Source organism: Leiobunum rupestre, chromosome 9 (assembly GCF_980474605.1).
Source record: "Leiobunum rupestre chromosome 9, qqLeiRupe1.1.hap1, whole genome shotgun sequence".
In the NCBI taxonomy this organism is placed as follows: domain Eukaryota; kingdom Metazoa; phylum Arthropoda; class Arachnida; order Opiliones; family Sclerosomatidae; genus Leiobunum; species Leiobunum rupestre.
This window is the reverse complement of record NC_143392.1, coordinates 16,684,487-16,745,434: the sequence shown is the minus strand read 5'-3', so window position 1 is coordinate 16,745,434 and position 60,948 is coordinate 16,684,487. Positions and strand designations below refer to the sequence as shown.

General features: G+C 38.6%; 1 protein-coding gene across 1 annotated transcript; it reads right to left on the bottom strand.

The window, feature by feature from the left end:
• Positions 1–15,078: 15,078 nt before the first annotated feature.
• LOC149926704 (dual specificity protein phosphatase 22-B-like) lies at positions 15,079–39,085 on the bottom strand. The gene is made up of 6 exons (XM_090159011.1): positions 38,188–39,085; positions 36,452–36,568; positions 36,244–36,368; positions 23,842–23,934; positions 23,701–23,779; positions 15,079–17,132 (listed from the first exon to the last, which is right to left on the bottom strand). Exons 1-6 carry the CDS (start codon positions 38,206–38,208, stop codon positions 16,809–16,811), a joined length of 759 nt encoding a protein of 252 aa, XP_090015137.1. The 5' UTR covers positions 38,209–39,085; the 3' UTR covers positions 15,079–16,808.
• Positions 39,086–60,948: the final 21,863 nt, after the last annotated feature.

Sequence of the window (60,948 nt, the reverse complement as noted above, 5' to 3'; positions counted from 1 at the left end):
CTTTTAAAGTAAACTGGGTTCCCTCTTATGTAAATTTTTGTGCACTTTATTTACTTCTTCAGCCAGTGTTATTTGACATTTTCCTAGCAGAATATTACCAAAAGTGTGTTAATCCAACCTTTTTAGCCTTTTCCTCTAGTATAGAGGAAATAGGCTGTTATTTTCGCTACTGATGTATGCGGTGTTGGTGATGGTGAAGGTGAATAATACAGTGGAAACAATAGGTCCGTATAGTCTATAGCTCCGTATAGGTCCCCGGGAATCGACGAATTATATTCAACGGCACTCGATATCATATAAATTTATTTCAGGCGTCATTCTATTGGTATTAGAGTCAGTTGCAGGCCAAGAAAGACCAAAATATATAGTACAGTCGGCGCAAGGATACCTCAGACCATTTCCGGCCAGTCGACCGCGCGAAATTTGAATTTGACCACTTTACGGTCAATTTAAAATTTCGTGATTTTCATCGTCTTTTCGCGCCATCTACGAACCGAAATTGGAATCTATTTCTTAATTTCATGTTGTCACGAGTTTAATTACTGAATACAGCCGAATTATTTTGCTAAAGAAAGTTCGATAATGGAAGCTCCAAATATTTTATAGCCCAAGAGGTTACTATAAAAAGCACGATAAAGGTTTATTGTTAACAAGTAAAGACAAAAACATAATTTTAAACGTCAATAGCTCATTAAGACAACGTAAGCCCCAAGAAACCGTGGTAACTATTTTAAAAGAAACTGCCGATTTAACTGGTAAGACGTAGAAATAAATTTACAAAATTAAATAATTATACATACTATTTTAAATTGAAGAATGATAGTAATGCCTTATCTTTTAAATTTGCTTGCCACCACAATTATGAAATTTAAAAATAAAGATTCCAATTTTGGTTTCTAGATGGCGCTAAAAGACGATGAACAGAGCAAAATTCGAATTGGACCGTAAAGTGGCTAAATTCAAATTTCGCGCGGTGGAATGACTGGAAACGATCTGAGGCATCCTGGCGCCGATTGTACTATATATTTTGTCTTTCTTAGCCTGCAACTCCGCGACTCGTTGGGGGGCGGGAAGGAAGGTCCTTCGCCTTCTCTACACGCATCTCCTTCGCTCTCGGCTCGACTACACTAGTTCTCTCTACGCCTCGGCCACAGCTACCACGCTCGGCAAACTCGACAAGGTTCAAAATGCCGCTCTCAGAGTCATCCTAGGAGTTCCACAGTCCACTCCCATCCGGCTCATGGAATCCGAAGCAGCCATTCCTCCTTTGCGTTTTCGGAGAGACCTCCTGGATCTCTTTAACATCGCTACATGCGGAGCATCTGACACACCCAATTTCTATCCTTCCCTTTTGCGATCTACCCTACCTTCTCTGGAACTCATCGAGGACCGTTTCCCACCGGGCCGACTTCCTTTCCCTCTTCGAGCGTGGTGCCTTGCACAGGAGTACAATCTCTGTTTTGTTTTCTCTTATCCTAACCTTATTCTAACTACTTATTAGTTGGTTGATGGAAAACACTCGTTAAAATCATAACTAAGTTTATTAAGTGATCAAGGAACTCATACTGCGTGTGTACAATAAAATGTTTCAATATATATATATATACGATCGTTATCGCGGGAATACTTTTTTATAGAGATAACTCATTGTCTACGATTAAGTGAAAAAACTCAATCTATTTTTTCTATTAACAATACAATCTCACTTGGCTTTTCAACTACTCCAGGGCCCATCTCCCTCGTCTGCGAACACCGGAGTGGGAACCACCAGCGGCCACGATCATTCCTCGCTGGCTCTCTTCTACCAAGGGAGACCTGCCATCTGACGCACTTCGGCAGCTCTTTTTCGCGACCCTCGAACCTTACGCCAGAGATGCTACGGTCATCTATACGGGGCCCTAAACGGGTTAGAGTGTGCAATAACTGGTGGCTTTACCGGGAAGTCGGGGTCCGGCTCTTGTAACCCATAAGGGCGGTGGCGCACTGGGAGATGTTAGCTCTGATCAAATGGTCCTATCTCCACCTCCGACTTCGGTCAGGTTTGGGCTGGATACTGAACTTCGGTTCAGGCTAACGGAGAGGGTCCAGGCAAACTGGCCGCCTCGGTGGATTGGGTAGCCTGCTGTGGGGCGGCGAGCCTCCATATGCGGGCACGGCGGTCCTGTTTCCCGGCCTTTTGGGGCCAACCGGGATCTCCGGTGCCAGCTGTGCCGGGTTACTTGGGCTGCTGTGTGCTCGTCGTTTCCCTTTAGGAGCTCTTTCCAAAGGGTTTGGCTCCTTACCTTCATAGGTAGGGTGTCGGCTGGAGTTGCTATAGCATCCATTCTAAATCCCACTGCTGTGTGCGAAGTGGGGATTGGTCCACCCATTGCTGCACCTTCTGCTGGGTTGAGTGGCTTGCGTCAAAGGTGAGACCATCAGTAGTGGGGTTCTGCTACCCATGCTGGATTTGTCACCTGTCCGGGCTTGGGGACGCTGGCGTAGGGCACTATGATGATAGGCCTCCGGTGGTATGGTCTTTGTTACTAGGTACACCGGGCTATAAATTCTGACACACTGGTCATCTATACGGACGGCTCGCTCTCCTCGGACTCGGGTGTTGCTGGTGCGGCTTTCGCGATTCCGGCCCTCGGCGTCGGCGCGAGGTCCTTCGTGGACTCCGGGCATCCTATCAACCGGGTTGAGCTCGTCGCTATCCAGATGGCTCTTTCATACGCGGTGACAAATGTGCCCGGTGAGCTGGTTAGTTGCTCTGACTCTCAGAGTGCCCTCACCCAACTGCGGACGCGCTCTTCTGATCCGGTTGTTTCAATAATCTATGATCTATGTGACAATTATCCCCGCTCCGTCACTTTCCTTTGGTGCCCAGCTCACGTGGGAGTGCCAGGCAACGAAACGGCAAACAAACTGGCCGGGGTCACCCAGCTTCAACGTCCTCAGGGGGTGCACTTCTTCCTTCCCTCGACACTCTCGGAGCTAAAGAGTGTCTGTGGGAAAGCGATCACCTCTTCGTGGACTCGCACCTGGCGGTCTCTCGCAGCCCAGTGGCCTCTCCTGGCTGCGAAGCCTAACCCTGACTCTCGAGCCGTTCTGGCCGTTCAACTTCCTAGACTGGAGGACACTCTTCTCGCGCGGCTTGGTTGTGGCAGACTTCCCACGAAGGCGGTTCTTCATCGTTTCGGGCTTCGGAACTCGGACTCCTGCCCTCGGTGTGCGGTTCGAGAGGACGCCAAACACGTCCTCCTTCGCGACCCCTCGCCGGAATCTCTACCTTTCGCTCCAGGCGCGGGGTCTCCCGGACTCCGTGGTGGGTGTTCTCACCGCCGTTCACGCGGGTTGGCAAGATGTGATTTTGGACACTTGTAAACTTCTTCGTAAAGCTTTTCCGCGATGATTGTGATTATTGTTCTTTTTGTTTTTATTTTTCTGATGTGTATCCCTTTCAGCGCGGACTTTTCTCCCTGTGCACCTGGTGTGAAGGCCTCGTTGCTATATACACCAATCCCCGCTACTATTGTTATTCTGCCTCCCCCCCCTGACTATAGTTATCTCTATCTACCTATGCCAGTGCTGAATTCAATGTCACCTGGTGAAGGCTTCGAGAACTAAGGAAGCCCCGGAGAAGGCTAGTAGGCATATTGATTTCTTGCCTCTCGACCGCTCGCTCTCGACGGAAACGCTACCGCTATCTATCTACGTTTTAATACCAAACTCGAAAGAACAAACCAGAAAAAAAAGCATCGTCCATCCTAGCCTACCCTTCTATGTTGTCTATCTCTATAGCAACCAGGGTTGGCAAAAACCCGTGGAAAAAACTCTTTTCATGCTAAATTAATCATTGATATATCCAAAAATAGCATAAGACTAATAAGTGACTAATTTGGTCATTGCCAATAGGAGAGATGAAAAAAAGGCCAGAAGAAGAGTGAATAGAATAGAAGAATATACTGCTTTTATTTTTCATTTTTTTTTAAATTTTGCCACTAGAGGTGGAAAAAACCATGGAAGTACGATTTTCCACACGGTTTTTAACAGGAAAACAAAAGGTGGAAGATACCGCGTAAAAATCTAGTTTTTTTCTACCCTTGGCAAAATTGTGCCAACCCTGATAGCCGCATTCAGTAAATCTTTAGCATTTTAAAGTATAGGAACTTTAACCCTTTTGGTAATTATGTCACTTTTGATATTACTAAACAGCATCAAAATAACACACCCACTAAATATTCGCACAATTAACATTGTTTCTATTTATAATAATATAATAATGTATATTATTATTATTATCATCATCATTATTCTTCGTCCAATTAAAAAGAGAACCGTAATCAAAAGCTTAGAATTTTTACATAATTTTCACATAATCAATTTACTTGGTAATTGGCGAAACTCACACATAATAACTGATGTTCATAATTTTTTAGTTTCACATTGAAATATTTTTATCGTGGAGCTGTAGTTTTACTACAAGTGGTGTAATAGGTGTCGTTGTTATCCTAATTTGCGACACCTTCGATAATTATCGATCACGACAACCTATCCTGTTTCTATATGCCCAACCATATGCAAATAAAAGATTCCCCAGAACAGCTATCGTCTTCAAAAACGCGTCTTCCCAACGTAGCCCCAAGGACGCCTTATCCATAAGGCAGACTAGGCAAAGTGCCTAGGGCCTACGAAAATTTTAGTAGACATTAGGGCCTACGCAGGTCCGAAAAGATGCTAAATGAAAGATTTTGCCTAAGGCCTACTGAAGGGTTAAATCGGCCCTGCGTAGCCCTCGATTACTAGCGCCCCCTTTTCAAAAATGTTACAAACCCGGAACTACGTCACAGCTTTGGGTACATGTTACGTCATACACTTTCTAAGGGTTTTTTTTTTTCAAATTCGCGCGCCATATTTAAAGGCTGAAAAAAGTTAAACAATATTTAGATTACAAAACTAAAAAATTTCACAAACTTTCTTACTCAGTTTGTCTTTTCTGGTGCCTTAATTTTTCATTTGTTCACCATATTAAAAAATCACCAAATGGTACTAGAGGTTTTGTAACTGTCGTTAAATCTGCCCTCAAAAGAAGTTCAATAATGAAAATATACCTTCTTGTGCACAGTGTTCATGATGTTCTATATTAATAGTGGGCTCTCGACGTTTCAATATTGAAACTATTTTAACAACGGGATTACTAAAACATTTATTTTATCCGTTAATACTTTCGGTGTAAATTTAAATTACAAATCCAAGATTACCACTTACCGTGTGGTTTTTGTATAACAGGCAACCATGACTAAGTTTAAAAAAACTCATCCCCTAAATGCCTTGAATATTTAACATCGTTGACCGAAAATTCGGATTTGTATTTTGAAAGTCAATTAACCCATTGATTGGTTTGGATTTTAGTTTTGGAAAAGAAAAAAATGTTATGTTTTCCATATGATGTGAGTGATAATTACAGCCAAGAAATACGCACTATTTAGTTTTCCTCATCTTACTACGCTATTTTAACTTGAATGTTAAGCTATTTTAACTTGAATGTTAAGCTATTTTAACTTGAATGTTAAGCTATTTTAACTTGAATGTTAAGCTATTTTAACTTGAATGTTAAGCTATTTTAACTTGAATGTTAAGCTATTTTAACTTGAATGTTAAGCTATTTTAACTTGAATGTTAAGCTATTTTAACTTGAATGTTAAGCTATTTTAACTTGAATGTTAAGCTATTTTAACTTGAATGTTAAGCTATTTTAACTTGAATGTTAAGCTATTTTAACTTGAATGTTAAAACAATCCATCAATAGGCGGCTTACGGCCAATTTCACAATTGAATATTTTCTCCAACAGAGCGCGCTCAGAACCGACAGATACCGACCGTAAAATAAAGCGGATATTGTACCCAAATCCTATTCATCACCCTTGTCACCCTCAAGTAGAGGGTTACGTTGAGGAAGCGAAAAGCTTATGACAGGGAAAGGTATGGGATAGCAGATGCTGTCCGGGATACTCTTTTATTTGCCTATGGCTAAACCAAGCTCCATCAGTGAAAACTAATTAGTCGCTTTATGGCTGAGCTCAGGGCTCCCAGCGATCCTATAATTCCATTTTTTTTGTATATTTCCTATATTTTTAACATATTCCTTTAAAGCCCAACTAATCAAATTAAAAAAGGAACAATAAATATATTTAATTTGTATTTTTTATCGTAAAACAATGACCCTCGCAAAAATTGTAACCTTGAAAGCGCGGATTTGAAAATATTTAGAATTTTCTTTTCTGATCTGTGTTACCATGGAGGAAGAGAGAGCAGGCTTTATGAATAACCTTTTTACCCCGAGAGCTTGATGCCAACTCCTACAGGGTAGGAGAGTGGGGGCTGACAAAAAAGGGGATCAGCACCCGTCGGTTTTCGTGTCGTCTCACGCGTTCCCTATTTGGCACCCTCTTTTAGTGTTTAGGCGTACTCGGTGTAATTTCTTCCTCCATGGTGTTACATTGTTATGACCCCTTTTAAATATATTTTAAAGCTACAGAACTTAAAATTGGTAATGTAGTCCTATAATTATTCTATAATTTGGAAATTTTTATTCTATATTGCCTATAGATTTTTGAATACTATTGGCTAGGAGCCCCGTGCGCTTTTACTCGGACCCAAATGGTCCGTCCGATCAGTTCGAGAAATCTCGTACAGGCCTTGATTCCGTGATTCCGAATCTCGAGAATCTAATCTGGAATCTTGAGAATCTCGAGAATCTAACATAAAATAAACGAATCTTCGGAATTTTGGAATCGTACTCGTATCGATGAATCACATACGAATCACGGAATTTCGTGTGAATCACGGAATCAAAGATGAATCACGGAATCTAAGCTTTAATATGTCAAAAAAGGTACATGGTTCATTATTTCAACAAGCGCAAAATAAACAGTAACTTGCAGGTCCTGGCTCTCTGATATTTTACTTCTTGGCTATTTCCTTGAAGATGTTTTATTGAAGCGTCTATTCTTGTTAAAATTAGATTTCCTTAAAAATTAAAAGTAAAACTAATGAGCTACAAATTCATATAACCAGGAAACAATATAGGTATACACTTGGAATGTCTAAGGAAGATTTTTACGGCCATGATGAAGCTCGTAGAAATGGGCTTGTCTTAAAGCGGGAAAACTCACGAGAAAAACCCTACCCTAATTCGACGAAAACTCGTCATTAAGCCTAGTTATGGTTATTATAATAATAATAATAATCAGCTAATACCCTTGGCACCACCTTTGGCCTAAGTCATCAAGCTATTATTAGCTCACCTGATTATCTCTTTTATAAACGTACAAATACCTGAAATTTGGTATCACTACGCTTCTTTCGCGAAGAACATTATAATTACTTTAAAATATTAAGTACGATAACAAATTTAGGTTTTTAAATCCATTGTTTTATAAGCTTATTTTGCACGGGAAGATCGCCTATTTGTTACCATGACGACGCATTCTTTTCGCGTCAAACCTCGAGCCAATGAATTTTAAATGTCGCGTTACGTCTTACACTTGACGTAGTTAAGCCCCGCCTTTTTCTCGACGCGCTTTCGTATCACCGTCCCACAGGGGCGTAGGAACGTTCTAGAAGTTGGAGGAGGCAAAGAGAAACGAAAAGGGGTCTAAAGAATGGTTTTGAATTTTGAATGGAGTGTAGCTTCTCCGAGTGCATGTGTAATTTTTACTTCTATGTGAATTGGTGGGAAAAGACTGAAAATTAAACACAGTTGTGGTTCTATAAGCTTTATACGCGTTTAAAATGAGCATTTGAGCCTTTTGAAGATTTCAACAGACCAAAAATTTGGAGGGGGGAATAACATTAGCTGCCCCTCCCAGCAAAATTCAAGGGAGGTGCATTGCCCCCACTGCCCCCCCCCTGGTTCCTAGGCCCCTGCCGTCCCAATAGAGTGTTGTCGTCTGAAACCCTGCGACGTCACCATTGTAATTTGCCTATTGATAAAAAACGGTAACTGTCATGGCGGCCACTATTAACACTACAGCTGTGACGTTACAAGTTTTCAAAATCGTATCAGACGACAACACTCTATGGAACCTTAGACATTCCGAGTGTATACCTCTATAGTTTCCTGATATAACTTGTTAAAAAATTATCGACATTAAGTACCGTACTATTCACGTCAATAGTAGGTTTTGAAGATTCACCTCCATACTGTCGTTGTAAGTAATTTTTGATTCCATCCACTTCATCAGAAGAATTTTCTTTTAAGAGTTAGTTTATTTAAGAAAAAACGTTCTTATGACTTTTTAATTTGTCTGTAGCAGACAAATCATAGGTGCTAGGCGCTACCTAGGAGAAGCTAGCGCCGTTACGCCACCTAGAATCGTTTCGGTCGCAAATAGACTTTTACATGCTAAAAGTGACTTCACTTAATTTAAAAATTAAAATCACCCGCTTCTTGATATTTTAGTGTAAATGATCACTACCTAAAAAATAATTAAAGAAATTAACAAAGGTCGTGGATCATTCCGATAAGTTGAATAAGACATAAATTGTTTTTAAAAGGTGTGAAGATTGCAAGATGGAAAAAGGGCCTCTGATTTTCATTTCATAATCGCGGACACCATTTGCATTTTTACACCATGGTAAATCTCTTTAATTTGGTAATGAAATATTTCTGTTGTGCTTCCTTCCCTTGATGGCCCAAACACGTACTTGTTTTGCTTAATCTTCTACTCCTAACGGTTTGCACGCTATCTCAATAATAAATGCACACTTTCTTAATTGCGCTATTAATTTCTTATAACGTATAGTCGGCCACATAGAGCTCAGGACCCAGGGGAAATCAAAACTAAACCTTCGAAAACCCATAATTTTTAACTTTGTCGCTGTAAACAACGGTAGATGTCACCACCGAATTTCTTTTATCGATAGCTCGATAAAATACAAAGTTGCTCGGGACATTGTAATAATTTAAAATTCACGGACTCGAAACATTTTCGTTCCACCAAATTTCCGTGTCTTCGTGATACCGCTCATTCATAACTTACGACAGTTTTCGGGAATTCGTTTCATAAAAATGTATTTATTCATGCTTAGGGATAATTACTATGTAGACGGTTTTTAGCATATCTGCCAATCCCCCTCGTGCTCTAACAGTAAGCTTCTCTCCAGTGCCGGATTAAGGACTAGGCCTACTAGGCACAGGCCTATGGGCCCTCACCGACAGAGGGCCCCCACCGACAGAAGGCCCCCACTAACAGAAGGCCCCCACCAACGGCAAAATTTTCTTTTGTGTACATGAATAAAAAAAAACAGAATAATAAATATCTTATTATTTGCCCTGTTTTATTTGAAGCAGACGTCTAAGCAGACGTCTCTCAGTTTTTGAAAACAGTTTTAGTTTCAAAAGCCACTGATTTACAGTGAATATTCACTGATTGAAACAGCTCAAATAATGTCACTGCAAGTCCGTGACTAGTCACTGAAAAAATCTGTAAAAATCAACAGGCTCCCACCAAGGAGGATAGGAAGGGAGGCGAAGTAGGAGGGATGAACGCGCCAGCATCCTTGTAAGAAGTTAAGCGCGCGCTCGGCGGGAAAATTTCGGAAAAATGGCGGCAAGATTGCGGCCGCTACGATACGTGTGTCCGCCATTTTTCCGAAATTTTCCCGCCGAGCGCTAAACTTCTTACAAGGATGCTGGCGCTTTCATCCCTCCTACTTCGCCTCCCTTCCTATCCTCCTTGCTCCCATCAAAATATGCCTATTTACAAGGAGAGTACCAGTGGCGTAGGGGCGGCACACCATTGAAAAAAAAGTAAAAAAATAAAAATATTTGTACGTATGACCATACGTTTCGGGGGGGCATGTGTCCCCTGTGCCCCCCCCCCGGCTACGCCACTGGAGAGTACCCGAGGTGTTTATTGCCGATTTTGTTCAAAGTCGGGCGTAATGTAGACCTATATGAGATATGAAATTTCCAAAAAGAAAACGTTGCACTACGCATTCGATTTGCCCTGTCAACCGAAAATGTTTTTGACCACTTATAACAAAAAAATCTCCATTTAAAAAAGCATGGGATTTTCTCGGTTTCAGTCTTTCAGCTACGAAAATTTTAAAAAAATTAAAATCACAAAATGGGTAACTTGGACCTCATTTAAGTAAGTTTCATCAAGTTTCGGTAAATTGGAACATTTTTGGGGTAAAATTGAAACAATTTTTGGGTAAACTAAGGAAAAATTATTATTTTGGTTTTAAGTAGTCCAAAACATTCCAAATCGAATGGGTAGTGCAACGTCTCCTTTTGGGAATACTCGGTGCAATGCTCAAAAACATAGGGAACAAAGGTTTAACTTTGAATTTCCATAACTCCACGAATAATTGTTTGCGACAAAAAAAATTGCCCCATTCAATCCCTAGCATCTTAACCTTTGTTTTAAAAATAAAAAAAAAATAAAAATTGGGCTCAGGGACCTATAATTAAAAAATCTTATATCTTATATAGGTCTACATTAGGCCCGACTTTGAACAAAATCGGCAATAAACACATAATATGATTCAGGAAGAGACAATCTAATACGTTTTTGGTGTCTTTGGACAATTTGATAATAAATCGTAATACTATAATTATTTAATTTGGCATTTTGGCTTCGACATTCACGTGGATACATTTTAGTACCTTTTATTAAACGTTCCCAAAAATGAGTTTATAACTTGACTTCTGTGGGTATTTTCCCCCGATTTCAATTATGGCTGTTGTTGTGGTATTTAGGTTGGTTTTTAGGCCAATATGTGCAAGCTGATTAGAATTTGCGAGGACAAATACAAATATTAACTGAGGTTAACGGTAATAGTGAGTGTAGGGCAGGGGCGTAGGAACCAGGGGGGGGGCAATGCCCTTCCCTAGAATTTTGCTGGGAGGGGCAACTAATGTTATTGCCCCCTCCAACGTTTTGGTCTGTTGAAATCTTCAAAAGGCTCAAATGCTCATTTTAAACGCCTATAAAGCTTATAGAACCACAACTGTGTTTAAATTTCAGTCTTTTCCCGCCAATTCACATAGTAGTAAACAGTACACATGCACTCGGAGAAGCTACACTCCATTTAATATTCAAAACCATTCTTTAGACCCCTTTTCGTTTCTCTTTGCCCCCTCGAACTTCTAGAACGTTCCTACGTCCCTGGTGTAGGGATCTGTTGGCTCGCGTGGCATGCAGGGCTTTCCACTACCCTCCTACGCATTGTAACACGACCACCTGAATGAAAGGCATTAAATGTCGTTAGATGACTTGGGCCTAGGTTGGTGCCTTGAGTATTAGCATAGCTGATAATTTTTATTATATTATCAGTTCAGATGATATGGGTAAAATTTCAAACCAGCTAGATAAATTTATACCAGTAACTAATCTGAATTCATTGTAAGGCGAGGAGATTTCAGATACCTCACAGTTATCTATTTTCCATATCCCTCGACTTAATTCCTTTCGATATTTTAATGACTATTTATTTTGATTTGCCTCCACTATATTTTATATATCAGATATTATATATCGTTTAAATGTTCAGCTAACTGAATCTAGTTAGATGAATGATAGCAGATCCATTCAGCTCGTTTACTTGTGATAATGAAACAGTTACCATTTGAAATCAGGTTGCTAGGTGGCGGTAATAAAAAAGATAAACCTAGTCTGACTAATTGATTATCTTCGGATATCTGAAAATTATGACCTGAATAACCTGAACAGTAAATGCGGATAATCTGATATCTGATCGATCGTAATTATTAACTCAGATAACCCAGCTGTTATCTGAGAACCAGTTGAATGGGAAGCATTTAAATTTCCTATCGATTGATGTGTCAAACTCTATCGCTTGGAGGGTTATCTGTGTCTGTCTGACTGTCTGTCGGTCTGTCTGTCTCGCAATGAGCGTCCAAGCTTGGCATATTTGTTTTCAATCTACAAAGTAAGCAAATCGCGCAATTTGGATGTCCACTGTCCCAACCTGAGGTCCTGGTACTCTTTATGATTTGTTTCCGTAAACCCCTTAGTATTTCATTTATTTTAGTCAACAGAAAATATAAAACGAATTCAACAAATGAAATTGGTGACTTTACAGATCTATGTATCCGTCAAATTGCCACGATATAAGATGCTTTTAAATTTTGAAATAAAAACACGTCAATTTAGCTATTTTATTCGCGACTCATTGAAGCGTTATTCTTGCAGGTTAGTGTTTTGAACTCGCGGATTATGTCTTAGTGTATCAAATTTTAACTGACTTACGTTACTTCCTTGCCTGTTCCCCCCCCCCCCCCATTTTCCTACGAAGAGTGAAAAGAGCGCCAGAGAGCTTCAAAGTGTGGCCTGGAAGTAGGCTGCAACAAGCGCAAAACTAAGCAGCAGGGAAATGCGATTTTAGGGGTACAATGAATTTGTGAATGCGTGGGAATTGAGATAAATAACAAAAACAAATGAGTAAATAAGAAATGTGCAATGAGTTTAATTAAACACAGAAGAACAAACTAGGAAAATGTGTACTTTGTACAAGTTTACTTTTTTACGCTAGTTACCTCGATTTGTTTACAAAGTCCTTTTTTACCTATCACACGAACCCTAACCATAATGTTCGCATTTTCCTGCTGCTTGGTTTTAAGGTTGTTGCAGCTTACTTACAGGGGCTAGTAGGCCACACTTTGAAGTTCTCTGGCGCTCTTTTAACTCATCGTAGGAAAATGGGAAAAAAACAGGCATACTTCTCAACTCACCCCCAACAACTCCTTAAACTTTTCCATTACCTTTTGATACACCTTGTATATCTTAGAATTGAAATATTTTAATCCTATAAAAGTCCTTTGAATCGGTAATTTTAATCTTATAAATATCTTAAAATTGTAATAAATGTTTAAAACCATAATTTCCACGGTAATGAGTATAAATAGAAAAAATTAATACAAGTATCCTTAAAATTGTTGTTCATACTATTTTTTGGATTTATTTCTATGAAACTATGTTTTGCAAAATAATTAAACAATAAAAGCAGAACCTTAAATCGAATAAAGAAATAAACAACTCGGTTTTTTTATGCAAATAAGAATGTTTATTGCGTACTTTTATGATCAACACTTGTTTATAGATAATATCTTTGTTTTGCATTCTTGTACAAAAATCTTTCTATTTGTTTAAAAAGCACCAGTACAGCCCTCATCATCTAGCTTATTATCGTTTTATTTTCACCAGAATTTTCTTTATTTCAAAAACCCGTCCATTTTTCAAACTATTATTTTTTTTCTTAAATCTTTTACACAGCAATCCCTTTTCAAAATAGAGAAATCGACGTAACTTTTAATAGGCCACCTTCTTATCACTCCGTACTCAAGACGATTTTAGCTTTTATACCCGAATATCTCACGTACTATTATAAATCACATTCCATCAGCGCATATCTTTCCAAATTTAACGGTACTAACGCACTTCTTTTTAACTATTTCATTGTTTTTTTTTTTAAATTTCAAAAACTAGCTTTTATTTAATTGTATCGGGAGATAATAAGGCATGGAAAATTGTGAAGATTGAAAATCTTTTCTACTTTTTGTTTTAGTGTTAGAATGGAATTATATTTACAAAAGTTTTTCCAAGTTTTGAATCAAATGTTATTTAGAAATAAATTTAATTAATTAAAAGCGCGTAAGCTTAAACTACTTGTCTACTTTTTGCTATCGAATAATTTTTAAATTTGATTCAAAACTTGTAGTTTTGAGAAAAGTTTTAATTTTTGATAGAATATTGATACTTGAGAGAGTGAAATGTTTTAAGAAATTTGAGAGAAGTTTGAAAGTGGGTAAATTTGTGAGGGTTGATATTTTAGGGATATTTACATTAACTTTTTTTGGCTGGCAGGGACATCTTAACTGAAATATTTCCAAACCTTTCAAGAACGTAATAAATTTATCACCTAATAGTATGTTGAAGCCGAAGCGGAGTAAAGTCTGCACGAGCTGACTAGGCTATCTCCAATTAGGTAGGGCCGTTAAAGAGCTGCGTTGAAACATTGTTTTTACCATATTTACCACGGTAACCGTGGGAATGGGAGGGAATCTTATTTTTGGGTAGGAAATGGATGGATTTTTCACTTTCAGTACGGTAATGGATTATCTGGTCCCAATACTTGGAAGTGGGAATGGGAATTTCGGGAATAGCCGGGAATGGGATGGAAATTGAAATATTTTCAACGGAAATTTGATGGAAATCGATGGATAGGAATGTATATTTTTTCATTGGGACTGGGATGGGAATGGAATTGCTTCCAACGGAAATTTGATGATAATGGTATTTTTTTCAACGGGAATGGGCGGGAATGATATTTTTTTCAACGGGAATGGGCGGTAATGATATTTTTTTCAACGTGAATGGGCGTTAATGGTATTTTTTTCAACGGGAATGGGCGGTAATGGAATTTTTTCAATGGGACTGGGATGGGAATGGAATTGCTTCCAACGGAAATTTGATGGTAATGATATTTTTTTTCAATGGGAATGGGCGGTAATGGTATTTTTTTCAACGGGAATGGGCGGTAATGGTATTTTTTTCAACGGGAATGGGCGGTAATGGTATTTTTTCAACGGGAATGGGCGGGAATGGTATTTTTTCAACGGGAATGAGCGGGAATGGAATTTTTTCAACTTGAATAGGCGGTAAAGGTATTTTTTTTTTCAACGGGAATGGTAATGTTTCCACTTGAAACGCATATCTCCAATGGTCCTATTTTAGGGGGTAGTATTTCCTTCAATTGACTTTGACAAAGAAATAACAAAATGATAAAAGCTATACCTTAGTTACTAAAGATGACTGGCGTTGGAAGCTGTTTGTCACTGTGTATTTACTGATACGACTGAAGGCACATTTTTCATAGGCACAATTAAAATGATTTGGCGAAATGGTTGAAAATTAACACGGGAATTTGAATTGCTTCAGGCTCACGGGTTAAGATTTAGGATTGCAATTTATAATTTTTTGTTATTACTATTTTTTTCCACACTAGTTTATAGTTATTGATAGTGTTTTGGTATATATTGCTTTAATTACTATTGATTTTCATACTAAAATGCCTTGATATTTTGCCAAAGCGAGCTTTAAATCAATCAAGAACGTTTTTGTTTCTACTGTCGGGAGAACGACGATATTGAGGCAAATTTTTATAAAATCAAATCAGCCCGGTATCCCATTGGTTTACTAAAACTTACGTGTTTCGCACGACAATGACGTATTTCCTTCCCTTAAACCATTGGCCAATAAAAGAAGGACTAGACTTCTTCTGAAAAGCGTCCCACAAGAAAAACGGGCACTACTGGCGCGATCTAGCGGTTAAATTTATATAAAGCGGAAGTTCATCATTTTGAGGGCAAATCACATGAGAAATTCGGAGCGTGGGATTGGTCGAAATATTCAAATACCAACAACTATCGATAGATGTCAGTCTATTCAACCATTGTTAAGGCGAGCTTGTGGGCCTCACATAGTAAGCAGCGTTGCCAGCCGTACTTTAATTATAGTAAATTTCGATATTTTCCTACTATAATTTCAAACACGTATATTTCCGATATTTGGGCGATAATTAAATACGCCGTTTCCAGACTGTTATATTACTCCTAGTAGGCTATGAATTGAAATATTACACTCCTTGATTTGTACCTTCTTAGAATCGCTAATACGGCCTACTAATCAAGCGCGTTGTAGAAATTAAATACTATTACTAACTTCCAAGTTCCACGGCGAGCTATGATCAAATGCTACCACGCTATAGCGAGTAATCAGAGTTGACCGTATTTGTGTAATACGATAATTTTCGGGCTTCGTTTTGGGACCTGGCAACGCTGCTTGTAAGCTTGTTCTTTAAGAGAATCAGAGAATCGCGTTTGTACAAAGCCCATGGTCTCAATATAGTCATTCCCCCTCCGTAGAAATAAAACATTCTTGATATAAATGAATAGATTAGTTTATAAATGGTAAAAGGTGATTTATGAAGGATGGGTTTTTCTTCGATGTACAACCTAGATAGTATCTCATCTCAGAGGCGGGGTATTGTTTAGATATTTATACATTTTGTTTTTGTTAAATTCTTGCAATGATAAGATTGAGCTGAACCTCTAACCAACGCAAATCAGGCATTTTTGTATTCGTTGCATTTAGCGTACAATCTCAGTGTATGGAAAACTTCCTCGACTTTAAGCCTTTAAAGCCTTTTTCGTACGTACATACCTCTCGCTAAATTCTTATTTCCATTTAATTATTTTGCATTTTTATATATATTTTTTTATTTACAAGAATAAGGCTTATAAATATTTATTAGTTTTTGCTAGGAGAGGTAACCCGAAGCACTTTAGTGCATATTTCATATTCGATAATCAACGCGTTTTAAATAAATTGTCTAAAAAAATCAATTGGGTTTTGGTTGTATTTACAAGTAAAAAATTTCCAACAAAGGGAACGAATAACGCATTTGCTTAAAAGATGATTCTTATCAAACAGCGAAAAATTATGATTGAACCGTGGATTTGTAAATCTCGCTTTTATCGACGCGCTACCGCCATCTCGTGTTACATATCGTAACTACGTCTCAATCGAATTTGACGCGATATCTAACAATTTAGACTTAAATACGGCCGGGCTTCTGGTTTTACTTGCGGGGATATTTGTGATTCGTGATAATTTCTAGTGGTACGAAATCGCCCGTGTATTTATCCCCGGAAGAGAAAAAGCCCAGCGCGAAGTTCAGCCTCCTCCTTGGTTTTAGCGCGTAGTATTTTCAAAACTACGAGAGCGCGGTTAGGATCACGAACTGTGGCTGGAGCCGTCGTTTCTTCGAGGATACCTGCGGGGCGAGGACGGTAGACTAGTTTGCAATCTCCGGCGCGGAGACTGCGGGAGTTGGGGCGCGAATGATCGGGTCGGCGTTTGCGGCGTGGGCGGTTGAGACTGGGTGGCTTGGTGGGCGGGCGACTGGGGCATCCCTGGCCGGTAGTTCCGGCGGCAGATGCTGGCGCACGGCTCCATCGGACGAACCGTGTTGTGATAGGAAATGAGCAATTGGCGGCATTCGACTTCGTCCTGCTTGAACCTCGCGCTCGGGTAGCGACTGCGGAGACGTTTACGCTCCTGCAAAAAGAACGCGCCAAATACATTACTTCTTTATCAATCAATAAAGCCGCGTTCGCACTAGACACTTACAGTAAACGTTTTAAAACGTTTTCGAAATATCAAATTTTAAAATTTTGGTGTCTGGGGCCCTTTGTCTTCTGGCAGCCCAAAATAGCAGACCCAGTCCGCCACTGGATACTTGCATTTTAATATAATTTTTGCACCGTTTGCTTTTATTTTGATGATTATTTCAGAAAAACGTTCTAATGACTTTTTAATTTGTCTGTAGCAGACGCTACCTCGGAGAAGCTAGCGCCGTTACTCCACCTAGATTCGTTTCGATCGCGAATACACTTCTCTAAACATGTATTTTCAATTTCAAGGAGCCAAGAATAGAGGTCGGTGGAACAAATAAATTAACCGCAAATATTTCAATTATTCATTAAAATTAGTATTATTTGTTTTATACGAATAAATTATACGATTAAACAACGATTTAACATGCAAAATTAATCATTTTTTTTCGAATATTTCTGAATAATTCTCGGTTATGTATAAATATAAACAATCGTATAATTTTATATTCAAACGCCGACCTCTAGCCAAGAACGTAGATAAAATGTACTCAATATTAGAACCTCGTCTGTACACTCTGCCTGTTTAATTGAGAATCTATTTGTCTAATTTTGTTCGCTTGAAACGTGCACCTTTGAAGGTTTGTTTGAGTTTTCATAACACTTTTGGAGATAAAAAATATATTGATTTTCTAATACTATTTTCAACGGGAAAATATGGTTTATTATTAGGTAAATATCCCTACGCAATGTAATTTCTAAATTATACATCCTCAAGCAAAGTAATAGGCTTCTTGCGTAATTAAAATTTTGCTAAAATGTATCACCGCTTAGCAACCGAATTTAATTTGCCTTGGAAACCGAAAATATTTTTGACCACTGAAAACATAAAAATCTCCATTTAAAAAAGCATGGGATTTTCTCGGTTTAGGTAAATTTCATCAAGTTTGGGTAAATTGGAATATTTTTGGTGGTTAAATTGTAAGAATTTTTGGGTAAAATAAGGAAAAAATCTTATCTTTGTTTTAAGTGGTCAAAAATATTTTCGGTTGCCATGGCAAATCGAATGGGTAGAGCAACGTCTCCTTATTCTACTTATTTCGTGACGAATGAGCTGCATAAAAACAAGTTCAGCGAGCCTAGCTTATTTTATGGAAAGGCGTATGGGCGTTATTCCTATTTCCCACAAGCGGCCGTTTTCGAAAATTTACGTGTGGAACATAGTGAAGCAGACGCTCTTTTAACAAGGTTGCCATGCATTTTTTCGGTTTAAATTATTTATTTCACAACTCTGTTTTCCAGCGACTGATTAAGAGAATAGACGCTTCAATAAATCATCCTCCCAGGAAATGGCCAAGAAGTAATATTTCCGAGAGCCAGGACCTGCAAATCACTGTTTATATAGTGCCTGTTAAAATAATGGCAATTTTTCACCTTTATGGCGTTCCCTTTTAAGCAGGTAGCTTTTTTGACATATCAAGGCTTGGCAAAAACACGACGTTCTGTTCACAGATGAAAAGTTTCAATTATTTCCACAAGCACTGTATAAACAATATCTTGCGGGTCCTGGCTCTTGGAAATATTACTTGGCGATTTCCTGGGAGGTTGATTTATTTAAACGCCTATTGCCATACATTTTCGATGTGAAATAAATAATTTAGAACGAGAAAATGCATGGCAACCCTTTTAAAATAGCGTCTCTACTTCACCGTGTTTCCACACGCGAGCTTTCGAAAAGCGCCGCTTGAGAGAAATAGGAATAACGGCCAAACCCACAGCTGCCAGTTGGACTCGTTTACAGCCCAATTGGGCTTCTTTTTATGTCTGCTTGCGGGGAAAAATTAATTGGGCTGTTGGGCTGGTTTTTTGGGCTACTTTTCGGAGGTTTTCGATAATATACAGGGTGTTTCAGAAAATCAGTACAGTGTTATAAGGGTTGAGTAATGATGTATGACTGTCTTGGTCGCAATTATCTGTGAAGAATTGGAGAAGCGCTAGAGTGTCTTAAAGTTTGACCTAAAAAGGCCTAAAACGCCTAAAGAGTAGGCTACCGCACGAACACAAGAACCCAAATTAGGAAAACTGATTTTAGTTGTAGTAGGAAACTTTTACTATACAGAGTATGAAAAACAAAATCGTGTGCGAAATTAATAAAACTAATGTTTGTAAAATTTTCCTACTACAACTAAAATCGGTTTCGCACACGATTTTGTTTTTCATACTTTGTAGCGTAAAATTTTCCTACTACAACTAAAATCGGTTTCGCACACGATTTTGTTTTTCATACTTTGTAGCGTAAAATTTTCCTACTACAACTAAAATCGGTTTCGCACACGATTTTGTTTTTCATACTTTGTAGCGTAAAATTTTCCTACTACAACTAAAATCGGTTTCGCACACGATTTTGTTTTTCATACTTTGTAGCGTAAAATTTTCCTTTTACAACTAAAATCGGTTTCGCACACGGTTTTGTTTTTCATACTTTGTAGAGTAAAATTTTCCTACTACAACTAAAATCGGTTTCGCACACGATTTTGTTTTTCATACTTTGTAGAGTAAAATTTTCCTACTACAACTAAAATCGGTTTTCCTAATTTGGGTTTTTGTGTTCGTGCGGTAGCCTACTCTTTAGGCGTTTTAGGCCTTTTTAGGTCAAACTTTAAGACACTAGCGTTTCTCCAATCCCTCACAGAGAATTGCGACCAAGACAGTCATACATCATTACTCAACCCTTATAACACCTCAAATTTACTGTACTTATACCTGAAACACCCTGTATACTAAAATCGGTAGGATACCGATTTCTTTCAAAAGAATACGCTTAAATCACTTCGAAATATAATACTTTCAATATGTACAGTTTTTCTTAAAAAAAATTAATAATTCAATTAATTTGTACTAAAAAATATCTCAAATAATAAAAATTAGAGTTTCTATAAAATTTCCCATGACACTTAAAACTCTTGAGAAAGTGCGCGACATCACGCAAACAACAATATTTTGAACAGCGCCCCTTTTAAAAAATAAACTATTGCCAAATTGGGCTTGTTTATAAAATATGGCCTATTTTAAATTGAGCTCCTTTGAAGAGCTGTTGGGCGATAGAGGTAAAATCATATCTGGCTGCTAAGCCCTGATTAGTTCTTGGGGAATTTATAATATGCTCCGCAAAACTAATCTTGTTCCGCGTAAAATTACCTATTTAGATGGTTGAAAAAGAGCAAATGATGTAAGTTAACTTCTTTTCAAGACAAGGCGCCGAGTTTCGCTTAGCACGTCACGAGTAAAAATCCCCTCTGTTAAACACGCCCGATTCTACGATAATCATCAGGACACCACACTCACTCCTCGTTAGAAATTCCGGGGAGAGGAGCCGGGTTTGATCCCAATTTGTGGCACTGGGTGAAAACTCGGAGCTACTCCTTCTAATTTGAGTAAACAAGTTATCTCCCTACTGGTTAAAGGGGTTAACCATCGAGTACTTCAGTTTCCCCTTTCTATAAAAACTCTTTGACGTTAACAAGTGAGATAACAACTCCCTCCGCGTGGAGTTTGCAAGTTCTCTCCCCACTGGTTAAAGGGGTTTTCTCCCGAGTTCTTCGATTTGCCCTTTCCATAAATCTTTGCTAAGGTTAACGGTAATAGCAAAAGTAGCATAAGACCCAAAAGTGTGTCAGAACCGTATAGTAGTTAATGAGTTTGTTGCAAAGTAAAAAAGGGAAACGAAGAGGGGGTCGGAAAATACGTCAACAAAATCGAGGTTACTTCGGCGCTGCCGAGTGAGGCGTTTTAGAACTTATGTCTACGGGCGAGTAAATCGCAGAGAGAAAAACGCGCCAGACTATAGACTAATTATAATGTTGCTAGTACTATTCCAACTAGTAGGTTATGTCGTCTATAGTGTGACTAGGTCTCATAAGAACTTTTAATAGGCGCGAAGGTACAGCTGACACACTTTTGGGTGTTATGCTACTTTTGGTAATAGTTAGGGTTGGCATGAAGGGCTTACCACCACCCTCCTACGCATTGTAACTCTACCGCCTAAAGCCCTAAACTAAAGGCATTAAGAATAAGAAAATTCTCGAACTAACTAATGATAATATTTTATTTGAGTGGACCACGCCACGGACGCCCGACTTCAGAATCTAGATCGTACCTTTTTTAGACAGGGGGTTTCGAGTGTAAACAAATAAAAAACCACGATTTTGGATTATTTGATAAAAAATATGCATAACGTAAAATGAAAATAAACATATTCGGATATGCTCTTGCAAAAATTAGAATAAAATGGTATGACAGTGTAGTGAACCGTCTATTAAAACTATTTTATCATCACAACTACAGTTATGATAGATAGCTTTGTTAATATACACCGATATATCGGCTGTACCAAAAGTGACATGATTACTAAAAGTGTGTCAATCGGACCTATTTCTTAATGAATGTTACTAGCGAAATACAAGTTGGGAGGGGAGAAGGGGAAGTATGCCTTGGGGAGGGAAGGAATTTAAAACCAACAAATACCGCCTCGTAGAGAGGAACGGAGGAACTGAGTAGCACTGGTCAAAGTTAGAGTATTTTTTGATTTTTCGTCGTTCTGTGGAGATGCTATCGCCCAAAGATCCAGAAAGGCGACAATAAATAGTCTTTTACGTGGTCGATCTCGAGTTGAGGATTCATTAAACCTTTAGCATACAAAAGTACAGGGATTGTCACACTTTTGGTAATTATGTCACTTTTGGCTGTATCCATATCGGTGCATCCCTATTTAAAAACTACATTTTCTATTTGTATTATGTAATAGTATTTTATTCTAATACCTCCCATTTTGAAAATTGGCATGAGCCTGCGAAAGTTCATGTTTCGAGCTAATAATAAATATGGATACTTATCTCGAAAGTGATATATTACATGCTTCTGATATTATGTACCCCCTTCTAATCCCGTACTATTTTGTTCCCAAACATTCAACCTTAAGGGTATGTTAGGAACTTCTGATTGAGTGGATTAATTACGAATATACAGCCACTCTACGTTCTTTTTACGGCCAATATTAGCCTTAGTCCTATGATATAATTAATAACCCTGGTTTCAAACAAAGATATGTCTGTTCGTAAACCGCCGTAGATCGTTTATAACATCGCCAATGCCGTTATTAATCCCATCTTCGATCGGCGTCTACAATGCCCGGAGGTCTCCCTTAGTTCCCCTTCTAGACTCGAGAGGGCGTTGAAGCTCCACTAACGCGTCCTTTCCCGGAGAACGCCCCGAGCTAAGGCCTAGTATCGCCTTTAGCCCGCCAAAAGCCTACAGAATGTCAATAAAATGTTAAACTAGAGATATAGATTTTCGCGTTTTTTTTCGTCGCTTGAGTATCAAAAGACGCGAACGTTGTGGAGGAAAGGCGACTGTCTACACTTTGCCGCTCGCACCCCCATCTCTTGACAGACGATTGTAACATTTTGGGGATCTTTTCCGCGTCGCTGCCAAGACCGCGCTCGAGTCTTTATCGTTTCCGGCCACCCTCTGACAGGGCCCTTGATAGTTTTATTATTTCGGTATCAGTCTAGCTGACTCGCCCTAGGCCTTGCTCTACTTACGAAACTAAATGCGTAAAAAAGGGGACCTTTATTTAGGTCCGTTTGTTTCTTTTATTTGAATAGACCTACTTTTTCACTTGTTTTAGAAAAACGAACTACAAAGTACTGGTACTAATACCCCTTTTCAGAGTTTTGGACGAGATTTGTAAGACCGGGCTCAGACTGTGCAAACTAATGTAAAATACATAAAGAAATAAATCTTGTGTTTTATTCACTTCCTCTGCGGAAGGTATTACCATAAGTCTATAAGTAAATGTCAAAAGTATGACACGTAATAATATAGACCCCGTTGATTCCAAATAACTACCTCGCACCGGTGGGGTGGCGGAGTGGTTAGCGGTTTCGCCTCGCAGCAAGAGGAGCCGGGTTCGATCCCAGCTTGTAACACTGGGTACAACTCCTTCCGCGTTGAGTTTGCAAGTTCTCTCTCCACTGAATAAAGGGGTTTTCCCCTGAGCTCTTCGGTTTCCCCTTCCATAAAAACTTGTAGAGGTTAACGGTAATAGTTAGTGTAGGGAGCTGTTGGCTCGCGTGGCTTGAAGGGCTTGCAACCACCCTCCTCGCATTGTAACACGGCCACCTGAATTAATGGTTTCAAAAGTCGCTAGCTATTCGTCACAGGCAAAGGTTTTATTGAGAGCTATTCGCGATCCAGACGGTTAGCCTACTTCGTTGCCGTTTTGAGTCTGCTCTAGCGACTCACGGCACTTCCGACAGATCTGAAAACGTCACTCTGTCTCTAAAGAGACATACATATAGGGAAAACGTAATAGACTTATGGTGTTACGAAAAAGTTAAGTGATAAATTTGTTATTTGTACGCCCCCGCGTCGCCTGCTTGTAAAGCAAATACCCTCGAAGCAAATTAATAATGTTGAATAAGAGACAAACGTTTGCTGAAAATCAGCCTCACCTCTTGAACTTTACGGCTCTCGAAATCGGAGAGTTGTTTTTGGAAACCAAAATTAGGATTGGCGATGCTACGCGCACCCCTGCAAGTACAAACAAATAATTTAAAGACTTATTACGAACAAAATAAAAAAATATCTATTACCGTAGAGCTTTGAGAGCGTCTCTCCAACTTAACGTCGTTATGGACATGATATACGCCACCGCCAGAGTCACGCTTCTAGACACTCCCGCCAAACTGGAAAACACAGATATTTATTAAAGACTAGGGTAAAAAATATATACGTTAGGCCTGAAGCGTGGTTTTCGCTAACGTAAAAACGCCGTGACAGCCAGCGTCGACGCCGATAATTCTCCGTTTACGCTTAAAGGCTGGTTTTCACTAGGGCAAAAACGCCACGACGGTGAACGTCGACGCGAAAATTTCCCGTTAGGCCTAGTGCAATATTTTTGCGTCGACTGTCACCGTCGTGGCGTTTTTGCCCTAGTGTAAACCAGCCTTAAAGCGTCGTCTTCGCTACGGTAAAAACGACGTCACAGCCAGTGTCGACGCCAATAATTATCCGTTTACACTTAAAGCGTGGTTTTCGCTAGGGTAAAAACGACGTCACAGCCAGCGTCGACGCCAATAATTATCCGTTTACACTTAAAGCGTGGTTTTCGCTAGGTTAAAAACGACGTCACAGCCACCGTCGACGCCAATAATTATCCGTTTACACTTAAAGCGTGGTTTTCGCTAGGGTAAAAACGACGTCACAGCCACCGTCGACGCCAATAATTGTCCGTTTACACTTAAAGCATGGTTTTCGCGAGGGTAAAAACGCCGTGACAGCCACCGTCGACGCCAATAATTGTCCGTTTACACTTAAAGCGTGGTTTTCGCGAGGGTAAAAACACCGCGACAGCCACCGTCGACGCCAATAATTGTCCGTTTACACTTAAAGCGTGGTTTTCGCGAGGGTAAAAACGCCGTGACAGCCACCGTCGACGCCAATAATTGTCCGTTTACACTTAAAGCATGGTTTTCGCTAGGGTAAAAACGCCGTGACATAAAGCGTCGACGCAAATAATTATCCGTTTACACTTAAAGCATGATTTTCGCTAGGGTAAAAACGCCGTCACAGCCACCGTCGACGCCAATAATTGTCCGTTTACACTTAAAGCATGGTTTTCGCTAGGGTAAAAACGCCGTGACATAAAGCGTCGACGCAAATAATTCTCCGTTTACACTTAAAGCATGATTTTCGCTAGGGTAAAAACGCCGTCACAGCCACCGTCGACGCCAATAATTGTCCGTTTACACTTAAAGCATGGTTTTCGCTAGGGTAAAAACGCCGTGACATAAAGCGTCGACGCAAATAATTCTCCGTTTACACTTAAAGCATGATTTTCGCTAGGGTAAAAACGCCGTCACAGCCACCGTCGACGCCAATAATTGTCCGTTTACACTTAAAGCGTGGTTTTCGCGAGGGTAAAAATGCCGTGACAGCCACCGTCGATTCCAATAATTGTCCGTTTACACTTAAAGCGTGGTTTTCGCTAGGGTAAAAACGCCGTGACAGCCAGCGTCGACGCCAATTATTATCCGCTTACACTTAAAGCGTGGTTTTCGCTAGGGTATAAACGCCGTGACAGCCACCGTCGACGCCAATAATTGTCCGTTTACACTTAAAGCATGGTTTTCGCTAGGGTAAAAACGCCGTGACATAAAGCGTCGACGCAAATAATTCTCCGTTTACACTTAAAGCATGATTTTCGCTAGGGTAAAAACGCCGTCACAGCCACCGTCGACGCCAATAATTGTCCGTTTACACTTAAAGCGTGGTTTTCGCGAGGGTAAAAACGCCGTGACAGCCACCGTCGACGCCAATAATTGTCCGTTTACACTTAAAGCATGGTTTTCGCTAGGGTAAAAACGCCGTGACAGCCACCGTCGACGCCAATAATTGTCCGTTTACACTTAAAGCATGATTTTCGCTAGGGTAAAAACGCCGTCACAGCCACCGTCGACGCCAATAATTCTCCTTTTACACTTAAAGCGTGGTTTTCGCGAGGGTAAAAACGCCGTGACAGCCACCGTCGACGCCAATAATTGTCCGTTTACACTTAAAGCATGGTTTTCGCTAGGGTAAAAACGCCGTGACATAAAGCGTCGACGCAAATAATTCTCCGTTTACACTTAAAGCATGATTTTCGCTAGGGTAAAAACGCCGTCACAGCCACCGTCGACGCCAATAATTGTCCGTTTACACTTAAAGCGTGGTTTTCGCGAGGGTAAAAATGCCGTGACAGCCACCGTCGATTCCAATAATTGTCCGTTTACACTTAAAGCGTGGTTTTCGCTAGGGTAAAAACGCCGTGACAGCCAGCGTCGACGCCAATTATTATCCGCTTACACTTAAAGCGTGGTTTTCGCTAGGGTATAAACGCCGTGACACAAAGCGTCGACGCCAATAATTATCCGTTTACACTTAAAGCGTGGTTTTCGCTAGGGTAAAAACGCCGTGACAGCCAGCGTCGACGCCAATAATTCTCCTTTTACACTTAAAGCGTGGTTTTCGCTAGGGTAAAAACGCCGTGACAGCCAGCGTCGACGCCAATAATTATCCGTTTACACTTAAAGCGTGGTTTTCGCTAGGGTAAAAACGCCGTGACAGCCAGCGTCGACGCCAATAATTATCCGTTTACACTTAAAGCGTGGTTTTCGCGAGGGTAAAAACGCCGTGACAGCCAGCGTCGACGCCAATAATTATCCGTTTACACTTAAAGCGTGGTTTTCGCGAGGGTAAAAACGCCGTGACAGCCACCGTCGACGCCAATAATTGTCCGTTTACACTTAAAGCATGGTTTTCGCTAGGGTAAAAACGCCGTGACAGCCACCGTCGACGCCAATAATTGTCCGTTTACACTTAAAGCATGATTTTCGCTAGGGTAAAAACGCCGTCACAGCCACCGTCGACGCCAATAATTGTCCGTTTACACTTAAAGCGTGGTTTTCGCGAGGGTAAAAACGCCGTGACAGCCACCGTCGACGCCAATAATTGTCCGTTTACACTTAAAGCATGGTTTTCGCTAGGGTAAAAACGCCGTGACATAAAGCGTCGACGCAAATAATTCTCCGTTTACACTTAAAGCATGATTTTCGCTAGGGTAAAAACGCCGTCACAGCCACCGTCGACGCCAATAATTGTCCGTTTACACTTAAAGCGTGGTTTTCGCGAGGGTAAAAACGCCGTGACAGCCACCGTCGACGCCAATAATTGTCCGTTTACACTTAAAGCATGGTTTTCGCTAGGGTAAAAACGCCGTGACAGCCACCGTCGACGCCAATAATTGTCCGTTTACACTTAAAGCATGATTTTCGCTAGGGTAAAAACGCCGTCACAGCCACCGTCGACGCCAATAATTCTCCTTTTACACTTAAAGCGTGGTTTTCGCGAGGGTAAAAACGCCGTGACAGCCACCGTCGACGCCAATAATTGTCCGTTTACACTTAAAGCATGGTTTTCGCTAGGGTAAAAACGCCGTGACATAAAGCGTCGACGCAAATAATTCTCCGTTTACACTTAAAGCATGATTTTCGCTAGGGTAAAAACGCCGTCACAGCCACCGTCGACGCCAATAATTGTCCGTTTACACTTAAAGCGTGGTTTTCGCGAGGGTAAAAATGCCGTGACAGCCACCGTCGATTCCAATAATTGTCCGTTTACACTTAAAGCGTGGTTTTCGCTAGGGTAAAAACGCCGTGACAGCCAGCGTCGACGCCAATTATTATCCGCTTACACTTAAAGCGTGGTTTTCGCTAGGGTATAAACGCCGTGACACAAAGCGTCGACGCCAATAATTATCCGTTTACACTTAAAGCGTGGTTTTCGCTAGGGTAAAAACGCCGTGACAGCCAGCGTCGACGCCAATAATTCTCCTTTTACACTTAAAGCGTGGTTTTCGCTAGGGTAAAAACGCCGTGACAGCCAGCGTCGACGCCAATAATTATCCGTTTACACTTAAAGCGTGGTTTTCGCTAGGGTAAAAACGCCGTGACAGCCAGCGTCGACGCCAATAATTATCCGTTTACACTTAAAGCGTGGTTTTCGCGAGGGTAAAAACGCCGTGACAGCCAGCGTCGACGCCAATAATTATCCGTTTACACTTAAAGCGTGGTTTTCGCGAGGGTAAAAACGCCGTGACAGCCACCGTCGACGCCAATAATTGTCCGTTTACACTTAAAGCATGGTTTTCGCTAGGGTAAAAACGCCGTGACAGCCACCGTCGACGCCAATAATTGTCCGTTTACACTTAAAGCATGATTTTCGCTAGGGTAAAAACGCCGTCACAGCCACCGTCGACGCCAATAATTGTCCGTTTACACTTAAAGCGTGGTTTTCGCGAGGGTAAAAACGCCGTGACAGCCACCGTCGACGCCAATAATTGTCCGTTTACACTTAAAGCATGGTTTTCGCTAGGGTAAAAACGCCGTGACATAAAGCGTCGACGCAAATAATTCTCCGTTTACACTTAAAGCATGATTTTCGCTAGGGTAAAAACGCCGTCACAGCCACCGTCGACGCCAATAATTGTCCGTTTACACTTAAAGCGTGGTTTTCGCGAGGGTAAAAATGCCGTGACAGCCACCGTCGATTCCAATAATTGTCCGTTTACACTTAAAGCGTGGTTTTCGCTAGGGTAAAAACGCCGTGACAGCCAGCGTCGACGCCAATTATTATCCGCTTACACTTAAAGCGTGGTTTTCGCTAGGGTATAAACGCCGTGACAGCCAGCGTCGACGCCAATAATTATCCGCTTACACTTAAAGCGTGGTTTTCGCTAGGGTATAAACGCCGTGACACAAAGCGTCGACGCCAATAATTATCCGTTTACACTTAAAGCGTGGTTTTCGCGAGGGTAAAAACGCCGTGACACAAAGCGTCGACGCCAATAATTATCCGTTTACACTTAAAGCGTGGTTTTCGCTAGGGTAAAAACGCCGTGACAGCCAGCGTCGACGCCAATAATTATCCGCTTACACTTAAAGCGTGGTTTTCGCTAGGGTATAAACGCCGTGACACAAAGCGTCGACGCCAATAATTATCCGTTTACACTTAAAGCGTGGTTTTCGCGAGGGTAAAAACGCCGTGACAGCCAGCGTCGACGCCAATAATTATCCGTTTACACTTAAAGCGTGGTTTTCGCGAGGGTAAAAACGCCGTGACACAAAGCGTCGACGCCAATAATTATCCGCTTACACTTAAAGCGTGGTTTTCGCTAGGGTATAAACGCCGTGACACAAAGCATCGACGCCAATAATTATCCGTTTACACTTAAAGCGTGGTTTTCGCGAGGGTAAAAACGCCGTGACAGCCAGCGTCAACGCCAATAATTCTCCTTTTACACTTAAAGCGTGGTTTTCGCTAGGGTAAAAACGCCGTGACAGCCAGCATCGACGACAATAATTATCCGTTTACACTTAAAGCGTGGTTTTCGCGAGGGTAAAAACGCCGTGACACAAAGCGTCGACGCCAATAATTATCCGCTTACACTTAAAGCGTGGTTTTCGCTAGGGTATAAACGCCGTGACACAAAGCATCGACGCCAATAATTATCCGTTTACACTTAAAGCGTGGTTTTCGCTAGGGTAAAAACGCCGTGACAGCCAGCGTCGACGCCAATAATTATCCGTTTACACTTAAAGCGTGGTTTTCGTTAGGGTAAAAACGAAGTGACACAGAGCGTCGACGCCAATAAATTCTCCGTTTACACTTAAAGCGTGGTTTTCGCGAGGGTAAAAACGCCGTGACAGCCAGCGTCGACGCCAATAATTATCCGCTTACACTTAAAGCGTGGTTTTCGCTAGGGTATAAACGCCGTTACACAAAGCGTCGACGCCAATAATTATCCGTTTACACTTAAAGCGTGGTTTTCGCTAGGGTAAAAACGCCGTGACAGCCAGCGTCGACGCCAATAATTCTCCTTTTACACTTAAAGCGTGGTTTTCGCTAGGGTAAAAATGCCGTGACAGCCAGCGTCGATGCCAATAATTATCCGTTTACACTTAAAGCGTGGTTTTCGTTAGGGTAAAAACGCCGTGACACAAAGCGTCGACGCCAATAATTATCCGCTTACACTTAAAGCGTGGTTTTCGCTAGGGTATAAACGCCGTGACACAAAGCGTCGACGCCAATAATTCTCCTTTTACACTTAAAGCGTGGTTTTCGCTAGGGTAAAAATGCCGTGACAGCCAGCGTCGACGCCAATAATTATCCGTTTACACTTAAAGCGTGGTTTTCGCTAGGGTAAAAACGCCGTGACAGCCAGCGTCGACGCCAATAATTATCCGTTTACACTTAAAGCGTGGTTTTCGCTAGGGTAAAAACGCCGTGACAGCCAGCGTCGACGCCAATAATTATCCGTTTATACTTAAAGCGTGGTTTTCGCGAGGGTAAAAACGCCGTGACAGCCAGCGTCGACGCCAATAATTATCCGCTTACACTTAAAGCGTGGTTTTCGCTAGGGTATAAACGCCGTGACACAAAGCGTCGACGCCAATAATTATCCGTTTACACTTAAAGCGTGGTTTTCGCTAGGGTAAAAACGCCGTGACAGCCAGCGTCGACGCCAATAATTCTCCTTTTACACTTAAAGCGTGGTTTTCGCTAGGGTAAAAATGCCGTGACAGCCAGCGTCGACGCCAATAATTATCCGCTTACACTTAAAGCGTGGTTTTCGCTAGGGTATAAACGCCGTGACACAAAGCGTCGACGCCAATAATTATCCGTTTACACTTAAAGCGTGGTTTTCGTTAGGGTAAAAACGCCGTGACACAAAGCGTCGACGCCAATAAATTCTCCGTTTACACTTAAAGCGTGGTTTTCGCTAGGGTATAAACGCCGTGACAGCCAGCGTCGACGCCAATAATTATCCGTTTACACTTAAAGCGTGGTTTTCGTTAGGGTAAAAACGCCGTGACACAAAGCGTCGACGCCAATAAATTCTCCGTTTACACTTAAAGCGTGGTTTTCGCTAGGGTATAAACGCCGTGACAGCCAGCGTCGACGCCAATAATTATCCGTTTACACTTAAAGCGTGGTTTTCGTTAGGGTAAAAACGCCGTGACACAAAGCGTCGACGCCAATAAATTCTCCGTTTACACTTAAAGCGTGGTTTTCGCTAGGGCAAAAACGCCACGACGGCGACGCATAAATATTGTTTTAGGCCTAATGCTTAGTTTCCACAAGGGCGCGTCACAATGTATATTTTAAGTGTGTGATGGGGTCACTGGAGCCTGTGGGGGGCTCCATACCCGGCTCTCAAGGTCATGTGATCGGGGCGCTGGGTCACTGGAACCTCATGGGTGTTCCACACTCGTCATTCTGTGACCTACTAAGGAGGGTAGTTTGCAGTGGAAGAGGAAGCCACTCTAGTCCTCAGCTGTGCGAGGGTGGGTCTCGGGCAGCCCATGGTGTCGCCTTTTGTTGGGCTGTGATGAGGGCGTTTGTTTGCTATATGTGAGGCGGTCAAAATGGCTGTCTCACTGGCCGAACGTTGTTTCGCAAAGCGCACTTTTGTCCGGGGCTGGTTGTTTTGGTGGCCGCTGTAGTGCTTAAGGCGGAGCAGCGGGGTACAAATACATATACTTATGTACGTCCCAACGTTGAGTGACGCTTAAGACTGCTGCATACATTAAGCTAGAAAGCGCTCACGCATGCCTCTTTTCGAAAACCAAGTTTGCGAACGAGCAAACGAAGCGTGTGTTAAATTTTTAGTTTTTCTAATTTCGCAGCGCGACTCATGTGTGCAGCCGGCTTAATGCTTGGATCCCACTAGGGCGTAGAAACGTGTTTACGTGTAAATAAAAATACATTATGACGAGCACTTGTGGAAACGAAGCGGAACGGGGATATTTTGCGTTGGCGCTCACCGTCGTAGCGTTTTGACGTTGTGAAAACCAGCCCTTACACTAGAACAAAAATCCAATAACGTGTGTAATAATCTATTTTCATTTACCCGGCTAAAAACGTTTGCATTTCCCAAAGTTAAGCATTAAGCTTAGTTTCCCCTATCACGCCGAAAACGTATTTTTCTTTACGAGTTTAAAATCCTTGGTAGTTGCCCAAAATTAAGAAACGCGCTTTTAAAGGGGAACGGTCAAGCTTTAACCAGTTAGATAGCCCTATAGCCCGTTAAAAACTAAAATTTATGGCGAAAACCGCATCAATAAATATTAAGTGGTTAATTTTTAAGAAAATAAAGAAATTTCGGGAAATTGAAAAGCGCGCGTCCGCTGCGACACCTGGTGAGACAGAAAAACCACATAAAAGCGCGCGCTGCTGAAGATGTTTTTTGCACGCGCGGCGCGTTCCAGTTATACGAGACCTAAGCCTAAATTGCGCGATTTTAAAAGTTAGGATAGTTCGCAAATCGCTCACTAAGGTGCTGCTGACGCTGGCGATACACCTTAAGATGGCGGCGAAAATTCAAACCCAATTACTTGGCGTCATTTTGCATTTCAACTTTTTAGGCAAAAAACTTTATTTTCAAGACTAAATAAGATACGTGTTAGTATATTGAACGTCTTGTTGATCTTTTGATACGCAAATAAGGCGATATTTTGAAAAGATTGGCCGTTCCCCTTGAAGCGTCTTAATGGAGACGTTTTCCGTCGACGCTCACTCTGGCGGCGTTTTCACGACAATGAAGACCAGCGTTTATTAAATTCCGCCATTTTAGACAATTTAAAGCTCTCGAAATAAATTTACGTAAGTAAAACGTACCTTGGCACAACCTACTTTGGGAGCGAACAGCACCCGGGTTGAAAATGTAAGATAAATAGATCGCGGAGTATTTACTTTGGGTATGGGTGCACGTTCGCCCGTCCCTTCGCTAATGAATCGCGACCCTTCCGAAGGGGATTCCCGCCGTTCTCGTCAGCGACGCGGGATCAGAGGTGTTAATGTGAGAGTGAAGCAGTCCTATCACGACCGTCCGTTACAACTACGCGCTTCTGTCCCATAATCTAATTGCCGCATTTCATTAGCTAAACATTAGGCGCTGTTCTAGACCGGTGATAATGCTATAGGGTGACGCTACTGGATGCGTTTAAAAAGCGGTAAAGTTTGCGGTGGGTGACTCTTAATTTAAGAGTCAAGTCGCGTTTTGTTTATTAACATACAGGGTGTTTCAATTGGGTGAGACGAACTTAGGTTCGTAAAGGTAAACTAGACGTTAAACCCAGGATTCGGACACTCGCAAAGGTTGGCGTTCGGGATTTTGGATCTCAAACTGATTTTGGAAATCCTAAACTGCAGGTTTTGAGATTATATCGCGATTTTCGTGTTGATATTGGGGATTTTCAAGAGGATTTCAAGATTTCTAATATGTTTTTCTTTAGAGAATGAGGGAGTTTGATGAAATAATTAATTAAAAAAATATTAATAATTTAAGCGATAATTTAAGTGCCAACCGAGGGGCAGGTCACTTCCTTGATTAACGACGAAAAGATTAAAACCGATTTAATCGTGATTATTTTGATTAAATTAAATTTAATCACGTTTAATCATGATTAAATCACGTTTAATCATGATTAGAATTAAACGATTAAATCTGATTAAAATGATTAAATCTGTTTAAAATAATTAAATCCTGATTAAAAAATCATATCGTGATTAGTATGATTAAATCGTACTTTAGTTTTGATTTTAATGATAAATTCTCGATTCGACCGATTATATTGATTAAATAGTGATTAAAATGATTAAATAGTGATTAAAATGATTAAATAGTGATTAAAATGATTAAATAGTGATTAAAATGATTAAATAGTGATTAAAATGATTAAATAGTGATTAAAATGATTAAATAGTGATTAAAATGATTAAATAGTGATTAAAATGATTAAATAGTGATTAAAATGATTAAATAGTGATTAAAATGATTAAATCTAATTAAAATGATTAAATCTAATTAATATGATTAAATCTAATTAAAATGATTAAATCTAATTAAAATGATTAAATCTAATTAAAATGATTAAATCTAATTAAAATGATTAAATCTAATTAAAATGATTAAATATAATTAAAAAGATTAGATCATGATTAGAATGATTAAATCTCGTTTAAATCGTGATTAGATTTTCTAATCTTGATTAGATTTTTTAATCTTGATTACCCTGATTTGATCACGATTACCCTGATTTAATCATTTAATTAAAAATAATCATTAGTTCGACCAAAAAGCACCTTTTTTCAGCAAGATATGAGACTCGAAAAAATGCATTTAATCATCTAAAATTACCCGTTGTATAATTGACCAATTTCAAAATAACGTTTTTGCGCGTGATCCTACCTTTACATCATGAGGCCCCCACCGTTTCTATAAATCCTATATTTTCAAAAATGTCCTATAACATCCTATATTTTTAGGAAAATCCCCAAAAAGTCTTATAAAATCCTATATTTTTGATATTTTGCTATTCCAAATCGCTAGATTTAACTAAAGGATAAATTCCTATACAAAGTCATTCTAGTCTATACTTTTGTTATTGTTAACATGGCTAGCTACTAGTTTTTTTGTGATAAAATGGTTAAATAGTTTAAATTTTTTAAGTGAAAATCAAAGATTTATTTCACTAAAATATAGATTTGGTTTTTAAATGCATTAAGGTAGTAAATGAAATAGCATATATAGTACTATAAAATCCTATAATTTTCCAAAAATAGTTCTTTAAAGTCATTTATTTTAAGAAATAAAATCCTATTTTTCCTATAAAAAATTTAAACAGGCTTATTTACCTGCTTATATACTACAAAATGGCAACGAAATTTCACGCGTAAAATGAATTTTAAGATCCACCAATTCTGAAGATATTTTATCAAAAGTGACATAATTACCAAAAGTGTGACAATCCCTGTACTTTCGTATGCTAAAGGTTAAATGAATGCTCGACTCGAGATCGACCACATAAAAGACTATTTATTGTCGCCTTTCTGGATCTTTATTTTTAGTATTATATTATTAGTATTATATCGTAGGTAGATGGCGATAGCATCTCCACAGAACGACAAAAATAAAAAAATACACTAACAGTACTTTGACCAGTGCGACTTAGTTCCTCCGTTCCTCACTACGAGGCGTTATTTGTTGGTTTTAACTTCCTTCCCTCCCCAAGGCATACAATCCCTTCTTCCCTCCCAACTTGTATTTCGCTCGTAACATTCATTAAGAAACTGGTCCGATTGACACACTTTTGGTAACTATGTAACTTTTGATTTTATGAACGTTTTGAGAAATTCCCAAGGAAAATAGCAATTTTTCAAGTCGCCTATTTGCATTAAAATGAGTTCATTTCAATCAAATTAACCTCTTTCTTAGGTTTTGTATGATACTCTTCATAATATATGATTTAAATTAGTTTTACCAGAAGTGCATTTACTTCTGAGTATAGCCTGTCAATCTCTGATATTTGAGAAAATTGAAATACCCTGTACAATATGGAGAAGCTGAACTTTTAGGAACACTTTGCGCATTACATAATCGAATTAGATGGTCCATTTATTTATATTTTAGTTGCTATATATGTAATATCATTAACGTAATTCGGTTACTGATAACGTACGAGTCGTCCATTATCATTGGCCGCAATTCAAAGTGTAACCCCATCTGGAGGGGGTTTGTGTTAAAATATATTTTCAAGACTCAATATTTGAGAATCTACCAACTATTTTTCTATTTAAAATTTATGATAAATTAAAAAATAAATTGTGGAATTCAGCTGTAAAGCTGTACGATCCGAATTAATTGTTATTTTAACCATAAGTCTATAATATTGTTCTATAAGTTTGTCACTTCGGGGAATATTTTACTGAGAGGTAGTAACGGAGTGACGTCATCACAAGAAGAAAATCTCCCCCTAGCGAGGCGCTGTCAAAGGCTACGTGTGACGCGGTAGCAAGCGGACGCAAAACTGCGACGAAGCCCAAATGCAGTCTGACTTGTGAATAGCTCTCAGTAAAACTTTTGCATGTGAAGAGTAGGAACAATATTATACACTTATGATTTAACTAACTATAGACATTTGGTCGAAAGTTAGGAAGAATCGTTCTTACGCCCTATACTAGATGGCGTGTTACAACACGGTAAATGGAGTTTCCGTGTTAAGATAATAGTTTAGATAGTAGATGTTGATACTTGGCCTGTTTGATAGAATAGTGCGTTCTCAGTAACCTACATATGTTCTTGATAGTATAACCATTTTAAAACATGTCAGCTTAGAAAAACCGGAGGAATACGGGGTGATAAAAACAGGGATCAGTTTCTGCATAATTGTTTTATCAAGCAGACTTAGAGCCCATAATTTATGTAATTCACGTAAGCCGATATATTACCCGCAGGACCGCTGTTTTGGCTCCAAAATTCTTTTCAGGGCACCCGCAAGATTAATCTTGTAAATCCGGCGCGTGGCATACGGGCAAAGATGACTTAGATAGGAAAGCCCTTACGTAACAGTACGTGCGAAGAATTGTGGAAATTGCATGCGTCGTTAGGTTCTTACCAGTGAATGAGAACGTTTCCTCCGCTGGTTCGAGCGTGGTGGATGAAATCGTTACTTTGAGAGAAAAACTGGCTGATGTTTTGGCGAGGCGAATCGGACGCCTGAATACACAAATACTCTTTGTCCTGGTGGGACACGAGCGACCCGAACGAGAAAGATATTAGACCGTTTCAGATCAGCTAATGCGTTTATTTAGGGGATATTATACCTGGTGCACTTTCTTGGCATTGTCATGGATGGAAATGATGTGAGTGATATTGTTGGATCGGAGTTGTTCCTGGTCCTTGGAGTCCCGGAAGTTGCCCACGTACAGTCCGGGAAGGACCTGCGCAAATTAATTACTCCTTATTAGTGTCGCTAGCGAGTTATTTTAAAGGCAGAACTTATTCAGCTTTCAAAGCTATAGATGGCGTTAGTAGTCTAGACCCTGTAAATTAATTCTTCCCTGAACACCAGTGTCGCGCGTGTCGAACACTTCTACAGGCGTTTTCACCTACTTTTTAATCTATTCGGCGGTTTTTCACTTAAAATATTTTGAATTTTAATTTTAATTATATTACAATAGTCCCTTCCGTCAATGATTATGGGAGTTCCCCCCTCCTTTTATAAATAGGGGTAAATCCATGTCAAATCACGCGATGACTCCCACAGCACCGTGTTCGATTTCGTTCAAAATTTAACCACTTATAATATGAACCTTTTCAGTGTTAAAGCCAAATTTTAGCTCAGAAATCGAAGTATTTTGGGAGAAAGGATTTTTTTGAAACCCCTTTTGGGAAATGATATCTCAAGATTGGTTTATATAGCATAATTGTAAATTTTTATCACGATTAAATATAACTAAGTAATTATTACGGGGTTCGAAAACATTGCCGTTTATTTTATAAAATTCAACAAATAAACCGTAAAAATTCGCAAAACCGCTAAACAGACCACCGTTAGCGGTCTTTAAAACATCGATAGAAATTTTTTAAATCAGATAAACGACCTGTATAGGATAAAATGAACCCGGGGAACACGAAACAAACTACAGAATTATTCACGGAAGTATACTTTAGAAGTTAGAGGGGTTCAAAATGGTCGTTTTTCCCAAAATCGCAAAAACATGGTAAGACCCTAAAACACAAAATAATATTAATACCAGCTGAAAGTACAGGTTTCATTATAAATCGAAGATGGTGCCGTGGGAACTTTTTCTGAAATTGGGTGAAATTTATTTACCCATAGGCTTGATATATCCTGTACAAATATAAGCTGTAAGTCCTAACGTAAATCTTGCACGTTTTGCGAAGAGTTTGGTCGGTATGGCTCGAAGTTTCGAAAAAGGCCTTCTAAATATAAGTTATAACTTCTCAAGTTACTTTTCAAAGTTGAACCAAGTTTTTAAACAACAGTTCGCGTTAATGGAATTGGACTGGGATAGAACCATATAAATTTAAGATAGAAAGGTCAAATTTTTAATTAACCTACTATATTAAACGTCTAATTAATAACCTTATAATTGATTAAGAAAATGTTAATCATCAATATTATCGGTTTCAGTTGGATACAGCTCCTAAAATCCGGTTTGAAAATTTCTCATTAATACTATTTAATTTCAGTGAAATATGAAGTGTCATTTGCAATTGACCCCCAAGAAGTTGTCTGCGTCCCGAAATTGGAGAGAGAGAGAGAGAAAGAGAGAGGACCGGGGGTTTCCTCTGCATTGCGGAAGATATCGGGGCCTGCGAACCCCTCTCTCGCTCTGCCTAAAACAAAGGGGGAACATTTTGGTTAGACCTGCGTAGCGCCAGACACAGTCGCCGGGTACAGCAAACCACTTTTAAAATGTCTTCTTTCCGATACTGTATTGACATATTGAGACGACGATTTTGGGACAACCGTACTAGGGTTTGCAAGGAGATTAAAAATGTATGACGGTCTATATGAAAAGTGTCATCTTACCTTGTTCATACCATTTCCCATGGCTGTTGTTTATGGTATTACGGCTCAGAGTTATTTTGGGACAGATAAGTTGAACGGAAACTGTTATACTCTATGTTGACAATTTTTGACGTTTATTTTTGTAAATTGTCACGGCTTTTTTTTATTCGGCTCGGAGTGTAGCGGAGGAAAATGTTATAATATATTTTTTTCACTAAAATATCTCTATATTTTACAATTTAATTTTCGATTTAACAGTTCCGTTAATATATTTTTGAAATATACTTCTCTAACAACATTTAAATTTTATCTTTCGATTCGCCAATCCATCGCGCCTCCCGCTTATTCCTTTTTTTAACTATTATAACAATGTTTTAATTTAACCACCCTAACTAACAATTTCGTCATTCTCTTTTATGAAGACAAAATTTAAATAATACGCGATTAAACAATACGTTGGAAAAAGAAAAGGTAATTTGAATGATACTCTTTTTATTGTAGTAGACTTTCGGATCGTCCCGGCATTTTCAAACACAGTCCGACAACTTGATTGAACATTTGACTGTAGTCCAGTTTAGGACAGTCCCGCTCTTGGACCCGGCCGCTGCGCATGGTTGTTGACCAATTATAAAAATTAAAATATTGAACAAAGTCATAAACGTAACGCGGACAAGACTAATTTATAATATTATAATATTTATATGAGCGCGACTTATAGTTCATATTATTTATCCGACTACGAGTTAAGCCTCGGTGGATATTTCTCCCCGTTAATATTTTTCCGTAAAAAACGCGTCGCCGGAAGGGATTGTAATCCAGCCGCGTTATAATTTCGTAAAGAACCGCTGCCCGGTTTCGATCCCTTCTGTCTCGCGACGTATAATTTTAGCGGAAAAGGCGAAGTAGTGTCTTGGCCGACGGACGCCGGGCCGTTACAGTGAAGCTTGGCGCGCCGCCAGAATTCCCCCTCCGCCCGCCGGACCACGTGATCTTTATCGCTCCCGTCCGCGCCCCCTAGTTTCGAATTTTCGCTCTACCGTTGTTCCTAGGCTCGGCAGGTGCCTGGCCTAGAGCGCAGCCGGCCTGTCGACTGTCCGTAGGAGGAACCCGCCACGACGCCCGATCGAAATTTCGCGTCTCTTAGCCGTTACGAAAAAATCTTCCAGCGGAAGCGGACTCATAAATTTACCTCCCTAATCTAAGAACGCGTATTTCTATTTTCTCAGGGCTACGGTTCAACGTCTTCCCGTCGCTGCGAGATAACCATCTTCCGCTAAAAAATCGTCTTTAAACTTCCTGGATATTTTTATCGCTCAGTTTTTCGACAATATCTCCAGAAGTAAATGAACCGAAGTTATAATAATACCCAAGGCACCACCTTAGGCCTAAGTCATCAAGCGACTTCTAAAGCCATTAAATCAGGTGGCCGGGTTACAATGCGTAGGAGGGTGGTGGCAAGCCCTTCATGACACGCGAGCCAACAGCTCCCTACACTGAATATTGCCGGTAATAAAAATAATCAGCTAGGCCAATACCCTTGGCACCACCCTAAGTCGTAGTCATCAAGCGACTTCTAAAGCCATTAATTCAGGTGGCCGGGTTACAATGCGTAGGAGGGTGGTGGCAAGCCCTTCATGCCACGCGAGCCAACAGCTCCCTACACTGAATATTGCCGGTAATAAAAATAATCAGCTAGGCCAATACCCTTGGCACCACCCTAAGTCGTAGTCATCAAGCGACTTCTAAAGCCATTAATTCAGGTGGCCGGGTTACAATGCGTAGGAGGGTGGTGGCAAGCCCTTCATGCCACGCGAGCCAACAGCTCCCTACACTAACTATTACCGTTAACCTCGACAAGTTTTTATGAAAGGGGAAACCGAAGAGGTCAGGGGAAAACCCCTTTACCCAGCGGGGTGAGAACTTACAAACTCAACGCGGAAGGAGTTGTTCCGAGTTTTCACCCAGTGCCACAAGCTGGGATCGAACCCGGCTCCTCTTGCTGCGAGGCGAAAGTGCTAACCACTCCGCCACCCCACCGCTATATCGGCCATGTTGGAGACGTTTCCCTTATGGAACCATAGCATAAAGCATCCTTTTCAAATTTCACGCGCTAAGTGACTATTGAGCCTAAGTTTTACTATCGCCACCTACCGTCTCTCGAAGAAAACAGCTAAGCACCGTACAGTCTGATGTTAACCCTTTGTTAGGCTTAAGTTACATTTCAATGGATAAGATTAACACGTGATATTGAAATGATGCCTGTCCATAGATAAAATAACTTCGCATATAGATAGGAAACTATATGTTGTAGAGGTGACTCCAGGATTTTGTCCGACATCTGGTGGCGGCACCCGAATAATATTATTTGGTGAAGTTCGCTCTACTCGAAGTCCGTACTACTCTTAGCTCAGCGTAAGCTTTGGCTATAAACATGGCTTTAATGCTTCAGCTTGGATTAATAATATAAACTTATATTTTTAATCCAAAATCCCTGCCTTCCATAAGTTATGACTTATACGAGCTTAGGATAAAAAAAAAGTATGATGATGTTAAAAAATATTTAAATGATACTAAAATTGGCTGAATGTATGTCGCAATGACAAATTGCAAAGGCTTAAGTGAGCTAGGTGTATTAAAAGTACTTTTTTCATGTACTGAAAGCAAATTTAAAATAAGCGCAAAGAAATATCATTCATTAAAGTTTTCTAGTTAGTTTTACACGCTATTTCTTGTATATTTGAAGGCATTTACCTTTATAAATAAGTTTATTAGCAAAAACGCCGACTTTAATTCCTACATACATCTACGCTCTTGAGAACACAGACAACTGGCTCAGTCACTAGATGTCAGGGGAATCTGGTGAAAGTCCATTTGCCCCATTGAAGATTCCTATCTATATACGAAGTTATTTTATCTATGTGCCTGTCTTTACATAATTTCAAAACTCGCGCTCACGACTTTTCACGTAATTTTTAGAGCGCTTGCTTAAATTACAGAATTAAATTCAGCGTTTACACGGGGAATATAGTACCCACAATTCTCTAGTGCAATTTATCGTCGGAGTAGATGGGGCTGTACATCAGCTACGTTTTAACTAGATTTCCATAAGGAAAACGCCTCCCAGTTTTCAGGTCAATTCTAATAACTTCGGTTCATTTACTTCTGATATCTCTTAATGCGACTTTAAAAAATTTAGATTTAAAGGATATTTTACAAGTTAAGATATATGAAAGTGGCCACCGAAATAAGCTTACATCTAATTTACTCCGCGATTTCTATAAATATTTAAACATATAATGTAAACGAGGGGACGCTAGATACTTAGCCCTTGGCTTAACCTACTGAACATTACTCTTTTGCGGAATAAATTCAAACCTCTACTGAAAAAGTCAACGTCGTCACATACCACTCTGAAGTCGTGGACCACTTATATCCAACGGGACTTGTAACTTCACGCTACAAATATTTGTCACTATATGACGGTGGATAAATTTGGTGGCGCCATCTTTTGTAAACGTTTAAGATGCTTTTTAAATATAATTATTCGTAAAATATTTTACATTTTAATTTAATACTAATTTAATAACAACCTTTAAAGCTCTTGTTCGTAATAACTCGGGAAATATTTAATATTTCGACTAAATACTAATTTACGAAGCACTTTCAAAGCTTGTAGACACTGGCAATAGGTGTTGCATCACTCGATTATTAATAAAACTTAATACTAATTTCATAACAACCTTTAAAGCTCTTATTCGTAATAACTCGCGAAATATTTAATATTTCGACTAAATACTAATTTACGAAGCACTTTCAAAGCTTGTAGACAGTGACAATAGGTGTCGCATCACTCGATTTTTAATAAAACTTAATACTAATTTAATAACAACCTTTAAAGCTCTTATTCGCAATAACTCGGGAAATATTTAATATTTCGACTAAATACTAATTTACGAAGCACTTTCAAAGCTTGTAGACAGTGACAATAGGTGTCGCATCACTCGATTTTTAATAAAACTTAATACTAATTTAATAAATTTTGACTAAATACTTATTTACGAAGCACTTTCAAAGCTTGTAGACACTGGCAATAGGTGTCGCATCACTCGATTATTAATAAAACTTAATACTAATTTAATAACAACCTTTAAAGCTCTTATTCGTAATAACTCGGGAAATATTTAATATTTCGAATAAATACTAATTTACGAAGCACTTTCAAAGCTTGTAGACACTGACAATAGGTGTCGCATCACTCGATTTTTAATAAAACTATCCGCGTTTCTATGAGAAGAATTTATCATTGGTATCACGAGTCCCGTTAAATGTAAATGGTCTAGGCTGTGGTATTTTCCAGCTGCATCAGACTGTAGTACAAAATACGTCGGTCCTAAATCGGGCTCTTTTTACCATTAGTGAAAGTTTTATTTCGTCCGCGACTGGAAGCGGCTCGCGTCCAGCAACTCAATAGTCAATTAAGCCCCAGCGTCCAACCCGCGCGTGGGTCATTTGGGGCTCATTTGGAGTCCACTGAATTTCCTCGAACTTATTTTGTGTCGTCCCACTTTCGCAGTCTCCGAAATGCGCCGTTTACAACGACGAAAAGCGGACCCACTTACGCATTTACGTCACTCTTAGATTTCGTCCTGAAAATTGTTTCCCCAAATACGGTAGTACCTTTAATAATTGACCATCTAATTTTCAATATAGGATTTGTTATTTTCGCGTGACTTTATATAAAGTAGGTTCGCTGAAATGGAAGAAGTAGTGGTAGCGTTTTCATATTTTATTGATATTAGCAAGAACGCATAAAAGTAACTAAGAACTATGCACGTTAACATTGTCCCTTGCTGCCATCTAGGAGCAACAAACACAGCACCCTACACAAGGAGAACGCAACCCGTCAAAAGTCGTGGATTTTCTTGTATACAGTTTTCATTGGTTAGACTCTTTAGCACCTGCTGCCGTCGGAAGGGGAAAATTCGGAAGTTGTCTTCCCCCGCCCGTAAAACGCTCAGCGTAAAGGCTCATCCAATGAAATTTGTACACAACACTGCGTTAGCGTGTTTAAAGGCTATTTGCGTTCTCCTTGTGTTTGTTTCTCCTAGCTGCCATGGAATGGAAACGCCCTAAAAATGTGTCCGTAGCGAGATCTGGAAACTTAAAAAGTGTGAAATATTTTCCTCCTCTCAAATAAAAGGCTTAAAAATTGGAAGATGATTTTTTAAATTGGATTTTCTGACAGAATAATTATAATTTATAATTATTATAAAAATAATAAATAATAATAAAATAATAAATAATAATAAAATAATAAGTAATAATAAAATGATAAATAATAATAAAATAATAAATAATAATAAAATAATAAGTAATAATAAAATGATAAATAATAATAAAATAATAAATAATAATAAAATAATAAGTAATAATAAAATGATAAATAATAATAAAATAATAAATAATAATAAAATAATAAGTAATAATAAAATGATAAATAATAATAAAATAATAAATAATAATAAAATAATAAGTAATAATAAAATGATAAATAATAATAAAATAATAAATAATAATAAAATAATAAGTAATAATAAAATGATAAATAATAATAAAATAATAAGTAATAATAAATTATAATTTAAAGACTTCAGCAGTTAATATTTTCATAGTTCTTAGTTACTTCTATACGTTCTTGCTATTAAAATGAATAAAAAATACGTTAATTTACTAAACAGTTCTACGATCCGAAAAACAGTTTAGACTTTACAATTAAAACTTGAAGGCCCATTTTCACGGTCGCTTTTCAATTTTCCTGGTCGCTAGAGCGTCAAGCGTGTTTCGAAGTTTGATAACATTTTCCACTTCACGATCCGATCAAAACGAATAACATGTTTTTAAAATCGCGTCACTTACAGGGAGTATAACCTAAGCAGGGAAGGTCAAGCTTCAGACAATACTCACACGTGTCGCGACAGTCTAGAACGTACTAGAAAATTCCAATTTTTCATTCGGCTTGTTAAAATTTTCCTTTTTGAGGAAAATTTCTGTCATTTGTCCAAAATTCTAAATTCATTGTTTTTGAAATAATAAACCTACTAGGTCCCTAGTATAGAAAATTCAGCGCCATCTACATTTTATATATGAAACTATATACCCTTAATTCAAATACTGTTTGCTTTTTCAGTTATTAGCTTAGTTCTTTAACGAACTCTTTAAATATTAGAAACAGATTGCAGGTGTGCCAGCTCAAACGAATTCCATAAAAATCATCTCCACCTCGAATTTCCATAGTTTCGTGAATTTTCGGTTTGATTTCGTTTATCGTGCCCCTAGTGAGGGTTGACCTTTTAAAGTTATACTCCCTTTAAGGCGATCTTTGAAGGTCACAATATGAAAAATGACTAATGCGCAAATATAGGGATACGAATCGGTAATTTACCTAGGTAATTTACCAGGGTAACGGTAAATTACGATTTTTTGTAAAAAAAAAATACGAAAATGGTCATTACCACAGTAATTACCAGGGTAATTTACCCAGATAATTTACCGGAGTAATTTACTGATTACTGATATATTAAATTTCTCCCGTTGTAAAGATAATGAACTAAAAAAATATTGCACCTTTAATCGAAGATCAAACATTGCGAAATCTCGGTTTAATCTCCTCGAATCTCATTTCTAATTCTAAGTAAAATTTCACTTGACGCTTGGAAAGCGCAAAATTATAGATGTAAAATTAACCAGTCGCTTTGGCTTAGTGACTCACGCGAGCGTTAAATCGCTCATTTAAAGGTGCAAATGTAATTTTCCAATGCGCTGCTCTCAAACGCTCAAATTCGCCTAGAGCAACATTTCATACGTTCCAAATTTCTCTCTCGATCGAGGTGAGATCGATGACGTTGGAGACGGAATCGGAGCCAATCTCGGCCAGTCATACGGAAAAGCCATACCTACTAACATAAGTAACGTAACAACGATAAGTATGACACTTCCTATTGTTTTAATGATTATTTTCTTACCGTACGTTTTAGCTTAAGTAACTTAATTGAAATAAGTATGCCACTTCCTATTGTTTTAATGATTATTTTCTTACCGTACGTTTTAGCTTAAGTAACATAATTACAATAAGTATGCCACTTCCTATGGTTTTAATGATTATTTTCTTACCGTACGTTTTAGCTTAAGTAACTTAATTGATATAAGTATGCCACTTCCTATTATTTTAATGATTATTTTCTTACCGTTCGCATTAGCTTAAGTAACATAATTACAATAAGTATGCCACTCACTTCCTATTGTTTTAATGATTATTTTCTTACCGTTCGTATTAGCTTAAGTAACATAATTACAATAAGTATGCCACTTCCTATGGTTTTAATGATTATTTTCTTACCGTTCGTATTAGCTTAAGTAACATAATTACAATAAGTATGCCACTTCCTATTGTTTTAATGATTATTTTCTTACCGTTCGCATTAGCTTAAGTAACATAATTACAATAAGTATGCCACTCACTTCCTATTGTTTTAATGATTATTTTCTTACCGTTCGTATTAGCTTAAGTAACAAAAGAACTATAAGTATGCCACTTCCTATTGTTTTAATGTTTGACCGAACCTGTTTTCGACACTGATACTCTCAACCAACTTCGATTTGGATTCGAAACCGAACTGAATAGTAGTCCTTGGGAGTAGTATTTTTCGGCTTGGGAATATTTAGTCAGTAGGGGGCTCTTTCAGGGTTGGCTGGTTTAAACCACACTGGTTTAAATCTTGGTTTAAATCATGGTTTAAACCAAGTGATTTTTTTTAAAAAACCAATGGTTTTTATAATAATTTGGTTTTTTTAATTAACTAAAAATTATTTCAAAATGTTTGTACATTTTCTTACCAAAATGATTGATTACATTTCTAAAAAATGTACAAGGTGACCACATTTCCCATATTTTCAATACCTTCCTATTCACCCCTTAGGTTTTCTTATGTAGTATATAATATAGTCGTGTACCCTTCTTCATCCTATATTTTACTTAATTTTATCTACTGTTTCTCGATAAGAATCCTTATTTTTGCTTATGGTTTTTCCTATATTTTTTTCAATAACATTTTTGAGGCATTTTCCTGGTTACCCTGCATTTATACAAAATCAAAAATGAAACTAAAACTAAAACTTCGTTCTGGTGAGACTTGTAAGAAACGAAACTAAAACTTAAACTTTGTTCTGGTCACCTGAGACTTGTAATAATACTCATTAATTTTTAATGGATTTGTAATATGAATGCACGGTGAAACAAAAGCAAAAAATAGATGAAGAGTAAAATAAAGCATTTTTAATAAAAACCTGAGTTAAACCCAAAAAACCTGGTTTAAGCCAAATAAACCGTTTTTTTTGGGTTTTTATGAAAAAAAACGGGTTTTTTTAAACACTAACTTCTGAACTAAACCTTGATTGAGTAATCACTCTGAAAATCAGTTCAGTGATAATATTTACTAATGGTCATACTTATTGTTATTAAGTTACTTATGCGACTATTAATGTATGGTTGACTAAAAATGCGCAGATTTTACTCAGCGGGGTTAAAGTATAATTAGTATCGTGTGTGTGTGAAGCATTTTCACAGTCACCGGTATAGATGGCGCTAGTAAAACGAGCCCTGTAAATTAACTTCTTCCTGAACACCAGTGCGCTGCTGATAGAATACTTCTACAGGCGTTTTGGCCAACTAGTATTATCGTATAGGTACAATCTGAAAAGTATTTTTAATCTTAGAATAATGCGGTCTCGAATGCGTGTTCAAAACTTCATTAATACGATTTTAATTAACCTAAATTACTTTTTCGTTAAAACAAGTTTCCCTGTACTATTTATCAGCCGTTAATTACAAAATCGAAGCTCAATTTACGAATATCGCGTTAGCTTATTTTCTTTACGACGTTTTGGTTATTAAAAGTTAGAGCCATATTAGCTTTATATCTTCGCGGTCTGTTGTAAAGTTGACATGTAGTTCTAACAAGGCGTTTGCCTTTGTCGTAAAAATTATATTCACCGAGTAGCGAGTATAAAAAATCCTTTAAGAATCGCATCACGTTTTTAAGCAACTGTTAAAATAAAAACTATAAAGACTTCCAAGAAATGCCCGCAGCCTTTTGCGAAATAAACTTCGTGGAAATTGTTCCATTTTTTTGTCCTTCGTCCCTTCAACGACAATCAAACGAACATACATTTTATAGTTAAATTTCGCGAAGAAGTAGATACGTCCATAATAAAAAGGGGGAACAAAGCTAAACCCTAACAAATTTAAAGTTATGATAAAACTGACGAAATACTCCAACCAATAGGTCTTCGACGATAAAATTAAAACGCGAAACTCGGACCGAATAAATCTTCGAGTCAAAGAAAAATTTAAATTGTATTAAAATAGCTATCGGTACGAGCTATTAGTAAATTTTTAAATTTCTTCAAATTTGTTTAGGGTTTAGCTTTTTTATCCCTTTTCATAATGGACTAAGATTTCTACTTATTCGCTAATTTTATTAACTTTTAACTTATCATACATTTTAAAACGTGTTTATAATAATATAGAGTTGTAAGTCGGAAAATTTTCGGAAAATGACTGAGGCCTTTTTTCCGGAAAATTTTCCGGATTTTTCCGGAAAAAAAAGGTTTTAATTCCATGATTAATTAATCTAGAAAGCGTGATTAGTCTAATATTGTCTGAAAATTTAAATAAAGCGGTATTTTCGCCTCATTTTTTCGAATCTAAAAGTAAAACTAATCCACTAGACTAGTTTAAACTGATTAACAATGTTACGTTATTAATGTTTTATAGTATTTTTACTGTAATTAGACGATAAAAAGTTAAAAAAATTAAAATCCCTTAAAAAGTAATTTAAGTTACAATTTTTTATTTTCCGATTTGTGGAAAATTGTCTGGAAATTTTTCCGCATTTTATTTTTCCGGAAAATTAACAACTCTATAACAATATTATTTGTCTTCTCGCGCACTTTATTTACCCTGAATGGTGTACATGAAATTAATCGTTAGCTCCTCTAAGCTCTTTTAATTATAATACCATAGTAGTCTTTTCTGTAAATTCGTAAATAAGAACTGTGTCCCTCCCACAAAACTAGGGATACGAATTGGTAATTTACCTAAGTAATTTACGAAGTAATTTACCAGGGTAACGGTACGTTACGATAATTTTTGAAAACAAATACGAAAATGGTAATCACCGCGGTAATTACTAGGATAATTTACCCAGGTAATTTACCGCAGTAATTTACTGAATCCTAAAATATGTCAAAATCTACGTTTAAATCAGTGATTTCATTTAAAAAGATAAAAATAAGTGTATTTTTTTGTATTTTTTTTGTTTTCCTAATATAATTATCAGCTTCATTATTATTTTTTTATGTTTTGAAGTATTTAAACCATGCCACAAAAATTTCTGACAAATTTATTTTTGTGACAAAACGATATTATAAACATTTGGGAAGTAATTTTAAATTACCGCGTAATTTACAGATTTCTAAAATTACGGTAAATTTGTATCCCTACACAAAACATGGTTAGGATTATTTTTGTTTAGGTGACCCTTATTATTCGGGTTTGCCGAAATTACACCCCCCCTCCTAGTAACATCACTGGAATTACGAGCATCCGTAGTCCGCGACAACAAATCGCAAACCGGAATCCGTTAAGCCTCGTTTACAAGTGCCATAAAAATACCGTAACGAGATGTCGTAGCAGCGAATGAGAATAGAATTAAGGCAGAAGCCGAGATCTAAAGGCAATCTAAAACTCCACGAATAAACAACGCTTTTCTTCTTTATCGGAAAACTCGAAATAGCTAACCCTTGGTCGTTTGCCTTAACGCTAAGCCTTGGCTGCGGGAACGGGTCTTTTTATGTCCGTCGCCCGGGTGTTTCCTCGCGCATTGTTCGCTACCTAAGAACAAAAGTCAAGCGAGTCAAAACACCCCATTTTCAGAAAAGCGACCTTTTAGTTTTATATCTATGATAATTTCAATAATAATTCAATTTTTACCATCAGGAATCCATACCTCTACTTGGAATGCTTATCGCGGCAGATTTTCAAAACATTTAAGTTTTAAATTATAGTATTACGCGATGGAAGAGTAAAAAATTGATAAATTTGAAACTATATGACCCAATTTATTCGCGGCAGATTTTCGTCTCGATGTGGTTGACGGATTTTTTGACGTCACTATGTTAACTTAACAAACAACAACGTGAGAGGGGAGCGCACGCAGAGGGGATTATTTATCTCGTAGGCGGGGCCAAAGCCGTCAGAGTAATCTTATCATACGCGATACGCCAGGATAAGCATTCCAAGAGGAGGTATGGATTCCTGTTACCATACACTAAAAAGTAAGGTTAAAGCAATATATAAATTAATTATTAAGTGAAGTCATTACGCTTGCCGAACTTGTTTTAATGTATCGCTTTCGTCATGAGATAAGTAGGAGTTCAGTTCAGTTTTGAAGGTTAGATCCTTATAAAAAGGGCGACTAGTAGAATTTTAAAATTCGTGTCTTGTTCAACTTGTTAAAATGTTCCACGCGCTCTTTCATATTTTAGCGCCAAAGGCTCGCGCATTTTTTTATTTCAGTGTGCACGCGCGAAATCGCTCGAGCCCGTTTGCGCTAAAATATCAAGACGCGCGTGGAACCATTTAACAAGTTGAATAAGACATAAATAGAGTTTATGCCTTGTCTATTGGCTATCATAGTGAAACGTCAAGTATTTGGGTTTGAATTTTCGTCGCCATCTTAAGGTGTATCGCCAGCACCAGCAGCACCTTAGTGAGCGATTTGCGAACTATCCTAACTTTTAAAATCGCGCAATTTAGGCTTAGGTCTCGTATAACTGAAACGCGCGTGCAAAAATAATTTTTTGCGTCTTCAGCAGCGCGCACTTTTATGTTGTTTTTCTGTCTCTCCGATTTCTCACCAGGTGTCGCAGCAGACGCGCGCTTTTCAATTTCCCGAAATTTCATCATTTTATTAAAAATTAACTTAATATTTTTTGATGCGGTTTTCGCCATAAATTTTAGTTTTTAACGGACTATATGGCTATCTAACTGGTTAAAGCTTGACCGTTCTCCTTTGTTGTGAAACATTTTCAGATTCTTATTTCGAATTTCTTTCAAAAGTCACGTATCTCGAATCGCTTGACTTTGGCTCTCAAGTAACGTGTTATTAAAAGGCATCCCATTATTTGGCGCGGTGCCAGATTGCAATTTTCTCTCTTTTCCGTCACGGTAGATGTCGCTGTAGTCGTGGTGGGGAGTGGAGGCAAGCTGGCTTTAATTATATCTAATTGTCGCCTTCATTTAAGGCGTCCTCGATGCTGAGTCTCGCGGAATTTGGAATAAGCGTCTCCACGGGCTCGGTTCTAATCCAATTAAGGTCGTGTTACCTCACCTCCTGTTTCCCTTGTTAGGCGAAAGGTTTTGGCTCAATTTGAAAGCGGAGATGTTGAGCCTCGCTGTTAAGATTCAAATTCTACACGCGCTAGAATCGATTAAAACAAGTACGTATTCACGATAACAGAGAATACGTGGTAGGGCTGTGCGAGTACTCGAATATCATCGATTACTCGTAGGGCTGTGCGAGTACTCGAACATCATCGATTACTCGTAGGGCTGTGCGAGTACTCGAACATCATCGATTACTCGTAGGGCTGTGCGAGTACTCGAACATCATCGATTACTCGTAGGGCTGTGCGAGTACTCGAACATCATCGATTACTCGTAGGGCTGTGCGAGTACTCGAACATCATCGATTACTCGTAGGGCTGTGCGAGTACTCGAACATCATCGATTACTCGTAGGGCTGTGCGAGTACTCGAACATCATCGATTACTCGTAGGGCTGTGCGAGTACTCGAACATCATCGATTACTCGTAGGGCTGTGCGAGTACTCGAACATCATCGATTACTCGTAGGGCTGTGCGAGTACTCGAACATCATCGATTACTCGTAGGGCTGTGCGAGTACGCGAACATCATCGATTACTCGTAGGGCTGTGCGAGTACTCGAACATCATCGATTACTCGTAGGGCTGTGCGAGTACTCGAACATCATCGATTACTCGTAGGGCTGTGCGAGTACTCGAACATCATCGATTACTCGTAGGGCTGTGCGAGTACGCGAACATCATCGATTACTCGTAGGGCTGTGCGAGTACTCGAACATCATCGATTACTCGTAGGGCTGTGCGAGTACTCGAACATCATCGATTACTCGGCATTTTTTAGGTCGAGTACTCGAAACCGACTTCGAATAAGTAATTGGAGAATACACGTCGATTATCGAGTACCAACAAATTGCATATTCGGGTACCCGATTACTCGAATAAGCTGCTGTAAATGCAAAGAGGGGTTTTCGCAGCTTTTTGAGGTGGCAATAATAAACGGAACCTACAAGACGTACAAATAACAAATGCTTTGAATGACCTTGGGGGTGGATCATGTTTTTTAAAACGTAGTGCGCATGCGCGGTTTTTCTTCAAACAAGTTTTGAAGTTTTGAAGTTTTGGTTTGAAATGTCACTTCACGAGTTCGGATGTCGGCCGGCGTTAGAACTCAGGAGTCTTAACTTCCTAAGCAATATACGGACAGACGGTACAATATTAATTAAAAATATATATATATATTGTATTGTTAATTAAAAATATATATATATATTGTATTGCTATTTTACTATTAGTTACTATAATTAGGCTTGTATACTAGTCTTTTATATCCCAATAGTCACTATAAGGTTACTAAAGTGGTGGAAACTGTAGCTCATTTAAATTAAAGGAATATTTTTCAGCATTGAAAGTTAGTTTATACTCATCTTAAATTTAATTTCCTAATTACTTGAATAAATCCAGTTCCTAATCAAGTACTCGATAACCCGACTCGTTAAAAATATTACTTTAGGTTTTTTCTGAATTACTTGACTCGAATAAGATAAAATTTCCCCTTAATCAAGTACTCGATTACTCGACTCGACTTCAATATTACTCGACTCGAATACCCGACGAAAAACAATTTCGCACTCGATACCCGACTCGATTGCCTAAAACCACTACTCACACAGCCCTAATACGGGAGGTCACGTGTAAATGTTTATCTACGTCTCTAGCAGGAATCCTTACCTCTACTTGGAATGCTTATCCTGGCGTATCGCGTATGGTAAGATAACTCTGACGGCTTTGGCCCCGCCTACGAGAGAAAAAATCCCCTCTGCGCGCGCTCCCCTCTCACCTTGTTGTTTGTTAAGTTAACATAGTGACGTCAAAAAAACCGTCAGCCACATCGAAACGAAAATCGGCCGCGATAAGCATTCCTAGTAGAGGTATGGATTCCTGTCACTAGCTATAGCATAAGTCTATAATTTTATTCTATAAGTTTGTCAATTTGGGGAATATTTTCCTGAGAGCTAGTAACGGAGTGACGTCATCACAAGAAGAATATCTCCCCATAGCGAGGCGCTGTCAAGGGATACGTGTAACGCGTTAGCAAGCGGACGCAAAAAGACGACGAAGCCAGTAGTGCAGTCTGTCTTGTGAATAGCTCTCAGTAAAACTGTTGCATGTGAAGAATAGGAAGCGTCACACTTATGTTACAATATTATACACTTATGGCTATAGTTATTGGAGACAGAAAGCGCGCGCTGGAGTATATAAAGGTTTTGAAATTTGAAGACCACGTGCGAAACGCGCGTGCCAATAAAGTACTGAAAAGCTTAAGCTCGTGACGCGGAGAAAAACCTTTTATAAATCTTGATTTTTTTGGTTTTATGGAAACATCTATTTGTTCCCTTTTTGCGGGAGTACGGTCGCAGGCACTCCTGAAAACCGAGACCATTTGTTTTATCTTTGTAATCGGTTAGAGATAAGGTTCCATCTCTGTGATCGATTGAGATTGATTTCGATATTAATCGGTTTGTTATAGAAGTTTCTAGGGTTGTTAATTTTCCGGAAAAATAAAATGCGGAAAATTTTCCGCAAATCGGAAAAATAAAAAATTAAAACATAAATTACTTTTCAAGGGTTTTTAATGTTTTAAACTTTTTATCGATTTAAAATGACTAATATCAGTAAACATACTACAAAACAGTAATAGTGTTACATTGTAAATCAGGGTAAACTAGTCTATAGGTTTAGTTTTACTTTTAGATTAGAAAAAATGAGGTGCAAATGCCGCTTTATTTAAATTTGCAAACAATATATTAGACAAATCATGGAATGAAAACGTTTTTAATATTTTTCGGAAAAATACGGAAAATTTTCTTGAAAAAAGGCCTCGGTCATTTTCCGGAAATTTTCCGCGGAAAATTTTCCGACTTACAACACTAGAAATTTCGATATTAATCGGTTTTTTATAGAAATTACAATTAATTAATTGAATATATTATCCCATAATGGTCCTATAAAATAAATTTCTTACTTTATTTAGTTAAAATCCAACGCAAAAGTCATAAAAGATTTATTACAATTTCTAGTAATTTTCTAAATCTCTTACAATTGTTAGTAGAGGGCACGCGAGTAAACCATTAAGGTGAAACAGGCACATTTGCAGGTTCCAATGAGCGACAATTTTCCAACAAATCATGATTCAAAATATATCCAATGTATTATTCCTCTGGACGACGTGAAAGGTATCAATTAGATTGCGTTAAATTTACTTATTTTTGCTAACGTTATTTACTTGAAACATGTACAGGCTCGTTTTGAATTAAAAAATATGCGACGTAATTAGTAAGTTTATTTTTCCAGCAAAAAATGATAAAATTGGCGAATAAGTAGATAAGTCCATAATGAAAACGTATAATAAAGCTAAGCCCTAAGTAAATTTGAAGAAATTTTAAAACTTACTAATAGCCCGTACCGATAGTACTTCGAGCTAACAAAAAACTTAACTTATTTTTCCTACGTAGTGTAATTTTACATTTAATATGAATGCAGCAAACCTCTACATGTTTCATTTTAATGGTCTTGATGGATACTTTTCGCGAAAGTAATTTTATGAACTTCTGCTATTTTATATATTACGGTGTATTAGTTTTAACATAAGTAACATAATAATAATAAGTATGACAATCAACAAGATTTACAACCAAACTGATTTTCATAGTTATTGCGTAATCAAGATGTTTTCCCAGCACGGAGCCCTCTAGTGTCTTAAAAATGCGAGACTTCCGCTAAGCCGAAATATCTGGTTTCCGATATATAGGCGGAATATTAGGCTAAAATGATAAAAATTTAAAAAGTTTTTCTCGGCGCCACGAGCTCATGTTTTTTTATCACGCGTGATTCGCACGCGGGCTTCCAAACAAAGCCAAAGCCCCTCGCGACTCCAGAACGTGCTCTCCGATATTAGACTTACATTTTTATCAAAAAGTAGTCATCCAAAACGGTAAGTCGTGAGTCCAAGTTTCAGCTTGAAGAGAGTATCAGTGCCGAAAAAAGGTTCGGTTAGAAAATTAGCATTAAAGCAATAGGAAGTGTCATACTTATTGTTATTATGTTACTTATGGTTTTAATAAATCATAATAATGACCCAAAAATTAAGATGAATATATTGAATACTTATCTGAAGATATGTATAGGATACTTTTTATAAAACTGTAAATATTTTTACTTTCGTATTATTATCGATTGTAAATTGTATGTGATATTTTTTATCGAAATATCAGAGAGAGTCTACCAATTATATATTTAAGTAAATTTAGTTTTTATTTAAACTCTTGATGTTGGATAATACGTAAATAAATCCTATTTATAGATATCTAACCATATTTTAAGTCTTATATTTCAATATTTCCACCCTATATTTTTATATTTAACTGCATAAACTCCTATTATTTCAATATTTAAATCCTATAACGCTCCTATACAGGGTGTTTCAAAAGGTTATGCAAAAGAAGTTGTAGGGGGTGAGTTGAGCTTGGTTTTGCTCTTGTTGCAGCCTACTTCCAGGGTCTATTAGGCAACACTTTGAAGCTCTCTGGCGCTCTTTCAACTCATCGTAGGAAAATGGGGAAAAACAGGCATACTTCTCAACTAACCCCCTACAACCCCTTAAAATTTTGGTATAACCTTTTGAAACATCCTGTATTTTGATATATAACCCTAAAAGCCCCTTAACCTTTATACTCTAATCCCAAAAAAACTCTTAAAAAAACTCTTATAATTCAATATTTAAACCCTATAAAAATTCCTATATTTTAAAATTTAACCCTATAAACTCCTATTTTAGCATTGTCAACCTAATACGGCTCCTATATGCCCATATTTTAATCGTATAAAACCTTTATACTTCGATATTTCAAGTCAGTAAAACTCCTATAAATTGGTAACTTAATTTAAACTTATAAATCACCTCTAATTTGCGATTATTTTTGGGATAATTTTACTAAAAAAGGCCTACCCTCCTGGATCAAAAATGTCACGAATAAAAGTCCTTGACATAACGCTAGCAAAGAAAATCTGTCGCGTATAAAAACAAACATCGTCTATACGCCCCAGCGACTAAACATTGAGACACTATTATCACTAGTAGCTTCGCGCGTATAGGATCTAGCTCAGTTTTAAGTATCTGGGCTGGCGCTTTTGGTCCCGTTGGATGATTGTCCGCTCGTAGAAGCTCTCCTTAATTGAGTCCTTAAAGAGCGTTAGTTTTTTCGTCCGGCCAAGAGCGCTTTCTTCGGCGTCAGTCGCCGCTTTTTCCGGAGAAATCCGTTTGATTTACGAGATCGACCTTGACTCGCCAGTGAAGAAGGTTGATAGGGGAGAGAGACGTCAACTTTAGCAAATACCGCGATCCCCCGCCTTCTGACGCGCTGCAAACTTACTTAGCTCGTATACTGTATCTCCCTTTTCCTTTTTCCGTCGTTGCTAGGGCAACGCATCCGCTCCTCCTCCTCCACTCCTCCTCCTCCTCCGCCAAGCCGGAAGAACGCTAAGCGACATTCCTATCTATCGTTTTCCTTTTCTCTTCTCCGGCCTTTTTAAATAAAGATTCTTTCAGGAATTGCATACATTAACAATTCATTATCTTAAGGCAATTATACTCTTTAGCTTCGAGATTTACAGTTTCATTTTATTGTACGCGTTAGGCCAAGCGCTCCCTGCTCTTCGTAACGTCTACGTACTACCTTCCACAAGCCTTTGCTTCGTAACTGAGACAATGCCTTGTGGAAGGCAGGACGGATACGAAACGGAGAGCCAGTGGGCGCCTAGCCTTAGCTTTAAAGGCCGGCCTAAGTGCAACTAGAGATGAACTGGAAAAATACTTTTCCGAGTGGTTTAATTAAATTTTCTACTTCAATGATAAGTATCTTTGAATAGCTTTTAAGTTTAATTGCGAAATTATAAATGCTAGAAATTCGAAAGAAGATTGGGGTGGTCCTGATGAAGTCCGGCCTTCGTAAAGAACTTACATCCGAGATTTCCGCTCGCCGTCGATTCCTCTTTAAGCCTTGTCTCGAATTAGTTTTTTTTTATTTATCTAAATGCGTGGCTTCAATGGTTTCGTGAAATAGCTTTTACAAACCGATTCTCAGATCACAATAGGTGCTTCCATAAAATCCCCGTCAAAGTCCAATATAAAGTTTGTGTTACCCCGACTGGACTTACAACTTGTTTTTCGTTATACTGCCTAAGCTGTCATCAAAGTTCTGGCAGCAGTGTTCGGCGGGGGGCAAGACAGTTGGAGATGATTTTATATAAAGATCTATTGACTTATCTGAACTCATAAAATATTTGTGATAATTCAGATATTATCACATCAGTTGATATGGCTCAAAATGAAAAACAAACAGTTTAAAACTAGGGATACGAATTTACCGTAATTTTAGAAATCCGTAAATTACGCGGTAAATTACCCCGTAATTCAAAATTAATTCCCAAATGTTTATTATCTCGTTTTGTCACAAACCGAGATTTGTCAGATATTTTTGTGGCATGGTCTAAATATTTCAAGACATAAAAAAAGGATATCGAAGCTGATACTTTTATTAGAAAAACAAAAGAAATACAAAAAATACACTTATTTTTATCTTTTTAAATGAAATCACTGATTTAATGTGGTTTTCAACGTAGATTTTGACATATTTTAGGCATTTGTTTTAGATAATTTTCTTCACAACAGTAAAACTATAATATTTCAGTATTCAGTAAATTACTCCGGTAAATTACCTGGCTAAATTACCCTGGTATATTACCTAGGTAAATTACCAATTCGTATCCCTATTTAAAACCCAAACTAATCTAAATTCTTTGTTAACTCACAAACAGATAGTGAGCAGATTTCAGATCGATTTTGCATATCACACGCTTAAATTCCTTTCCCCGAAATTTTAATGAATGTTTATTTTAATAAAGTTCTGTGAAAAATTATCAGAGCTATTGCGCAATCTAGTGTCTAAATAAGATGAAATATACAACTACCAATGACGACAACAGGCTACTCAGTTTGAGTCGGAGCTTGACCAGAATGTCAGTGTCGAAAAAAGGTTCGGTCAGGAAATTAGCATTTAAAGTGTCATATTTATTTTTATTAAGTTACTTATGTGAAGAGCATTATGAAATCTTCAAAACTGCAGTGAAAAAATGGATCGGGATTTATTTAAATGCATTTTCTAGAAAGAATATTTTCCGAATGAACTTCTTCCATTTTTCCCACGCCGGCAGTCGAATTTCCTGGTTTGAGAGATGGCTAAATATTTATCCAAGCATTTATTTAACTTATTTAAGCTTTTTCCAGAGTGTACAATATCTCTCTGAATACCTAAGCTATAAAAATGATATATGTATACCTTCGCAATGGGCGTGGATTTCTCAACAAACCGTAGAAGACGTTTGCGAGGCGAGGGCGTATTTAACTGGGGTTTTGGGGGTTCAACCTCCTGAAATGGATCAAGGGGTAGAGCATAGCGAAGGGGGAAAATGTCTCTCCCCTTTTTGAAAATTTAAAAAAAAAATTCCTAAATGTTTTTGAAAGAAAAAAAATAAAGTTACGTAGAAAAACTAAACAAATTTCGGCAGCGCACCGAACAGTAAATTAATCGGCGGCGCTAGGCTCTATCCCTGGGGGATGCAAAACGTAAATTTTGAGGGGTGCGCAATTTAAACCCCACCCGAAATAAAATACTATATAATTAGATTTATATTTCACTTTTAATATATATATTATATGCTTCTGATTTTAGCGCCCTTTTAAATCGAGTAGACTCTCACACTTGATCGTTAGCTAAGAGTCAAGGAAGTAATCGATGCTAGGGATACCCGCGTGTCGACTACCCAGTACCAGAAGTAAATGAACCAAAGTTATCTAAATGGCGCTCGGAATCGGAGGGCGTTTTCCTTATGAAAATGATGAGAAAATCGATTCAAATGAAAGCTAATTTCCATCCCCGTCTTTTGACGCGATAAATTTCGCTTGGGAATTGTGGGTATAGCTATTTCTATGTATGAAAAATAGTTTCATAAAAACCAAAACATTTTATTTTCGGCCTAGGAGCGCGCAAAATTTCAAATTCGACGTCAAAATGTAACTTCATAAGGAAAACGCCTCCAACATGGTTAGTATAACAGTCTGATAACTTCGGTTCATTTACTTCTGCCAGTACGTAACGGTCGTTTCCAAGTATTTTCACAAGCTGTACTTAATTCGGCGGATATATGATATAGCGGAATGGAATAGACCATCCATAGTTTCGAAGCGACCTTTTGGCGTTGTTTTGCTGGGGCAAATTAACTCTTTCTATTTGCGTTTCAAGGACTCGCGTATTTCAAGACAGAATAAGGCGGCGAGAATGTAGGCTAATTCAATCGGATGGAAGAAAAGTAGCCTTCAACCGTTGTCATCCTTTTGTTCGGCTCGATTGTTCTTGGCAGGAATACATACCTCTACTTGGAATGCTTATGGTAAGATCACTCTGACGGCTTTGGCCCCGCCTACGAGAGAAAAAATCCCCTCTGCGCGCGCTCCCCTCTCACGTTGTTGTTTGTTAAGTTAACATAGTTACGTCAAAAAAAAACCGTCAGCCACATCGAAACGAAAATCTGCCGCGATAAGCATTCCAAGTAGAGGTATGGATTCCCGTTCTTGGATACCTTTACATTGAACCCGGATTTCAGTAGGCGCATAGAGAAAACTGGAAATTGAGTTTAGATTTACGGTGGCCCCTAACATCAACATCAATTCCCAAGATAGTTTAAAATGTGATTTGAACACTTTTGTATGCGTACACACGAGTCCAACCTAGTGACATATATCCTCTGACGTCCATCGAGGAACCAAGGAATTTTTTAACTTCCGAGCCATTCGTAAAATATATGTACACCTGTTTACTGATTTTCTAAAAATATTATTGATTTAATTAATGTAAGTTTACACGATTTTTCGGTGATTTACATTTGTCAAGATCGATCACGATTGTTACCTACGATTTATACACCTGATAAAGTAAGGGACTACCTTTCGTCATTTTGGAAATCTGAAACAGGGACTTGGCACTATGACGTCATAGTACGTCACCCATGCTTTTTCCTATAGATAAAAAATAAAAACCTATTACCCTACTGATTCTCAACATGACTCTTCAACAATTAGGTCTAGAAGGGTTGGTGATATGTCAATCGAATATTACATTTTTAATTAGTATTGATCATCTTAAAACTAGTGTTCGTACGGGGTCAAAATAAAGTCGGGGTCGGGGTCGGGGTCGGGGTCGGGGTCGGGGTCGGGGTCGGGGTGGGTCTAACCCCGCGAAAAACAAGTCGGGGTCGGGGTCGAGGATGGAAAATTCTTTGTATTTATTAAGAATAGAAAAATTATCAAAATACCCCAATTTTACTGGTTAAGATTAGATAGTGTATCTTGTGTACGAGGGGCTAACCACTCTTAGAAAATCTGTACACCGGATTACGCTTAGATTAGCACTGCCAAAGGCAGGGACTTCAAAGATTACGCGTAATCCCATTAGTACAGTCAAAGGTACGGCTCTGTACACCGATTACGCGGAGCGATCAGCCCCTCGCTTGTGTAAGCCAGCCTCTGAGCCAAGGGACTATTAGTAATAGTCTTAGTCGATAGCTACGCCGCAAAATTTTCGTTTTGAAAACGAAAACATTGGAGAGAGTTGGCCTTTTTCGATCTATCGAAATCTGGCAGCCTTGCCTGCCTTCCGGCCTGTATCTTCTTACCGAAAATGGCCGACGATTACGCCGCCGAAAATATTTTACAAAACTGATCGGCGGCATTTTTTACCGTTATTTTGAATTATCGACTAGGACTATAGTAAAAATAGATAAGATAGGTAGATTTTAAAATAGAGGTCTATAGCTTAGGCATTGTAATTGTTTAAATAAGTTGTTTTATAAATACACAAGTTATTTACAAACGTTGTAACTCCACACTCCTTAGCTGAGACTGAGAGAGTTCGAACAACGGCAATTATGAAACTAAAACTTATAATCCAGCGTCAAGCGAGAGCTACGTCAGCGGCATCAGCCGAAGGTCATTCGGATCATTGTATTGTCGCCCACGAAAAAAAGGGAGAGAAGGAACCTATCTATTTTATATTTTTAGGATTTTAGCGGGGTGCGTCGGCGCGAAAATTTAAAGTTACACTACGAAAACATAACCCCGAAAAATGGAAAACCCCGACTTGATTTGCGACAGTCGGGGTCGGGGTCGGGGTCCCCGTACGAACACTACTTAAAACCACGTTTTTTCAGTTGCATTAAGAAATTTTAA

Excerpts from the sequence above, each read along its gene's own strand:
- LOC149926704 (XM_090159011.1), bottom strand. The coding sequence starts at position 38,208 with ATGGGAAATGGTATGAACAAG. Across the intron at positions 36,569-38,187 it reads TGGGAAATGGTATGAACAAG|GTCCTTCCCGGACTGTACGT; the intron begins GTAAGATGACAC and ends TAATTTGCGCAG. Across the intron at positions 23,935-36,243 it reads GGAAACGTTCTCATTCACTG|TTTGGCGGGAGTGTCTAGAA; the intron begins GTAAGAACCTAA and ends TGTGTTTTCCAG.